The sequence below is a fragment of the Cajanus cajan genome, chromosome 9 (genome assembly GCF_000230855.2).
Source record: "Cajanus cajan strain Asha chromosome 9, NIPB_CcT2T_4, whole genome shotgun sequence".
Classification (NCBI taxonomy): Eukaryota; Viridiplantae; Streptophyta; class Magnoliopsida; order Fabales; family Fabaceae; genus Cajanus; species Cajanus cajan.
The window spans coordinates 57,307,696-57,379,784 of NC_138525.1; the positions used below are offsets into that span (position 1 = coordinate 57,307,696).

Genomic DNA, 72,089 nt, shown 5'->3' on the forward strand with positions numbered 1-72,089 from the left:
TCTTTGCATCATATGAGGATGCTAAAGCAAGAAGACAAGTGGGTGTTTAAAGGAGATGTTCCTCCTACCCCGGAGCCAGCTACAGATGAAGACGGTGTGCCTTCTCATGATGAGGATCAGCCACCACAGGTGGAAGCTGAGCCTGGAGAAGCTGAGCCGGAACTAAAGCCGTTCTCACCTTTTGAGCAGATCATGATTAACAAGATTGATGCTGTTATGGACATGTCAAGGAGACATGAGACTTTGTTTTCTGGTTTGCTTGACAGGTTTGATGATCTGGATCGCGAAGTTAGAATCATCAAGACACAGCTTGGTATTCCGGATGATGAGGAGTGATTTCTGTTTTTGTTTAGTTTATAAATTCAAGTTTGGAACAATTCCTGAACAAGTTTATTGTTTTTGATGTTGAACAATTTAAATTTGATGAAATTGAAGTTTGGTTTGCTTATGTGATTGGCTTGATTTTGATTCCAAAGGTTATTTTGGAATGCTGGTGCTCAATGCTCTGTTTTTAGTGAACATATATGTTGTAATGTGATTATTTGAAATACTCTGTTTTTGTACTGAGATAATGGATATCTTGATTTGATTTGATTTGGTTTGTGGTATGGTGCACAATTGGCATCACACATTGGTTTATTTTGGTTTGAAGTATGGTTGAATAATGAGCAACTGATTTGGTTTGAGCTGCTGAAAAATTCTATACATGGCTTATAGTTGTTAACCTTGGCTTACTTTGTTTTTGATAATGCCAAAGGGGGAGAAATGGTATTGTGTGTTGAGTTTTTGTTGCAGGTATTGTGCTTTGTGTGTGTGTGTGTTGTACAGGTTTTGGTTCATGACACAATAAGAAGCAGGCACAAAGTGCATTATGGATTGATATCATTGTCCGTGGGTTGTCATGGGTTGTCATCATCAAAAAGGGGGAGATTGTTGAGCTTAGGAGAGCTGAAAAAGAGTTTTGATGATCACAACAGCCGGAGACAACAAGTGTGCAACAACAACATTGAACACAAAAACAAAGTCAAGGAAGTTCAAGAAAAATGCTTTGAAGTATAGCTATGTAATAGTGTTTAGAAAATAAAGTGTTAAAAGGATTGTTATATTTGTGCTTGTGTGTGTGCTTTGTGCATTAAGCAAATCTTGTCTAAAACCAAGTAGGGAGTAGATGATGATGAGTTGAGAACATTGGAAAATTATTTTGAGACTTAAAATGAAGTTTTAAGAACTGACTCAAAATAATCGATTATTGTTAAATATAATCGATTATTTCAGCAAATGGGCTAAGTGGAATGCCTTGCTGTAATAATCGATTATTTGCCAAAATAATCGATTATTTCATAAACAACTCTCTGGAATAATCGATTATCCAGCTAAATAATCGATTAAATTGTTCTTGGTTGATTTCCAGAAATCTGAAGAACAAAATAATCGATTATTCTTTAAAATAATCGATTATATGGGTTTGAACTTTTATAAATAGACTTGAACTATTTTGAAACATAAGACAATTGAGTGAGAACTGATAATCAACTTCTAAAAGCACTTTAGAGAGTCTGTGTGACATCTTGGAAAGGTTTCTTTGTGAAATTCCAAGAAGAAAAACATTTGTGAAAGAACTTGTGAAAATCATCATCATCATCATACTCTTGAAAGAGAAGGACAAAGAATTGTTCAAGAATTCCAGGTGAATTCGTTTCATTTCTGTTTCTTTGTGAATCTTTGTGGAAAATCTTGAGAAGGGTTTCTCAAGTGGTTAAGGTTCTTGTAGTGGGATCTACAAGGGGTACTTTCTTGGGGTCAAGAAAGTGATTATCTTTTAGTAGTGAAGTATATGCATGTGTGTTTGCTTGTAAACCTTCTTGCTTAAAGATAGTGGAAAAATCTTAATCAGGTGGTGATTAAGAACTGGATGTAGGTCACATGTGGAGTGGCTGAACCAGTATAAAAGACTTGTGCAATCTTCTTCACCCTTATCTCTTGTTTTGAAATTTCTTGATTGAGTTTTTAAGAAGATAAAATTTGATTAACAAGTGAATGTAATTCTTGATGTTTTAAATCTGTAAATTGAACATTGTTGATGAACCTCATGATGTTGTAATCAAGTTAGCATATTGCATTCATATTATCATAACAAGTCTTGAGAAGGGCTTCAAGTGAGAATTCTGTCATAGAAAAGTTTGTAATTGAAAGTGAAGATCCAGAAACTCTGATAAAATTTTTAAAGGGTCATTGAATCCAATTCACCCCCCCCTCTTGGATTTGGCCATTCTTTTCTAACAGGAATTAGGTAGAAGAGAAAGCTCGTATGATTATGAGTAATTTTATAATTATTTTTGTTTGGAGAATTATTGGTCTTATGTGATTTTGTATGTAATTAGGATTATGGATATATGATTAATTTGTAAAAATGATGCTCTGGGAGAGAGAACGAAATTGTAGAAAAGTTTCTGTGAATTAGATTTTGGAAAAATTGAGGGTCTTGCTATTTGATTTTAATATTGTATTAAATTGGTGATTCAATTGAGTATTAATTTATAAATATTATTGTTATATTATATGGTAAAAATTGATGATCTAGAAGAGGATTCATGGTGAAGTGCTTGAAGAGTATGTGAACCACTATTTTTGTGTGGATTTTGTGTATGTGTTGTGGAATTGAGTTAAGGAATGTGAATGTGAATGTGAATGTGGATGTAGATGTGAATGTGAATGTGATTGTGGTTCTTCACACTTGTGACTAGGGGTGGCACGAGCTTAGGCAAGAGATGCTACAGGCGTGACCTTGACATAGTATGGTATGGGTGATTCCTCATGCTTATGTCGGGGGTGACACGACCTCGAGCAAGAGATGTTACAGGCGTGACCTTGGCACAATGTAGGAGTGTGATTTCTCATGCTTATGTCGGGGGTGACACGACCTTGGACAAGAGATGCTACAGGCGTGACCTTGAAATAAGGTGGGATGTGTGAGGCAATTAATGCTTATGTCGGGGGTGACACGACCTCGAGCAAGAGATGCTACAAGCGTGACCTTGGCATATGGTTAATTGCAAGATTTGTGTAGATTGTGATGTTATTGTGGTTCCTCACATCGATGACCAGGGATGGCACGGCCCCTGGGTAAGTGATGCTACAGGGAGGGCGTGACCTTGGCATGGTGTGGGATGAGTGACACAATTAACACGTATCACTTATGTCAGTTGTGGCGTGGCCTTGACATAGTGTTAATTGTAAGATTTGTGTTGATTATGAATGTGAAAATGAGAATGTTAATTGCAAGATTTGAGATGAATGGGTGTGATTGCGAATTATGATGTGAAGATGATGCATGATTGATAGAGTTATGATATATAGAAATGCTTGTAAATATTTCATTATGTAATGAGTTATGATGAGATTACATTGTTGTTTGTTTGTATGTGCTTTACATATAAATGTTTTCTTTTCTCACCGTATAATTTGTGGATGTTTTAGGTGAGGAAGATCTGGCTATGAGTGGCATCTATAATGCCAACTATTGAATTATGGGTATGCTTTGATATTGTAACATCGGGGTAGAGAATTTCTAGCACATGGATTTTGTATATGGATTTGCAGTTACATTTATTAATTTGAGAACATTTTGTAACCTTTTATGTTTTACCTTTCAAGTTTCGTTTTCAAAATATTTTAGATATTGAAGAACGTTTCTGAAGGTTTTTATGTGAACCCTTTTACCTATGTTGGAAATTTATTTTCTTAATTTAATTACATTATTACGTTATAAGTGTTGGGTAGTAAGGGTGTCACAAGATTCATAGAGGATTTCTCAAAAATAGTAATGCCTCGAATTTTGGCTTACAAGGAAGGATCAATCTTATATGTGGACAAATGCTTGTGAGAAAAGTTTTTTAGTCGAAGATGAAAGGTGGTGTTTGAAAAGCTGAAATATCTTATTGTGTGGGCATGTATTATGGTGCTTTGAGAGCCCAATTATTGAAAATCCCTTCTTGAGATTGTTGCCTCTTGAAATGAAGTGTCAAATATCCTTTAAGTCCTTAGTCGATACCATGTGGAGGCCAAGTTAAGTTATACTAGTTTAAAAATGGCCAACTTGAATAAGATATGAAGTCGAGAGATAAAATTCTTAATTGACTGCTGAAAAGGTCTGTAGTATCGTGAGTATGGTTAGTGGACTATTTCCATTGGTGACTTGGTTAATGCATGACAATGTCATCATAGACCCACACTCAAGTTATACTATTATTGACAAAGGGTACTAGACTTTCCTAGTATAAGTGGTGAAATTTAAGAAATCATGTTGTGTTGTGGATTGATATTCAACTTTGTTGTTAATTTAACAAGCCAAAAAAATTGTATTGTTGATTTGGTAGGGTCAAACCACTCAAATTGTTAACCTATATTGTAAGATATCTTTTAGTTGAAATGTGTGACAACACATTAGTTACTATGTTCTTCATATGTTGTGTTGATAAGTAATTTCATAGGTTGAAATTTTGTTATGTAGTTAAGTTGTGATATTGTGTTGATATGTTGATCAATGTTGTTAAGTTGAGGCTAGGGCTTTTGTTATGTTGTGTTGATAATGTTTTTTCTATAGCTAGCTCATTACTTTTATATTAGGTTGTTTTCTTGTTTTCGAGCTTACTTTTACTTTTTTCTTATTGTTGGCCAAGGATGATAATTTATTATGGGGTAGAATTAGGCCAAAAAGCGAGCAGGTTGGGGTCTCATGATAGAGATGATGGTGTTTTGGTGGTGGCTGTTTTGACATAACATGTTTTAGTTATTGCTTGAATGACAACTTAGGACTTTTGTGTTTTGCGCCCATATATATGTGTGTATGTATGAGATTTAGTTATAATCCCATTGAGGAATTTTATGTTTTTAGGTGTCTATTCCTTACATATATACTGTTGTATGAATACTCAAGAACTAATTGCATGATAATCCTATGTTAGATTATATTTATGTTTTTCACTACGTTGTATTGTATTGTAGTAAGTGTAATGATCTATTAGATCGTTACATATTTCACCTAATTTTTAATTGATTTACACATAACAACTAATATACGTTTATTATGAAGCAAAAGTTATGGGAATATAATAGGAACATTAAATATGAAAAATAAGAAAATTATGTTTCTTAATTTGTGTAAAATCACCTTAAACAATCGAAACATACATTAATTGTCATGTTTAAATTAATTAACAGTTAGATGAGATATAGTATGATTGGTCACACAATAATTTATATTGTCTTAAAATAAAAATAAAAATAAATAAATAAAAGAAACAAATTTTACTAAAAAAAATTGACAAGTAAAAGAGAACATATATATTTATATAAAAAAAAGAAGTTAATTGGGGCTTTAAATATTGTAGTATTACTACCTAATAACTATAAACTCGCAATTTATTACTTTTCTTATTTTAACATTGGCTAGGTGGAACACCGTTGGGACCCACTTGGGCTTAATTAGAATTTCATGGGAGTGAGCATATAAGCATATTCCAGTGGAATATTTGCTTTGAGTTTCCTTAGTTTCCCAGCAAGAGGAGGTATATTATTGGGCATTACTCAGATTCTCTGCGTAATTATTGTCTCCCTCCCCTTTCTTGTGCATGCGAGTTGCTTGCTTTTTCCGATGACAGTCCCAGAAACCAAACCAAGCCAGGCACAGGTACGCTTTCTCTCACCACTCCGGATTAATAATCCTTGCAAAATATATTATGGAAATACCATGTTATTTTACTACGATGCAAATATGTACGAGTTAGAAAGCATTTTACATACAATTAATTAAGCTAAATTATGACTTGATTGTTCGGCAATTATATAGGAGTGTCGATTAGATAGCTGGCATAAATTTTGAGTTAAATTATAATAGACGGGTAAAAGTCAACCCATTGATTATTTATGGCTTACCAGAAATATATGCAAAAAAAAAAAAAAAAAAGAAAACAATTAAACTTCCAACTCATTGGTTGAATGGGGAGGAGTTGGAATAGTTAGAAACATGAAAATTTAGTTTTAATTCTCATTGCGACCATTTTTGTAATCTTTCTTAACTTTAAAAAAAAAAAATAACTTCCAACTCATTTGTTACCCATTCATTTAAAATGATTTTCATTTTAAAATTATATTTTCAACAATAACAATGTTATGCATCATATATAAGAAGAAAAAAAAAAGGACTTTCCACGATAATAGAAATAAGAACCTATTAATCCATTTATAATAATTCAATGAGGTCGAATAAAAATGTCAAATACAAATTTTGTTTTCTTAAATAAATAAAATAAATTTGATTTGACTAAATTTTATTTTCTTAAATAAATGAATTGAATTTGATTTGATTTTAATGAGTAAATTTCACTTTAAAGAATAATAAAATACAATTTTGACCTTTAATTAAAAAATTAAAGGTAGATATTATAATTAATTTTAAATTTTATTATATATATATATATATATATATGTATATATTTAATTTTATCACAATTTTTAATTAGATTGTTTTAATCAATAATTATGAGTGAATTTCATGCTCTAAATATACCCTTTTACCGTGGAAGATCTAAATTCTAAATTGATCAAATTCCAGTACTATTTCATGAAATAGTCTTGTTTATGACAATTGCTTTTTCGTGGTTTTGTAATCCCGAAATGGAAATAATTTAAATAAATAAAAAAGTAAAAGTGTGTTAAACCATAACTTCTCAGATTTCCATGCAATATCATTTTTTCATCCCTTTATATGAAAATAAAAATGTAGAAAATATGATAGAATAACTTTTTCTGAAATAAATAATACCAGAGAATGATTTTTCAAAACTTATAACAAATAGTTACATTCTCCATAATGAACTTGTAATCCGTAAAATATACGCCCCCCTTGTAGACTTGTCTCATTTTATTTACCATATACAATACAATTGCGGCTCCTACTCCGTCCAAATCTGACAACAACAAGAGACGTGGACGTGCATGGTGGCATCACGATTATGCCCAGAATCAATTTGTCATGGCTTGTGTTGTGGCCATTCGTAGTGACATTATGATGGTTGGATGAGGTTATATTAGCAATATTGTAGATGAATAAAAAGAATATTGTAGGAAGTATGATAAATTGATAAAACATTAACAAGAAATGAGAAAGGAAAAAAGAAAAAAAAATCTCAACTGTCCAAAAATACTCGTACAACACTTTTGTGTTTATGTCATCATTTATAATACCTCTTTTCACAATAAATTAAATAATAGAGAAAATAAACACAAAAATGAAGTTCAAACCATTGTTACACGTTTAGTATTATTAATTTTAAAATAAATATGATGTCTTAGAGCGAATGTTGTCTTACCATAATCTACACTGTAAAAAAAAAAATCTAAACATAGCAAATTAGTTCTCAGGGTGAAAATAATGATGGAATTTCCCGCGCCAGGATAGCTTGCAATTCCATTTTGACATCCCAGTCTAAAACTTGTTAGACTTGCCCCAATACTAGCCTTCCAGGTATGCTTCCACCATATTTCTTTTTGTTATTAGGCGAAATTGTGTGGGTTGGTTGTATAAATCCAAGTCTATTTATCTTTTAATAAAGTTTTACAAGAAATAACATGAATAAAAATTAATAATATTATTAACGGTTTCTTACCAAGATAAAATGTTTGTGTTATAAATATTTGCCTTTTCGGTTGGAGCTCAGTATCCCAAATGGCCAAATCTCACTGTACAAAAAAAGTGTATGAAAAGAATTTCCAGAGTTAGATTATCACGAAATATGTATCATTAGTGTACAAAAAAAAAGTGGAATTGCCGATCCTCGCCTCCGTCTCTCCCGCTTAATTGGCTATACAGAGCACCTGGATTCTTGTCAATCAAGGGAAGTTAATATAGTGTCACTGTCATGCCTCAAATAGCACAAAATCAAGGTTTCTCTCTTGTGCTTTCTGCTTGTTTCAGAGAAACCCCAGTTTCCACCTTAGTTAACAGAGTAAACATTGCCGCATGCATGAGCTCAGCTTGCTGTGATCTGGTCTCTCACTTTGAGGGTTTACCAATATATATATATATATATATATATTACTCACCTGCATTGAGTAGGAGTTAAGGACAAATTTTTAGAATAAAAGTAATCAAATCTAATGAAGAAAATTGATTTGTTTGCATGATTTGTTCTAATCATTAGCTTTCTTAATTATTATAATTAAGAAAATCGTCTAGACTTATTATGGTAACTAGGAAAATTGTCCTAATTACAGGGTCTATGAATTGCTAATGATTATAACAAATCTTGGAAACAACTCTATTTTCCTTATTAAATTTAATATTATTTTCTGCAGAAAAAAAAATAATCTTAGTGACCTACCTATTAACAAAAGGAGTCATTAATTTTCAATCTACGAAGGGGAACCTCGAACTCGAACTGGTTTTAAGCTTCTAAGAAGCTTTCTCCCATGCTCAAAAACTAAAACAATGATACCGAAGAAGTATAATAAGCAGAGATGTAGTTTTTCTAACATGAAGCACTTGAAGGAGACATTGCTTCCAGCTTGAATGTTTGTTATGATCAACAACCTTTTCTCTTTCCACCCTGCACAAGATTAGTATATAGTGGATCTAATTAGAAAAAATGTGTCCACCACCTAATAACTGTCTCGAGTCACACATCTTTTATTCTCCAACATCATCCAGATAAATTACTGCAACTTCAGTATAAGCCTAGATTCGTAAGAATATATTGTCATAGAACCGGTATCAAAAACAGGGAGGAAATCAAAATTTTATTGAATTCTGGATCCAACCTTTAGAATTTTCTAATTATCCAAAGTTCCCTTTTTATCGGTTTAAGAGTATACAGTTTTTACCCTTTAATAGGAGGTGAATAACTTGCAGCTTATAACAGAAAGACTAACCCTTCTAATATACACTTGCTTAATCACGGCCATGCTATCTATCATATTGCAACCAGGATTAGTTAATGTCTTTGGTCCCATAAGCGTAGGACTGGATTCATTAGAACATACTGCAGTTAGAATTAATAGATGTATTGTATTTAAAATAAGGAAGCATATGATAACAGACCATGTGTTTCAGGCTTTCAGCTCATTGGGAGCCAGTGACAGACCCATAAACTGTGGGTAGCACCCTAGTTGGGGAAAACCTTTTGGTCAATATGCCAGTAACTTTTTTGGTATTTTCAAGTTGATGTCTATTATAGTTTTTACATGGGAAGCAATGTCAATTTAACAATCATTTTTCTTTTGGTGTGTATGAGAACTACTTCATCTATTAGGAATTCACCTGTAAATCCATCTGGGACGGGGTGGGTTTGCAGTAATGAAACATGGCTCTATGCTCTGTGAAGACTTGGGCTGTTGGGTGATAAACAAATCATCTAACCATGTACGAAACCAATTATCAGTTTTACACTCGTGAATGAAACTGGGCTTTGCAACTGAGAAGGAAGGAGTTTAGTGAAGACCAAAAGAGAGGAATTGGCTGTGGTTTGTAAAAATTAGAATTTATCCAGTGAACCATTGGGGCAAACCTTCTTAGGCTCTGGGGTTCAGATTAGTAAAACATATATCGTAGTAGTAAATTTAACTGGGGACACTGCCCTTTCCCACAAACGTGGGTCTGTCTCTGCTTGGAGCTTAGACATTATTACCACACATTGACAACCCACCAAGCTACAGAAAACAGTCATGGCAAGCATCATGTGAGCTCATGCTAAATTTCCAAGTGCAACAAAATCTATAACCTTCAGTGTGGGATACTTACAAGATTCTGTCTTTGGCAAATTAGTCCAATCATGTGGGCTCATCTTCATTTCTGATGCCTTGATCAAGTCAAACAGTGCTTGATTAACCTGAATTTGGAAATGCTTTAGTCCATTTCCAATGCATCTCAAGAGGCAAAGTACAGCATGCAAATTGCTAGTATACTATTAACTCAAATTATCAGGCATATATTACATATATTATATGCAAATTATACCTCGTCCGACCGCTCATGACTTACTAAATGGCCTCCATGAAGATCTACCATTCTAGCCACCGGATGAAGCTTCTCAGCAAGTCTTTTTGCATAATATAGCTGAGCAATTATATCATGCCTGAGCAAGCAGGAAATGTCTCAGTATCTAGGTAAAACTACAAAGAGCATATAGTGCAAGTCTCTACAGTGTTTTCATGCATAATTTGCTTTTTGTGCTTGACTTGGGGTCAAGTTTCATTTATATTTTGATGGTGACATTCCTACGAAGCAGCAACACATAAATGTCTCCTAACACAATACAAACCTGCCATGGATGACTGAAACAAGAAAACCTGCAGATTTGATCACCCCAATCTCTGTTTCAGTCATTTTATGTATCCAACATGCATTGAGTTGACCATCGAAACCATGGTTAGATTGCATGCCAGTTGTTGATATACCTTTAACATATTGCTGTAAGAGACAGTGGAAGTGAATTAGGAAAATAAGGGAAAAGATTTCAAATACATATGAAGAATAGCATGATGATTAATACTGATTGGTATATGGTAATAGGGGTTGAGAGGGGAAAGAGAAGGGACTAAATAAATGGTGTTATCCTTCTCCTTATTTGGATATTCAAAATAAATAAGGTAAAGGAAACGAAGGGTTAACTAATAAAAGCCAATGATTCACAAGGGATGCATAGTTTTCACCAGTTAGAGCTACTCGTCAATGTATTCCTTAATTGAAAACACTGTATGGGGCTAGTGTACACAATGAAAGTATCTTGAAACCATGAATGGGTAAAAAGTATTAGTTGGGTTTTGGCTGGCTTATTGATATTAATGGCATATAATGAACTCGAGTTAATATTTACAGATTGAATAATCAAAGAATCCAAACTGATATTTATTTAATTTGATTTTAATTTAAACTTAAATATATTTTTAGTCTCTCAAATATGAGATAAATTTGTTTTTGGCCCTTCAAATTTAAAATTAAATTTTTCAGTCCCTGTTATTTGAATAAAAAATTATTATAGTCTTTTTGTACAAATGTGGTTGGTGAATCTGTTAAATAACATCTACTTATTACTGAATGTGTCACATAATTAACGTATTATTATCCTTGTTAGTGAAAATATTTCATTAAACATCATATTAAATTCAATTGATGTTATTCAACTATCTCAATTCTGTCAGTTATACTATAGTTAGTGACTAAAATAATATTTTTAATTTTTGAAATTACAAGGACTAAAAAGACTAATTTTAAATTTAAGGAATTAAAAACAAATTTATTCTAGATTTGAGATACTAAAATCATATTTAAGCCTTCAATTTAATCTACCAATAGATATTACTATTGATAGAACAAAAATGAAATTGGTGGAAAAGAAATGGAATGGTATCAGATAGCAGTAAGAGACTGAGCTCTCATACAGTGAAAACCAGAGCAATGCTCCTTAGAGAAGAGATATTCTCTCTTTGCCTAACCACTAGAAATAATACATAATGATCGTTCCCTTATTCTCACATTCTCTATGTTGACATATTCTAACTAACTATCACCTAAGCAGCTGCCTCATTCTCTCCCTTTTTTCCTTTCTTTTTCTTACCCTCGTAGACTCCACAAATCATAGGCCCGTCATGCTTAAAGCCCACTAACACATCATCTTCTGAACCAGCAGAATTAGAGTCCGTATGCAGTATTCTATCAACTATGGATATCAATAGGTTTGAAATTATTAATTTCTCCGCCAAAATTCCTCGAGTTGAGAAAAATCAGAAAGGTGGATGTAAGATGAATAGGTTAATACCCTCATTACCCATTTCCTATACAAGCAAATACCCTTTACACATTGCAAAAGTAATCACGAGACTGTTAATCTTAGAAATTCTCAGTGAAACACGACAAGCATTAAATGACAGGTTTTGAAATGACAACTTTTGATACTTTTAGTATATGCATTTTAAGTCTTGGGAGTGCAGTTTTGGATTATTTAATTACAGTAATGCGCAACCACCTGCGTAAGTCAAACTTACCCTTACAAATACATCTGGTATATTGCTGTTTAAACATAGAACAAACACACAGCTATAGCACCTAAGTGTAATAAAATCCAAAAACAGACACTAAAACATCCACTGAGAGTTTATTTGGATACAAGCTTAAAAAGAATTTTGTGAGCTTCTCTACAAGAAAAAAGAAAACTCTTTATTTTCAGCAGAAAACTATTAAAAACTCTTTTAAACTTGTATCCAAACATCCTCTTAACTAAGATAAGCCTATTTAGTATACCGTACCTGATACAAGACAGCTCTCCTCTTGTCTGTTCCAACATATTCCTCAAGATATTCCTGCATGTCATATAAAAAACTTATCTCTCTTACCAAGGACAGAATGAACTTAGATTTCCAGGCTATCATTAATTGTAGCTCAGAGTGGTTACTAGACAAGAAATACACAACCTTCAGCTAAATGTTAATATTCATGACAAGACCCATACTCTTTTGATATGATTTGAGTACATACTGAGTGATTCAATTCTTCAAATCCACACTTACTTTTGTCATAGTTGGGGAGAGATTAGGAAGACAAATTGTTCTTGGTTAACAGAAATAAAGAACAAAACCAAGAAAATGTTATTACTTGTGAGTAGTGGGTGTCCAAATCTACAGCAGCTCTTTGTTCAGGAGTCTTTGCTTTCAAGAAACGGTAAGCAATAGATAATGTTTTTCGATCCAACTGCAAAAATAAGACAAGTAAGCCACCTTATTGGGATTTCAGGTACTGTGTTCAAGTTCGTGGTGCCCAAAACTTGAAACTAGTGTAAACATGGATAAGAATTTTTCTATCTCACAGCAAATACAGATCTGTTTTCTTATATTCTAGCAGGAAAAAGGCCCTCCGTGCCTGTATTGTATTAAAAAAAAATTAAAAGAAAGAAAATGAGAAGTTACTCATAAAAAGGTAGTTATTAAAAAATAAATAAAGGATAAATTGATTTACGTAAAAATGAAAACCAAAAGTAATTATTGTAAAAATGATTTATTAGTTTCAAATTCTTAAATTTGATTATAAAATATTTTTTCTAATTTTTTAAAATAAAAGGGTATAATGGTCCAAAAAAGTGGAGACCAAGGTAGTTACCAAAAAGAGTATCTCCTTTATATATTAGTATAGATTAGTATAGATTAAGCATATGAACAATTACAAGAATGTACATAGAAATATTTTGATGGATAGTATCAAATTGGCTGCATCTTACAACTGAGGATTACCATTTTCTTTTCTTATTGCTAATGTATCTTTACTTTATTTCCTTTCTACCAGTATCAACCTCATGGAAATTTATTAAACTCCAATTCTTTTATTTCAATTGTTAAAGATGACTAGAGCTAAGCAGTAAGATAAAATCCACAACAGGTGCAAGCGGAGATTAGGGGATATTTCCCAACCAATCGCATCAGTTTTCTGATGCAGCAGCTCAACGTTCTCTGAAATTCATAGAATCATATATTCATAGTCGTCTCAATAAACAGAAAAAGAAGTATCCTTTCCTCGATTATAATTGGAGGTTTCCCAAAAGATGATAAGGACAATACAATACCTTAGGAAAACATTGAAAACCTCCACCCGTCACATTGAGCAACGCCAAGGATAGGACTCTATCAGGAACCATTGCTGCAACCTTACAAGCTATCATGGCACCTGTTCTTACATAGAAAGTTAATTAAATTAGAAACAAACATATTCTAAGATTTTGTTTGAGTAAACTTCACAATAAATACTTATATGAGAATAAAATAAGCTAAAATGAATTAGTCCATGTTTGGATAAATTTTTCATAAACACTTGTAGGAGAAGAAAATAAGAAAAGATGAATTGGGCTTCTCTTAAAAGTTAAAATCAACTTATACAACTGAATTAGACTTTTGTAGACGTTATCTCATTTAACTTCTAAAAAGTTTAAGTGCATTAGTTGATTTTAACATATGCGAGATGCTCAATTCATTTTACTTTCTTATTTTCTTCTATATTTTATGAAGAACTTTATCACAACGGGACCATAAACATTTTACAAAAGCTAAAATCAACTTTCCCTTCAAATTTTATATATCCGACTTTAACTCGTGCACAAAAACAATTTCAACTTATGAGAGAAAGCTTCATTTTACCTTCTTGTTTTACTTTCTTTTTGTTTTCTTCTATCTAGAAGTTTATGCAAATAGGAACTAAATGAATAGCCAAAATTCGTTAGCTCAAATTGCTCAGCACTTATGTTGCTTAAGTAAGAGCTTTGAAATGTCACAACAGAAAGTAATACTTTATTCCTATAAGAGTCGGGTCGACCCGATGAAAAGGGGTTATATCTCCTTAGAACCCACCCAATAAAAAAAAACAATTAAATCTATATCAGACATAAAATGACAAATTCAGCACTCACCCATGGAGTGCCCAAAAATATGGGCTTTTTTCCAACCTAGATGATCTAATAGAGCAACTGCATCCTTCGCCATGATCCTGGTTCTGCACCCAACAACCACCACGCGTTAAAAGTCACCAATAACAAACTGGTTTCAATTTCCGAAAGACGAAGCAGGATATCTCAAAACGCAGCGTCACAACTCACGAGTATTGGGATTTATCGACGGGCACGGAGCTCTGGCCGACGCCGCGATTGTCAAAAGCGCAAACATGGATGCCGCCGTCATTGCCTTCTTCTCCGGTCCAAACGTCGTCGTCGTCGTCGTTGGGGACGGTGGTTCCCGTCAAGCCCTTGATTTGTGGGCCCCACGCTTCGTGGGTCGAGGCCAATCCTGAGCGTTAATTCTAAAATCAGCAAAATCTCCGCGGCAATAAAGAATAAATAAATTTATATAAATAATAAATAAAGAAGAATGAAGGACCTATGATGAGGAGCACTTTGGTTGGACCGCCCCCGTAAGTTCTGTAGAATATCTTGATGTCATTGTTGAGGTGCGCGTCGGCGACAGGGGACGATGGCTGCGAACCGACGTCGCAAAACCGCATCGTTAAGGGGTGAGAAAATAGATTGTGGTTTGGTGGGAGTTATTTTTATAGGCGTTTGGCGGGAACACGTGGCGGATAAGAATTGGTTGATGCCACTTCGGACGGTCGGTTCGGCTCGCCTCAACGCGGATAGGATTGGTGTCAAAGTCAAAATGCCACCTCCAAATTTGAGATCATAACTCATAAGTACGATTCTTTTAATGATCCTTTCCCACGTGCTTCTTCTACTAAATAATTATTTTTTTACATTATAATTTTGATTTCTTTTATTTCTAATAAGTATGGTCTCGTGCTATAAAATAAAAATTAAGTAATAAATATAAGTTAATCTAATGTTATAATTAGTTTATTAATTTTAAGGTCTTGATTTTAAAAAAAAATATTATTTTTTTAATTTTTTAAAATGAAAGGGTATAATAGTCAACAAAATATGATGACCAAGGTGGTTACTAAAAGAAATATCTCCTTATATATTAACTAGTATGGTCGATAAAATAAAATAAAAATTAAATAATAAATATAAGTTAATCTAATGTTATAATTAGTCAATTAATTTTAAGGCATTGATTTTGAGAAAAATATAATTTTTTTAATTTTTTAAATGAAAGGGTATAATGGTCAACAAAATGTGGTGATCAAGGTGGTTACTAAAAGAAGTATCCCCTTTATATATTACTAGAGGGGTAGAGGCACTTCGTGCCTCTAATAGTTACTCATTAATAAAATATTAGAAAGTTGTGTATAATTATTTAAAAAAAAATTTAAGATTTTTTTACATCTAGGGGTATAATGGTCCATTATAAAATGGAAACCAAAAAGCGGTTACATCTTTTATATCCGTTTTATAATAGTTATAGGGGTATAATGGTCCATTGAAAAATAGAAACCAAAAAGCGGTTACATCTCCTATATCCCCTTTATAATAGTTATACTTATAGGGGTATAATGGTCCATTGAAAAATAGAAACCAAAAAACGGTTACATCTCCTGTATCCCCTTTATAATAGTTATAGATTATTAAATTAATATAGATATAGATGTGCAATTTTGATTTTTTATTTTAAAATATAGATATTTAGTCATTTATCTTTAAAAATATGAAATTTTGATTCTTTTGGTTAATTTAATGTTTGTTGATGATCACCTGTTAACTAATGTAATATCAAGTGATACAAAATGTGGATATGAAAATTAAAAATAACACAAAATATTTTTCGTATATATCTATTTTTAATGAGTAATTGATATTTATTTTATTAATAAATTTTTTATTTGTATTTTTTTTTAAATTTTTTTATTTTTACATGTCATATTACCAAATATTATATTACTTAAATGCTAAACCATAAACTCATGAGGGGCATTTGGTATGAGAGAGGTTTTTTCATACCTAGAAATCATGATTCAAATTATAAATCCTAAAAATCATGATTCTTGATAATAATTAAAATATGTTTAGTTACTCATAAAAGTTTTTGAAATATTCATACATGTTAATTTGATAGGAAGACCAAAATTTCATATTTTTAAAATTAGAGGATTAAATATCTCTATTTTAAAATAAAGGGATCAAATTTGCAAATTGATAAAAAAATAGAGGAACCACAAGTATAATTTAATCATTTTTCTTAGGTGTATTGAATTGCGAAGGATATTGGATTTAAACTTAATTGATTTATAGAAAAATAATTTTAAAAAAATTAAATGATTTTTATAGACTTTGAAAAAGAAAATCATGGGTTTTTAAAAAGCATTCAATGTAACCAGAAATAATGTAAAAGATAAAGATGTTTTAATAAATAAAAGACTATAAGGAGGTGTATTGGATTATGATTTTAAAGGACTTTTTTAGTTAAAAAAACTCCTGCAGATTTTAAAAGACTTTGTAGGATTTTCATGACTTTTAAGATTTTGCAGGATTCTACAAGACTTAAAATCAGGATTTTAATGGATTCTACAAGACTTTTAAATCAAGATTTTAATTGATTCTATGAGATTTTGTGGATTTTGTAGAATTTTCATGGATTTTTGACATTTCATAAGATTTCAAAAAAAAATTCATACATTCAAATTTAAAAAGAGTCAAAAACTAAAATAATAAAAAATAATAATGTCTAGATAAATAATAATAATAATTCTCCATAATATCTTATCTTCTTAAATAGCATTCACCTACATATTCATAGCTATACTAGTCCTCCAAGTATTAACATCTTTTCGCTCTTGCTCCTCGGTTTGAATAATAGGTTCAAAAGTATGATCTTCATTAATTGGTAACGTTGAAGATGAAGGTTCATCCACCGCTTCAATTGGAAATTTATCAGAACGACATTCTTTACGTAGAAAGTTATGTAGTGTTACACATACTAATACAAGTTCTACTTGTGTCTTAAATAAAAATGGAGGTGTTAACTTAAAAATTGTGAACCTTGATTTAAAAATACCAAATATTCTCTCGATCACATTCCTTAAAGATGCATGACGAAGATTAAACAATTCTTTCTCATTTTCATGGTCATTACCCTGACCTGCAAAATCTTGTAGATGATATCTTACACCTCGAAATAGAGCTAAAAATTAGCGTCGATTAGGAAATCCACAATCCACAAAAAAATATTTACCTAATTATATATGCAATATATATAATATTAGTATAATAATAATAATTATTATAATTATTATTATTATTTAAAAAATAAGCATTTAGATATAGAGAATATATATATATATATATATATATTATTTTAGTTATATATTAAATGATAATTTTTAACGATATTTATAAATGTAAATTATTCTAATAAATATTTTAACAATATTTCCTCTTTTAAAAAATAAGCTAATGAAGGCATAAATCCTAAACCCTAAAAAAATTAGATACTGCAATGTCTTATGTTAATTTTATTTTTTTAAAATATAAAAAATTCCTAATTTCACAATATAAAAATAAAAAGAAAAATTCATAATAAAAAAAATAAAATAATTGTTGAGTCATAAAAGGAGGAGGGATAAGAGTAACAAACTTAAGGAAAGGAGAGAGATTGTAGTTTTTATGCGGAGAGGGTTCTTCCTCCAACTAAGATCCATTTTCATCTTTCACCTTTTTCTTTTATTGACGTGTGTTATAAAAAAATTACTACTTAAAAGTTAAAATTTCAAGCATTTTTTTGTGTTATATAAAAGAACAAATTCAACTACATAGAATAAAATAAAGCAAGTCAATTAAAGAGAACGAACAGAAAAATAGAGCAAGTCAATAACACTATTATTTACATATCGGAGTTTCACAAAATAGGGGAATGGGATGAAAACAGTACTACAATATTATATATGAACAATGAATAATAGTGCAGTATTATTAGCAGAGAACAAATGGAGAAGACAGGAGCATAGAAAAAAAAGATGAAAAACTCACTTGAAAATTATTGAAAAGTCACTTCAAACAATCCTTCAAAATCCTATGGGTTTGGATGAGATTGTTTTATGAATTTAGTATTTATAGATAACACTAGCTAGAAAACCCTTCAAAATCCCTCTCACACAACAATCCTTTAAAATCCTTATATTTTTGAATACCAATGAATTGTTTTTAAGTTGTAAAAAATCTCAAATGAATACCAATGGATTTTAATGGACTCTTTAAAAAATCTTGAAAATCCAGATTGAATACCACTGGATTGTTTTTAAGTGATATAAAATCTTGATTGAATACCAATGAACTTTTTTACTAAAAAAAAGTCTTTTAAAATCCTACAAAATCCTAAACCAATACACCCCCCTAAATCTTTAATTGTCAATATAAAACTATTTTAAATTTCTAAAATATCAATGCATTATGTTGTACTGATATTATTTTACAATTGATGTAAAGAAGTAAAATAATATTTTTATAGTGCTGAAATAATATGTTATGAAATTTCAAACCCAAATAATTTTGTGAAAAATTATAAAATTGTTAGTAAAATCATATGCAAAATTTATAGAGTGAAACTTTTATTCTCAAAATCAAACACTCTTAATATTTTATTTTTGATTAGATAATGAACATATGTAATGCATAAGATTGAAATTTATGAAAATGTAATTTAATGTTATATTTTGATGAAATAATATTATTTTTATAAATATAAAAAATTATAAGATGATACATCTAAAGTCTAAAGTTAATTTAGAATCAATTCAAACAACATCACATTTGATATATTTTTCTAATTATAAACCAACATAGTCTAAATACATTAGTGGTTTAGACTTTAATTAAGCATCAAGCCTTGATTCTAACATTATCTCATTATATAACATATTCTTTAAATCAATTTGGAAAATGGGAAGCTACTTCCTTATCAATTTGAGAATTCAATATATTAGAGTGAAACTCTTTGAGGGAGTTGGCAAATATGCTACAAAAATAAACCAACCAAATTAAATATGAAGAAAATATAAGTTGTAATAGCTACTTATGAACAAAATGTCATTTATGTCAATTTACTCTAGATATGACCCCACTTCTTCACAATTTTGAGGAATGTACAAGTGATAAGCTATCATGTCATGTTGTTCTAAGTAATATTGGTGGGATTTTCCACTTACATGTCCCAAATAGTTAAAAATAGAAATTGGAGTACTAGATGATGAACCTTCACCTTCATCAATATTATGTGGTATTCTAGTCTTTCTCGTGTCTATTACGAATGCATAGTAAAATGAAGCAAAGGTAGATGTTTTCTCCTCTAATAAATAGGCTTGACCAATAGAATCTTCTACCTTAGTCTTATTTTTTTTTACCTTTTCTTTCAAGGGTTCTTATTTGAAAATATATACCTCTTAAATGGATACAGCCAACGATATTGAACTAGACCACCAACTTGCACTTCATAAGGCAAGTGAATGGGAAAATGTTCTATTGAATCAAAAATGCTTGGAGGAAAAATTTGTTCCAACTTACACAATAGGATAGGAATGACATGTTCCCTATCTATCATTTGGTATACATGTAAGTTGTGCAAGTCAATTCTCTAAATAAGTGACTGAGCTTAACAAGTGGCTTCCAAATAGCTTTTAGTTGAGAGTAAAATGCAGTGGGAAGTAATCATTACAAAAAGACATGACAATCATGACTCATCATTCCTTTAACTTTGCCCTATTTATATAACTCATCTAGAAAAATTTGAAGCATACCCATCTAGGCATAGCAATGAGGCAGGGCGGGGGCATGTTTTATGTTCCTCGCCCCCGCCCCCGCAGATTTAAACCGCACTCTCCCCCGTCTTTGGTACCTGCTAAGGGTAAAATCTAGGTACCCATCCCCGTCCTCGACGACGTTCGGGTTTCCCCGCCCCCACCTCCGCTGATGGACTTTTTTTGTTTCTAATAAATATGAATTTTTTTTTTTAAAATAAGATAATACAAATTTTTACATATAAAGGTCTCTACTTTTGGTTTATATATGTATAAGAATAATTTTTTAATTAATTATTAAGCTAGACGGGGGCGGGGACGGGGCAAGTATTAATATCCCTATCCCTGTCCAAATCGGGGCAGGTTCGGACGGGTACCCACGGGATCGTATTAGATTGTCATGCCTATACCTATGAGGTAGCTTAAGTTGTTTAACCCATTCACAAATAGTTACTTGTTCAGGCTTGTTAAATACATATTTAGCCTTTGGTTTGATAAGCTTGAGGATTCACTAGTGGATTCTCATCAAGTGGTATCAAGAGCTTCGGTCTTCAAGAGATAAGTTTATCATCTTGTCTTTTGAATTTTGATCCGTGGTTCATCTTGTTCTTGTGTTCATCTTGTTCATCTTGATCATCTTGTTCATTTTGTGTCTTGTCACTTTAGAGTTTAATCTTTCCTAGATCTAATTCTTGCCTTAAAAATTGATGGATCTAGTATCATGTTGCTTGAATGATTCATTTGTGCGTTTATGACTATTTGCTTCCATGAATCATGCTCCAATTCTTTTGCCTATTAGGAATTTTCTGCCTATGCTCTTTTTGTTTTATTTGAGTCTTAATTGAAATTTTATTCGGTCCATATATGTTTGAGTCATTTTATTTGGAATCCATGTCTAAGAGTTTTGTGTAGTCCTTTACTTGTTCATCATTCTTAGCTATGCTTGTTAACCTTTTCTTTTCATTTGCATCTTGAAATATTTTTTCTCTAATCCGTGAGTTTGATTTGTGTGTGAGAACTTGTGCGCTAAAAATTGTGTTTAATTTGGAATTTGAAATTTGAATTGAGAGCCAAAATCGTGCATGTGCTAAACAAACAAGCAAGCCTAAAAAGCATGTTGCATTTACATGTCATTTTAACCTAATTTTGTTGCCATTTGCACTTCAAATTTGAATATGGTTTTGTGCCTAATTCTAAGTGTGACCGAGAGTGGTGTTTGCATATTGTGTAAAGAAAAAGGCAATCTCCTAAGATAAAAAAAAATATAGAACAAAGTTTCAAAGAAAAATATGAAAGCAAAGTGATTAAAAAAAAAGTGCTAAACCTAAATTCTAAAAGAAAAAGCCATATAAGGAGTTTTGTTCACAAAGTTTCTCTCGGTTTGCCATTGTTCATTGTATACATGGTTTTCAGCTTACATATCTTGAGTGTTTTGGTTTTGTTAATCAATTCTAGATCCTTTCTAGGTTACTTCTTTCTTGTCCTAGCCAACTCTTATTCCTTGTCATCTATATTGTTTTCTTCTATACTTTACTCTTGTCTTCTTTCACTCTCAAATATCTTTGTTGTTTATGTTCACCTTGGAACTCAAATGTGACCTATATTTGACCTAGCCTATCTCCTTAGAAGCTATTTCTACAAGGGTCATCAAAAGAGGACTAAGAAAAGGAGGAGAAAGGAAGGAGTACTCTTGGATTTGGCTACCAAATTCTCAAACACCAAACACTTGTGGCTGGAAATTTGTGGCTGCTGGACTTGTTACATCTGTGGAGATACTTTGGAGATTCAACTTGATTTGTAATTAAATTAAAAAAAAATAGAAGTATTAGTGACGGATTTAGAGACCAACTTTTCCTTACTAACTTGAAATTTTGTTGCAAAATTGGTCACTAATCCCTCACTAATCTTTGGTAGCTGTTTTGAATTATCCTTAAGCCACTTGTTTCTTTTGCTGTTCAGCTTTGTAATTACTTGTAATTGGCCATTTGAAGGAGTGTCTTGGGTGTGTCTTTCGTACACAACCATCTCTCCTTAGGTGTTCATTTTCGTTAGAACTTGGTGAGAGTGGTCCTTGATTGATCTTTGGTATCTCTCAAGCTCTCACCCTAGGACACGTTAGATAGTTTATTTTCTTGCAATCATACTTGTTTTTAATTGCTTTATTCGTCTAGTATATCTTAGTTCACAGAATCACAAAAAAATAATTTTCATTAAAAAGATTTTGGTAGAGATTAACTACAAGGGGGATTAGTAATTTTTACTTGAAGAGGCTTGGTTATTAAGTGGCTCTTAGTAGCTCACCTCCCTTCAAAGTTTAATTTGTATACTTAGTCCTCCAAGTACTTAGTCTTAGCCTTGTATAAAAATTGCTTTTCAAACTTCTTTTATCAAAAGAAATCTTTCTCCTATAATGGAAGATTTTTCTACTCCTCAAAGTGATAGTAATTCAAGTGATTACAATGACATGTCAAAAGTAACACATGAATTAAGATCACTTAAAATTTGGAAAGAGCAAGAGTCCAAACAAAGACTCAACGAAAAACTTGAAAGAGAGGCTCAACTTGCTCTTTTGGAGGAGGAGATTCGTTTGTTAAAGGAGAAAGAAGAAAAATTACACCACAGGCACCGAAGTAGACATAGCTCCCAAACTCATAGTTCAACTCTAGGAGAGTCCATGCATGATGATAGCCTAGCTTTAGGTGAACATTACCAACAACCTCCTAGAAGAGTTCATAGGACCCCAAAGGCAATGGAATCTAGGGTAGATCTCCCTTATTTTCATGGCAAAGATGATGTTGAGGGGTACCTTGATTGAGAGATGAAGGTTGAACAAATCTTCACTTGCCATCAAGTGAATGAAGAAAGAAAAGTATCCCTAGCCACCTTAAGCTTTCAAGGTCATGCCATGTATTGGTGGACTTCCCTTGTGAGGGATAAGCGTCTCCATAATGATCCTCCAATTCAATATTAGAATGAATTAAGGAGTGCCTTGAGAAGGAGGCATATTCCCTCTTATTACACTAGGGAGCTTATCAACAAGCTCCAAAGACTCTATCATAGAAATATGACTGTGGAAGAGTATAGACAAACGATGGAGTTATACATAATGAGGGCTGGCATTAGGGAGGAAGAAAATATTACTATTGCTAGATTTTTTAGTGGATTGACTTTTGAGATAAGGGATAAGGTTGAGCTTTTTCCTTATAGAGATTTGAATGACTTGGTTCAACTTTATATCAAGGTTGAACAACAAAATTTGAGAAAGAATATCAAAATAAGCTCATACTCATCTCCTTACTCAAAGGTTGAATACAAGAGGGAGGGCAAGAAAAATACTTTTGAAAAGAAAAATACCTTTGACTCCTCCAAAAATCTAGACAAGGGTAAAGAAAAAAAAAAAAAAAACAACACCTCACACACTAGCACCAAGTCTAGTGACATAAAGTGCTTTAAGTGTCTTGGGAGAGGCCACATTGCTTCTCAATGCCCTAACAAAAAAGTCACGATTCTAAGGGGCCAAGACATTTATAGTAGCCAAGATGAAGCTATTACATCTTCATCTTCAAGTGAGGATGAAGAAGAAGCAAGTGAGGGAGAGTCATGTGAGGTCACTTATCCTTACAATGGGGAACTTCTTATGATGAGAAGAGTCCTCAACAACCAACTTAGTGATACACAATCCCAAAGAGTGAACATCTTTCACACAAGATGTAATATTTCAAACAAGGCTTGTTCTCTCATAGTGGATAATGGATCTTGGTGCAATTGTTGTAGAACTAGGATGGTTGAGAAGTTGGGCTTGACTACCACACCCCATCCCAAACCTTATCAACGTCGTTGGCTTAATGATGATGGGGATATGGTGGTCAACCAACAAGTGAAAGTAGAGTTTTCTATTGGGAACTATCAAGATAAAGTTAAATGTGATGTAGTTCCCACGGAAGGTTGTCATATTTTATTGGGTAGGCCATGACAATTTGATAAACAAACTCATCATGATGGCTTAACTAATAAAATAACTTTCACTCATAAGGGTAAGAAATTTGTGCTTCATCCTCTATCACCTTCACAAGTGATGGAAGATCAAGTACAAATGAAGACCAAACATGAGCAAGAGAAAGGAAAACAAAAAAATAATTGAAAAAAAAACTTCTAAAAATTAGTGACCAAGAGGATTCTAGAGAGACAAGTGTTCCTTTTCTAGAGATAGTTCAAGAAGAGATTTTTGATACAAAAACTTTACACAAAACCTCTCTCTTCCTTGAACCATCTTCTCATATCCTCATGTGTAGAGGAACACTAACATGCACTGCCACAAGTTCTTTGGAAACTTCTCTACCTCTTGAAGTTAAAAATCTTTTGAAAGAATTTGATGATGTATTTCCTAGTGAAGGCCCAGTGGGACTTCCACCTTTTAGGGGAATAGAGCATCAAATGGATCTTGTACCTGGGGCTAGTCTTCCCAATAGACCAGCCTATAGGACCAAGCTACAAGAAACTAAAAAGATAGAGAAGCAAGTACAAGAGTTATTGGATAAGGGTTGGATTCAAAAGAGTCTAAGCCCTTGTGCTGTGCCTGTCATCTTGGTGCCAAAAAAAGATGGAAAATGGAGGATGTGTTGTGACTGTAGTGCCATCAACAACATCACCATAAAATATAGGCACCCAATTCCTAGGCTTGATGACATGTTTGATGAATTGCATGGGTCATCCATATTTTCCAAAATAGATCTTAAGAGTGGATATCACCAAATTCGAATCAAGGAAGGTGATGAGTGGAAAACTGCTTTTAAGACTAAGTTTAGATTATATGAATGGTTGGTAATGCCTTTTGGGCTTACTAATGCACCTAGCACATTCGTGAGGCTAATGAATCATGCCCTTAGGAATTGCATTGGTAGGTTTGTAGTTGTTTATTTTGATGATATTTTAATCTATAGCCAAAGTCTTAGTGATCATGTGGATCACCTAAGACAAGTCCTACTAGTTCTTAGAGACAATCACTTGTTTGCCAATGTAGACAAGTGCACTTTTTGTGTGGATAATGTTATTTTTCTAAGGTTTGTGGTAAGCAAAAGGGGGTTCATGTGGACCTCGAGAAAATCAAAGCCATCTAAGAATGGCCTATTAATGTTAGTGAAGTTAGGAGCTTCCATGGTTTGACAAGCTTTTATAGAAGATTTGTTCCTAACTTCTCTATATTAGCTTCACCTCTCAATGAGTTGGTGAAGAAGGATGTGGTCCTTTTATGGCAAGAAAAACATAATTTAGCTTTTCAAGAACTTAAGCAAAAACTAACTCAAGCACCAGTTCTAGCTCTCCCTAATTTTAGCAAAACTTTTGAGCTAGAATGTGATGCTTCTAGTCTTGGCATAGGAGCTGTGTTGTTACAAGGTAGCCACCTCATAGCATATTTCACTGAAAAACTTCATGGGGCTGCCTTGAACTACCCTACCTATGACAAGGAGTTGTATGCTTTAGTTCGTGCCCTTCAAACTTGGGAGCATTACCTTGTGACCAAGGAATTTGTTATTCATAGTGATCATGAATCACTTAAATATTTGAAGGGTCAACATAAATTAAATAAGAGGCATGCGAAATGGGTTGAGTACCTTGAGCAATTTCCTTATGTCATCAAATATAAAAAAGGTTCTACAAATGTAGTAGCTGATGCTTTGTCAAGAAGGCATGTTTTGTTGAATATCCTAGGTTCACAAATACTAGGTTTGATGACATCAAGGAATTGTATGAGAAAGACCTTGATTTTGCTAACTTTTATTCTTTATGTATTCAAAAACCTTATCAAGGGTACTATATTTCTGAGGGGTATCTTTTTAAAGAAAATAAACTTTGTGTACCCCAAGGATCTATTAGGAAACTCTTGGTAAAGGAGAGCCATGAGGGTGGACTCATGGGGCATTTTGGAATTAAGAAGACTCTTTCACTTTTGAAAGAGAAATTCTTTTGGCCTTATATGAAAAGAGATGTTCAAAGATTTTGTAGTAGTTGCATAGCTTGTTTACAAGCTAAATTTACCACAAAACCTCATGAACTATACACCCCCTTGCCAATATCCAATGCTCCTTGGGTAGACATTTCCATGGATTTCATCCTTGGTTTGCCTAGGACCCAAAGAGGAAAGGATTTCATCTTTGTGATTGTGGACCGTTTTACTAAAATGGCACATTTTATTCCATGACACAAAGTGGATGAAGCAAGTAGCATTGCTAAATTATTCTTTCAAGAAATTGTGAGACTCCATGGGTTACCCAAGACTATAGTTTCAGATAGAGATGTTAATTTCCTTAGCCATTTTTGGAAAACTCTTTGGGCAAGGCTAGGAACTAAACTACCATTTTCCACCACATGTCATCCCCAAACTGAGGTAGTAAATAGGTCTCTAGGGACTATGTTGAGGGAAATTCTCAAAGGCAATAAAAAGTTATGGATGACTATCTCCCACATGTGGAGTTTGCCTATAATAGAGTGGTTCACAAAACCACTAACATGTCTCCTTTTGAGATTGTTTATGGGTTCAATCCTCTCACTCCTTTAGATTTATTGCCCCTTCCGGATGTTGCTTCCTTTATTCATAAAGAAGGCACATCTAGGGCTGAATTTGTTAAAAAATTGCATGAGAGGGTTAGAAGTCATATTCAGTCCCAAACTGAAAAATATAAAAAATATAATAATAAGGGTAGAAAGGAAGTTGTCTTCAAAGAAGGTGACTGGGTATCGTTGCACTTTAGGAAGGATAGATTTCCTTCTAAAAGAAAGTCCAAGCTTAGTCCTCGAGGAGATGGACCCTATCAAATCCTTAGGAAAATAAATAATAATGCCTATGTCCTAGATCTCCCTTCTAAATATGGTGTTAGTCCTAGTTTTAATGTTTCTGATTTATCTCTCTTTACAGGACTTGCTACCCAAGAGGAGGATGCTTTGTACTTGAGGACAAATCCTCTTCAAGAGGGAGGGGATGATGGAGAAAGCCCATGGGCCAAGGGCCCAACTACTAGGGCTATGGCAAGGAGGATACAAGAGGAGTGGGCCCAAGCTCAAGGAAAGCCCATCACATTGTTTAGTTGGGCTTTGACTCAAGCCCAAGTAGATTAGGAGTAGTGTAGGATTGGGCCTTAGAGCCTTGTATTTCTTTTAGGCCTTGTATTTCCGGCCATTTAGATTAGGATTTCATTTGAAGGTCATTTGAATTTAGGGTTATTTAGGTTCCATGTGTATTTGCATTAGAATGTAATTAGTTTCACATTTGGTATGCATTTCGGTGTGACCGAAATGCAACTCAAATGGAAGCCTAATGACATTCCAAATGAAGTGCACATGGTGTGATCCGAGTTTAGGCTCCAAAATTTGAATTTTGAATTCAAATTTTGGGCGCCTAAGGTTAAGTGAACCATACCATGGTTTCACTTAACCTTAGGCTAACCCATGGTTCACCTTGACCTAATTTTCCCTATAAATTCTATATGGCCAAAACTTGTAAACACTTTTGGATGATATACATGAGATTTCTCTTCTTAGAACTCTCCCCCTCCGAAAGTCACTTGATCCCTTCTCTACCCTTCTTGAGCTCCTCTCCTTGTAGAGCTAGGATCCTTCTTCTTCTTCCGGACTTGGCTAGAGCAAGCCTAGGTCACCTTGGTGCAACTTGGAGTCTTCTTCCTTAACAACCATCCAAGGAATCCGAGAAGCATTGCATGGTTCTTGAGGATTCACTAGTGGATTCTCATCACAACATATCATAACTCGATCAATCATACATCATCATCACGTCATAATTTGCAATCACACCAATCATCACAAATCTTACACTTCACATTATGCCAAAGTCACGTTACCCATTTAACAATCCAAGGCCGTGCTCACCCTTGATATAACACTGTGCCAAGGTCACGATTCCTTTGTAGCATATCTAGCCCAGGGTCATGCTCACCCCTGACATGTTATTCATGGTCACGATACCCACTTAACAATCCAAGGCCGTGCTCACCCCTGATATAACATTGTGCCAAGGTCACGTTACCCCTAACCCAAGGCCGTGCTCACCCCGACATGTTATTCAAGGTCACGATACCCACGTAACAATCCAAGGTCATGCTCACCCCTGATATAACACTGTGCCAAGGTCACGTTACCCTTAACCCAGTGCCGTGCTCACCCCTGACATGTTAACCAAGGTCACGATACCCATGTAACAATCCCGGGTCGTGCTCACCCCTGGTCATAGGTGTGAATAATCACAATCACATCACAATCTACACAATTCTTACAATTAACACTATGTCAAGGCCACGCCACAACTGACATAAGTGATACGTGTTAATTGTCTCACTCATCCCACACCATGCCAGGGTCACGCCCTCCCTGTAGCATCACTTACCCAAGGGTCGTGCCATCCCTGTTCATTGATGTGAGGAACCACAATCACAATCATAATCACATCCATACAACATCTCATCTCATAGCTCAATTCCATATCACATACATAATTCCATATACACAACAGATAAGTCCAACAAAATAAGGGTTTACACACCCCTCAATCAATTCACATCTGGATCATCAATTCTTATCAAGTAATATAACAATAACATTCATAAATTAATATAATAATCAATGGAATTACCAATTTAATATAATCTTAACATCAATGGTAAAACCCCCCAATTATTCCAAAACCTAACTCACAGGCACTTTTCTACAATTTCGTTCTCTCTCCCAGATCATCATTTTTACAAATTAAATATATATTTCTAATCCTCAACACATACAGAATCTAATGGGATCAACAATTCCTCAAACAGAAATAATTATAAAATTACTCATAATCTTAAGGGACTCTTCCTCTACCCAATTCCCTCATGTAACTCTACATATAAATAATTCCATTTTCCCTCGTACCTTGATATGTAGAAGCTGAACCTACACAAGATCTGGCTGGTCTCCCTCGCTGGGTTCCCCTCGATCTGAAGCAGAAAGTAGAGGAAAGAAGAGAGAGCAGAAGAAAACAAATCAGAAAATGAGAGGTGTGCCTTTTGCGAGTGGCAAAGAGCTCAATTTATAGGCATCAGGCTTCGCTGGAACAGCTCATTCCAAATCTGGAACGGCCCATTCTGGACCCTTAAATTATGGGTAAAAATCACATCCAGAACGGCCCGTTCTCAAACCAGAACGGCCCGTTCTGGGATGCATTTAATACTTACAACGATCATATTTTGGAACGGCCTGTTCTCAACTCTTGAACGGCCCATTCTCAATTAGGAATCATAGGCAAATTTAATGGTTTGGAATGACCCGTTCCAAATCCGGAACGACCCATTCTTGGCTACAAAAAGTTGGTCTATTTAGTAATTTAGAATGGCCTGTTCGGGGCTACTAAACCACCTTAATTGGGCTCTTGGCCCAGTGAAAATTGGGCTGTTACAATGGGTGACCTTCTGGAAGTTTCCCAGAAATTGTGTAAGTAAGGACAAAACATGCTAAAAAGTGAAGTATTGTGAAATAGGATCCTTGAGAAGAATAGCAACCAAATTTGAGACGTCTAAAAAATTTAATAAAATAAAAAATAAATATTTAGCGACTGATTTAGAGGTAGTTAGTGCGACGAGTGCTATAAGGGTCGTAATTACAATTTTGCAACGGTTTGTGCAACGACTCTAGTAACCGTCTCAAAATTCACTCGTGACAGACTTTCTGCATAGTTGGTGAACCGTCGCAATGGTGTCTTTGTGGCAGCTCTAACCGTCGTAATGTAGGTCATATAACTGTCGCAAAATTGCCATTTTCTTGTAGTCAATAAAATAAAACTACAGTGGGACACAACTTTGCTTTGCATTTTTGAACCATTTTTTATCTGAATTAGCTCTGGAATTTAAAAGAGAAGTTGTAGCACTCTCTCCAAGCTTTCCAACTATTCCAATAACATCCCAATCAGAGTTTGGAAGCTCAAGATATGACCTGCATAAGATAGAGTGTTCAATTTGGTAAAAATTCAAAAATTGAGTAAAAATTACAACAATCATCAAATAATACCACTGATGGAAATCTAATCCCCAAGGATCCCTTTGGAAGAGGTAAAACCAAGAAGGGTGAAGGTTGATCCAAGGAGGCTCACACTTGAAGACCATTGGGCCTTTAACTAGGTCTATGGTTAGGAGGCTATAGGAGGCTTCTACAGAGGAGGTGCTTCTTAGACCTATGCTCAATATGAGTATTGAGTATGATTCCTCTTTTTAGTCTCATAGTCTCTATTGTACATACATTGTATAGTTTGATTTCTTGTACCTTGTACATAGTAGTCCTTGTATAGGTGTATTTTGCCTTTGTATTTGTAAGGCATTTTCTTTCTTTTATTTTAGGTTATCCTTTTAGAATTTAGGGTATGTTACTTGGAGACTTTTGCTCCATTTGACCTTGTATTCTAGGTCATCCATTTTTGTATTTTTCAGTAGTGAAAATGGGGTGACAAATAGCAAGGTGTGTAGGTGCAATAGTAATTGGGCTAGGACTGGGCCTAGGCCAAATTTTACATATTGGGCTTGTTTTGCTCCATATTTTTCAAGGAATTGATTTAGCTAGGCCTCACCATCATATGGTGAACCTAACTAAACCAACTCCAAAATTTTGGATTGGATTAAACATGGAGAAACAAGCTTGGCCGCCTAGCTTAGAACCTTAGCCAGAATTACTAGTCTCACTTGTACACTTGGAAAGCTTATAGCACAAGCTTCTAACTTAGCTTACTTTCCAAGCTTCTAAGTTAGAAGCTTGCTCCACAAGCTTCCCAAGGCTAACTAGACCGGTCAAGTTAAGCTAACCATGGTTCTCTTGAACCATAGTTAGCCTAGATTGCACCACAAGCTTCCCTCACCCTATATAACTATTTTTCCTTCATTTGTAATAATCTTTTGGCATATATTGAGAGTGATTTCCGAAAATTGTTCAGCAATCTTTCTCTCTTCTAAAAGTCCAAACCTCTTTGATATTCGTCCAATTATCTTATCCCTTCCATAGAATAGTGTGGTGAGAATTGAAGAGACTTATCTCTTCTCCTAGGAGTGGCGTCTCTTGAGAGAGTTTTCCACCAAACCGTGGTGCTTCCAAGGTCTCTTCCTCCATTGCAGACCTTGGAGAAGCTTAAGAAGAATCAAGGAGCCAAAGATCTAGGGAGGAACTTGAAGAGGAATCAACATCAATCCAGTTTCTCTACAAGTTTTCCATCATTTGGTATCAAGAGCTAGGTCTCCTTGGTAAATTCGTTCTTGAGCTTTTTCTTTCAATTTTGTTCGGTCAAATACATCTTATATTGTGTCTAAACTGTTCCTATATGTGTTTCCTTTTATTGTCTTGAGTTTATGTGCCTTGAGTTGTTCTTGTGTCACATTAATAAATCTATAGAACAAACTCACATTGTCTTGCTTGTTTTTTATTCATGCACTACTTCTTGTGAATCAATCTTTGTGTGTGCCTTAGGTATTCTTTGTATGTCTTTTTAATGTTTTAGGATTGCTTTTATCTTCCATTGGACTCCTATTATATTCGGTCTAAAAAGAAACTCCTAAAAAGAAACAATAATACAAACATTTTTCATTTCTTAATCTTCTAGTTTTGTCTTAGAGTCATGTGTAGTTGTTTTGCTTGTCATTAAATCCTTTGTGTGCCTTTTTATTTTTGAATCTATATGCATTAATCTCTGTTCTTGTATGGTGTTATTGCTGGCTGAACATTAATAAAATCTTAGAGTGCTCATAAAATGATTCCAATGCATGTTATTAGTCCTAACATGTTCTAAAGTCAATTTTTTGTGAACTTCAATTGCTATTAGTTTCTTAGCAATTTGTGGCCAGCAATTCCTTGTGTGTTCTTGTGCTTGTTTTGAAAAAAGAAAACAGAGTTAGAAGTGTATTAAAAACGAAAATTAAAGTGTACAAACAAGAAGAACAAACTAGTACCAAAACTAGTAACATTTTGTGATTGAAATTTTAAACTAGTACACTTACACTTCTTACTCTTCTTACTTCTCTTTTCTCCACAACTTGAAAACCTCTTTGTTAACTGTTTGGCCTCCGTTTTGAAGTGCTCATACTTTATATTAAAAATAAAAAGAAAAAAAGAGACAAAAAGACAAGAAAAAGAAAAGAAAACAAAAGAGAAAAAACTAGAAAAAAAAAAGTGAAACAAGAAACTATTAGGAGCACTTGGCCTTTGAATTTTTGTGTGATTTTTCTTGAGGTTTGCTTGCTGTCCAGTGGCTGGAAAAAGACTTTAAAATACTCAAAATATTAGCACAATTTTTGTTTTGGTTTTATAATCCATTCTAGATCCATTCCTAGGACTATTCCTTTGGGTGCTAGTGTTGAAATAAAACCTTTAATTGTTGCTTTGTGTATTTCTTGGCTCTCTTTGGTTTTGTCATATTACTTCCTATTAGAGTGTTGCCTATCCTAATTGTGCATTTTCAGTTTTGAGTTCTTTGGCCTCTACTTTCTCTTGATGATTGTTAAGCCTTGGTGGGAGATAATTCTTTTTCAAGCCATTACACTTGGAAGGAAGGGCTAATTGAGACACATTGGATCCATCTCAGAGAGGTCACCGCTTGAGGAAGATTGAGGTACCAAAATTCTTGAGTGATACACTTTGGAAAGGCTCACTTGTTTGTTCATTTTGCAGCCAAGAATTTCTCTTGTTTTAGGTTGAAGATTAGAGATGAATTTTGGAAGGAACTAGTGACGGATTTTGGAGATTAGAGACGGATTTGTGGAGACCAGTCACCTCCCTTCAAATTGGTCACTAAAGTTGATGCAAGGGCTGTCCTAATTCCGGTCACCAACCTTCCTTTGGAGAAACCTTTCATTTCTCTTGTTTTTTATTCCTTTCTTGTTGTAACTTCTTAACCCTACCCTTGGGTTAATTTTTGACTTGCTTTTGTTAAGACAAACTCACATTTACCAGTGGTTGTTGGGAAACTTTTTTGCTTAAGTCCCACCACTTCCTAAATAGTTCCAAATAAAGACTCCTAAAATCGTTTATCACTTGTGGAAGTGTCCCCAAAAGGCTTCAAGTGTCATTTGGGCTTCCACTAGGATACGCCTAGTTTTATTGCTTTCATAAAATGTTTAGTACTTGTGGAAGTGGTCCAAGGGATTCTAAGTGTCATTTGGACTTCCACCCTATTAGAGAGGGATTTGTGGAGACCAGTCACCTCCCTTCAAATTGGTCACTAAAGTTGATGCAAGGGTTGTCGTAATTCCAGTCACCAACCTTCCTTTGGAGAAACCTTTCATTTCTCTTATTTTGTATTCCTTTCTTATTGTAACTTCTTAACCCTACCCTTGGGTTAATTTTTGACTTGCTTTTGTTAAGACAAACTCACATTTAGGAGTGGTTGTTGGGAAACTATTTTGCTTAAGTCCCACCACTTCCTAAATAGTTCCAAATAAAGACTCCTAAAACTGTTTAGCACTTATGGAAGTGTCCCCAAAAGGCTTCAAGTGTCATTTGCAAGGGATTCTAAGTGTCACTTGGGCTTCCACCCTAGGACATTTCGACTAGTATATGCTTTACTAGCTTTCCTTTACTTGTTTTAAATTCCAAGTTCGTTAGAAGGCTTCCTATTGCCTACTAGGGGTTTCGTGCACACACACAACTACTTGACTTGCTTGTGTGAAAAATTATTTTGTAAGACAAGTATAAGGGGGTTTAGTAATTTCCACTTGAAAATGCTTGGTTATTAAGTGGCTTCTTGTAGCTCACCTCCCTTGATAGTGCAACTTGTATACTTAGACCTCCAAGTACCTAGTCTTACACCAAAAAGAGAAAATATTTTATGAAAATCTTTATCACTCAATTTGCAAAGTCTTTAAAATTTTTTGAAAACCTTTATCTTGCAAAAATGAGTGATCATTCTCATGAAAGTAGTGTGCATGGTCATCATGCTCCTAGAAGTCGTAGGAGTACTAAAGATGAACTCAGGGAACTTAGGGAATATATTAGGAAAAAAGAAATAGAAAATGAAAAAAACAATGAAACCATAAGAGAGTTGTTAAACAAACTTGTGATGGGGGGTGAATCTAGCAAACCCCATGCCAATGAGGGTCATGGGCCTTCTAGGCCCAAAAGGCATGATGATGAAGGGCCTTCTAAGCCTCATAGAGTCAAACATGAAGAAGAACAATCACGACCCAAAAGCCACCATTCACACACTCACTCATCTTCAAGTGAATAGGAGGGTCATTCCTCCTATTCAAAAGATAGACCACTAGAAAAACAAAAAGAAAAACCTTCCAATGAAACTAGAACCAGTTCCATTAAGTGCTTTAAATGCTTAGGGAGGGGACACATAGCTTCCCAATGCCCCACAAAGAAAATAATGATCATTAGGGGCAATGAGATCCTAAGTGAAGAAAGTACTTCATCTTCTTCATGCTCCTCAAGTGAAGAAAATGAAAACCTTAGTTATAGTGAGGAAGCACCATGTGAAGGTGACCTATTGATTGCTCAAAGGTTTCTTACTAACCAACCAAAAGAACAAGACCAATCACATAGATAGAACTTTTTCCATTATAGATGCAAAATTTTTAAGAAAACATGTTCTCTCATTGTTGATAGTGGATCTTGTAATAATTTTGTAAGTCAAAGGTTGGTTAATAAGCTTCACTTAACTACTATAGTCCATCCTAAATCTTATAAACTTCAATGGCTTAATGAAGATGGACCTATAGAATTTAAGGATCAAGTAAATGTGCCTTTCTCCATTGGAAAATAGAAGGATGAAATTTTATGTGATATAATTCCAATGGATGCAAGCAACATTTTACTTGGAAGGCCTTGGCAACATGATAGGAAGGCCATTCATGATGGTGTTACAAACAAAATTCGCCTAGTCCATCTAGGCAAGAAACATACCTTGACTCCTCTTTCACCTTCACAAGTGTTGGATGATCAAGTATTTATGAAATCAAAAAAAAAAGGAGAAAAAAAAAGGTTCTAGAGTTGGAGGGTAGTGTCTCCTCCAAGGAAGTTGTTCGTAGAAGTCAATTTTTAATAAAACATTCTATTAAAAAATGTCTTCTAGTTGAACAACCTCTTTACCTTCTCAATACTAAAAAAACACAATTCTTGGAAAAGAGTAAGGAGGATAGTGTCTCTTCCAAAAATCTTGTGAAAAAAGAAAGTCACTTTTTAATTCAAAATGATTGTAAAGACTTTTCTTCTTCACAAAGATTTTTTCTCTTTTTCTACTACTGCCATAGGCTTAGAGCTTAAGATCCAAAATCAAAAATTTTTTGAAAATAAAGGATCTCAAGTTATTAGTCTAGTGAAGAAGAAGTGGACTTCACCTAGTTCTACTTCTTATGCTACTACTTTGGTGGTGCCCAAAGTAGACAACCATTGTCGATTCAGGACTTCTATTACTTTAGTTGTTCTAATAAAGCACCCAACCTATGGTTTATATTGTTTATTAGATACATCTCATGGTGTCTTATTTTCTATTTTTGATCTTAAGGGAAGTTCAAACTTCTTTGAACTTAACTTGACTACTTCCCTTCAAGACCAAATTAGACTATATGACTCTTTTAAAATCTTTACACCCTCTTCCATGTTGTATCTAACAACTAATATGATCAAGGGTTGTCTAGGTAGTTTCCTTATTATATTTACTTTGTTCTCTTGTAGGCTCCTAGGTTACTACATAGGGTACTTTAGGTAAGATACCTTAGTATGTACGACTACCTCATTAGTTTCTTCTAGTTTTAGTACTTTCACATTTTTAAGATTTAGTTTTACACTTAGGCTACACTATAGTGAGGATCCTATTCTTATTCTTAGAGAACCCATCCTTCCTAGTCTAAGGACCCTGGTTAGGACTATAGAAGGAATTCCTCATAAGGTGCACTTTCCACATGTATTATATGAGTATATCATCCCTAATGCTTTGTTTCTTATTTTTGTAGGTGATGTTATCCTTGTGGAAGGACCACTGGATTTGAGGACAAATCCTTTCGAAGGGGGAGGATATGATGGAAATCTAATCCCCAAGGATCCTTTTGGAAGAGGTAAAACCAAGAAGGGTGAAGGTTGATCCAAGGAGGCTCACACTTAAAGACCATTATGCCTTTAACTAGGTCTATGGTTAGGAGGCTAGAGGAGGCTTCTATAGAGGTGGTGCTTCTTAGACTTATGCTCAATATGAGTATTGAGTATGATTCCTCTTTTTAGTCTTATAGTCTCTATTGTACATACATTGTATAGTTTGATTTCCTATACCTTGTACATAGTAGTCCTTGTATAGGTGTATTTTGCCTTTGTATTTGTAAGGCATTTTCTTTCTTTTATTTTAGGTTATCCTTTTAGAATTTAGGGTATGTTACTTGGAGACTTTTTCTCCATTTGACCTAATTTTTAATATGAATCCCTCTAACTTGAGCGTCGGGGTATCTTTATAGATGTAATTCCATCATTGTGGATATTGGAGTAATAGGGATGTCATCCTATCTTCGGGGAACTTGTAAATTCTGGTAAGAACATTTGCTGCCCATCGTGGGGCCGAAGTCAAACTATCCTCTAGCCGCACATGGTTTCCCTCCAAGATTTAGCGACAAATGCCAACACCACCTCCATACATGCCATTGATGGTGGATTTGCTGGTGGTGGTCCCTCTAACTCATCACACGATATTGCTTCTTAGTTTGCTGACATTGTTAATTATTTGGTTTCTTTTATTTTACCTCCAAATGATTCTAGGTCCCAAATAGATAAATTAAAAAGTGATGCTAAATATTATGTCTGGGATGACCCTTACTTGTGGAGTTTTTACAGTGATAAAGTTATTCGTAGGTATATTTTAGATCATAAGATTTAGTCAGTGCTCCAATTTTGCCATGCCTCAGTTGTAGGAAGGCACTATGGACCATACCAAACCACCACAAAGGTGTTGGATAGTGAGTTCTACTAGCCCACCATTTTCAAAGATACACACAAAGTCTTCAACACTTGTGAGCAATTTGAGAGATCAAGATCTGCCATCACTAGGAGACATGAGATGCCCCAATAGCGTATTCTAATCTATGATTTTTTTTTTTACATTTGGGGTATTGATTTCATGAGTCCATTCCCTGTCTCTTGTGGTTATTCTTATATTTTGTTTGTTGTTGATTATGTATCAAAGTGGGTGGAGGCTAAAGCCACCAAAACTAACAATTCTAAAGTTGTTGTGAATTTTGTTAGATCTAACATCTTCTGCAGGTTTGGTAAGCCTAAAGCCAGTGATAAAGGGAGCCACTTCTATAACTTCAGCATGCGATTTTTGCTCCATAAGTAAGTGGTTGTGCATATTGTCCACAACATATCATCCCCAAAATAATGGATACGTCAAAGTGTTTAACAGAGATATAAAGCTGATTTTACAAAATATGGTGCACCCTAACAAAAAAGATTGGAGCGAGATGCTTGAGGATGCTCTTTAGGCTCATAGGACAACTTATCGGACACCGATTGACATGTCATCATATCAGATTGTGTTTGGTAAAACTTGTCATTTACTTAGGGAGGTTGAGTACTGAGAATATAGGGCGATGAAGACTTGTAACTTGGCATTTGACCAAGTGGGCATGAAGAAGAAGCTTTAATTGCAAGAACTTGAGGAGCTTTTCTTATAGGCTTATGAGAACTCCAAAATTTACAAAGAAAAAGTAAAAAAAATTCATGATAATATAATTTTGAGAAAGGAGTTCAAAGTAGGCCAAAAGTGTTGTTATTTAACTCCCACCTAAAGCTCATAACTAATAAGCATAGATCTAGATGGGATGGTCCTTTTGTTATAGCTAACGTGTTCTCCCATCGCGCAGTAAAGATTCAAGATGAGACTACCAGCAAATCCTTCAAAGTAAATGGACACCAACTCAAGGAGTTTCATGAGAGTTCGAAAGTGGAGGAGGTTGAGGAGGACATCTCTTTGGCCAAACCTACAATTTTAGATGTCCAAATTATTGGACCTTAAGGGAGTCCTAAATTTTTTACCCCTTGTATTGATTGGAATTGTCTTTAATGATGCATGTTTTTGTTTCATTGAGGACAATGTTGATTTTAAGTGTGTGTGTGGGGGGGTGTTATAAATTGTTATTTTTCTGTGTATGATTTTCTTTTGATTTGCTGTATTTTTGGTCATTTTGATGCTCTATTGTTTCTGTATTTTGCTTGCTGCTATTTCTGTTTACATATTTGCTGTTGTTTTTGTTTCTAGATTTTGTACTTTATTTTTTTTTCTATTTTGTTTACTATTTTTGTACCAATTTTTGTATTCCGTTACTGTTTGAATTTTATTTTCTGTATTTGTTTCTGCTCTATTTTACTATATATATATATATTATTATTTTTAATAATTTTTATTACTTTTTAATGTTTTTGAAAAAAATATTAAATAATTTGAAAAAAAAATTGAAAAGTTTTAAAACAATTGAGTGAATTTTTCTTGGTTTTCTTTAGGAAGCAACTTTGCATGCAAAAAAAAATTGAATAAAAAAAAAAAGAAAAGAAAAACATAAAAAAATAGAAAGAATGAAATGAAACAAAAGAAAAAAAAAATGCAAAAAATATATGCAAAATCAAAAAGAAAAAATACATTGAATGAAAAGAAAAAAAATGAAAGTATAATAAAGTGGGAAGAAAAAGATAGAGGTTGGTTTTAGCATTGGGACACTTTTCATGCTTATCTTATTACTTATACCCCATTGTTCCTCTTTTCTCTTTCGTTCTTAGCCTTGAAATCCTAATTATATCCCACCTTTACCTTGATCACATTACAACCCAATAAAAGTTCTATTGATCTTTAATTGCATGTGTTTCAAGTTGTTAAGATTAGAGGCTTGTCAAAGCTTAATAGTACTAGTATTGCATGATGTGTTTGAGTGTAAACACAAACCTAAACACTTGAGAGATGAGAGTAAACAATATATTGTGATGGTTCTATCATTTTTGGATCATTCTTTAATTTGACTTGTCACCTTACTTGCTTTTAATGTTGCATATTTGTTCATGGATTGTTGTTTTGCCTTGATGCTTTAAATGTTGTATTCCTTCTTCTTCTTATACATTTGTGAATCCATTTTAAAATTTTGAGAAGTTTTCCTCATTGTTTGGTTGAGTTCTAGTTTTTGTTTCTTTGAGTTTTGCTCCGGAGTGCAAAGGTTTAAGTGTGGAGGTATTTGATAGTACATTTTGGGAAGCAATTTTGTATGCATTTATTTGGCCTTTTTGACCTTTGTGTGTGTCTTATATTCATGTTTTGGCTTAGATTTATGATGGTGGTTGATGGAAAACTTGTAGAGAAACCGGATTGATGTTGATTCCTCTTCAAGTTCCTCCCTAGATCTTTGGCTCCTTGATTCTTCTTAAGCTTCTCCAAGGTCTCCAATGGAGGAAGAGACCTTGGAAGCACCACGGTTTGGTGGAAAACTCTCTCAAGAGACGCCACTCCTTGGAGAAGAGATAAGTCTCTTCAATTCTCATCACACTCTATGGAAGGGATAAGAGAATTGGATGAATATCAAAGAGGTTTGGACTTTTAGAAGAGAGAAAGGTTGCTGAACAATTTTCAGAAATCACTCTCAATATATGCCAAAAGTTGATTACAAGTGAAGGAAAAAGAGTTATATAGGGTGAGAGAAGCTTGTGGTGCAAGCTAGGCTAACTACGGTTCAAGAGAACCATGGTTAGCTTAACTTGACCGGTATAGTTAGCCTTGGGAAGCTTGTGGAGCAAGCTTCTAACTTAGAAGCTTGGAAAGCAAGCTAAATTAGAAGCTTGTGCTACAAGCTTTCGAAGTGTACAAGTGAGACTAGTAATTATGGCCAAGGTTCTAAGCTAGGCGGCCAATAGCTTGTTTCTCCATGTTTAATCCAATCCAAAATTTTGGAGTTGGTTTAGTTAGGTTCACCATATGATGGTGAGGCCTAGCTAAATCAATTCCTTGAAAAATATGGAGCAAAATAAGCCCAATATGTAAAATTTGGCCTAGGCCCAGTCTTGGTCCAATTACTAGTTGCACCTACACACCTTGCTATTTGTCACCCCATTTTCACTACTGAAAAATACAAAAATGGATGACCCAGGTAAAATGATGCCTAGTATTCCATATATAGGTGACTAATTTTATCTCTAGGCTTAGGGACAATGTTACATGATTTTAGGAGATATTCTTGTTGATAAGTACTTGATGTATTGTTTTTGATAATGTGATCCTTGGTTTAGGAGGAAATGATATGTAGAGGTAATGTTATATAATATCATAGAGATATATTTTAGTGATTGTATGAAGATATTATCCATTAGGAATTTAACGGCCTATGGTTTCACTTTATGATGGTGGGCTAAAGATTCGACGTGGGTGAGTTGGAGTAGATCAACTTAGGTTTGGTTTGACCAAGGTGGGTAGCATAATAACTATTGCCTATTATTGATTATTAATAATTACTATTAATAATTAAAAAATATGTATTAATATTGATTAATGTTTAACCCACTAAACTAGATTCATTAAATAATTAGTCTAACATATTTTACTTATGGATAGCTTTCTATCTTCTTAAAAAAAATACATGTATCACTCTTTATTTATTTACACCTTTATTTGATAGATCAATTCTAACTTAAATATCTGAGTCTCTTTCACCAGTATTCTCAATATGTCTAGTGTTGTGGAGGACATGCAAATTCTAGTAAGAAATATGTTATATTTTAAATGAAAGATTTAGAGAAAAATATATTGACACAGAAATTAAAGCAGTAGATGTGACAATGCTAACGCAAGCAGAGGGATTTAGAGCCACCCATGTGTTACTCGTGAATTTGTTATATAAATAAACATAGCAAAATATGGTAACTATAGGTGTTGTCTCATTTGGCCAGTGCTCTATGTACCCGGCCCTAATAAAACTCTCTCCAATCATCAATAACGGATTTTCCCTCTGCAAATTTTTCTTTGTCCCTTCTCCATAGCTTCTTCTTCTCTGAGCCTGAGCCTGAGCCTCAAAACTCAATAAGCACCTGAAGATGTCAAAGGCGGTGGTTTATATCCTAATAGCCACCGCCATGTTGTTCTTCTTCATATTTTTGTCCCCATTGAACCTCAAGGAACCTGAGGGTCGCCTTAATCGTAGGTTTGGGTACAAACTACTCGAGCGAGCACCCAATTTTGACCCTCTTGTTGCAAACATTGAAAAGAAAACGCATCACGAACCCACGTTGTCCAATTTGGATAGTACCACATCGGTTAGTGATGTTGTGGAGACATACCAATATCTTACCTCGGGTGGTAAATTAAACACGACGTTAAGGTTGATAATTTTGTTCCCTTTGTTAGATAGAGAACCCAAGGACGGAGTGGTTGGTTTCAATGAGTTAGAGGCTTGGATTACTCAACGAGCAATAGAGAGATTAGATTATCTCACGCAAGCTGAGTTAGATTCCAAGGACAAGAATGGGGATTTGGTCATCTCTTTTAAGGAGTATTTACCTCAGTTTTCAGAAAAGGATATAGGTAACTAATATGTTTCCATCATTAATTCTCTTATGCCAATTCCTATAGGTTCTCGGAGATGTAAAATTATTTATCCCTTTTCGTTTTTTATTTAATATATAGTTGTAAAACTATAACAATAATTTAATATATCTCTCAAAGTTAACATGACCATTCAATTTTGTCACTAATATTATAAATTAATCTTTTACTCGGCAGTTAACAGCAGTCAATTTTCTTCCTGAGAAATGATACAAACTAAATTCATTAGTATTGCTATTTTTATGAAATTAATTAATCTTTTACTCGAGTTTTAATTATGATATCTGATGTAAAAGTATCTATACCATATTAAGTTGTTAAATTGGCTTACAGTAACACGAGGGACCAAAATAGCTATATAAATTAATTAATTAATAAACTTTTATCTAACAAACTTCAAGCTGAAATTTGTGTCTCAAATTTGTCATGCCTATGATTGGTTCCTTTAAAAATTTCATAAGTTCTTTTTTTCTTTTATCTTTTTAGATGGGTTTACCATGCTGTTGACAACCATCCATTAATTAATAAATCCTGATAAATTTGATATTAATATCTTAGTGTAAATTACTTGGATATCAATTTAACACAATACTTGAATGTTAACAGAGAAAAAAGAAATGGGGCATGGCGAAGCAGGATGGTGGATGGAAAGATTTGAAGTTGCAGACATTGATCAAAATGGTTTTCTTAACTTCACCGAACTTAGAGAGTAATAAATAATTGATCAGTTTTTTCTTTTTTTTTTCTTTCTCCTTTCTTTGTAACTTTCAGTATTTATTTGTGTGTTACGTATATTATTGAAGTTGTTTGCATTTTATGCACTAAAATAGATTACAACAAACTCATCTATTTTTTTTTTATTTTTTTTTTTTTTTTGCAGTTTTTTGCACCCAGAAGATAGCAAAAATCAAGAAATGTTGAAATGGATGTTAAAAGATAGACTAAAGTAAGCTTTCTCAGAGAAATTAAATCGAAACATATTACTTATGTTCTACATGTAGTTCTTGTCCTTTGCTTACAATCACTTTGCTTTAAGAGAGGAAAAGTACTACTGCAATGGTGGACAATTAAGCCACTAATTTATCTAGAGGTCATAGTTTCAATTCCCATTGAATATGAAAGCGGAAGGGATTAAATTCATGCAAAAATGGGGAATGCGATTCCCAACATTTTATATAAGTTCCAAAATTTCGTATATTCATACAAGTGCAAATTGGCTTAGCATATATATTGTTTGTTTTATGATATAGGCGCATGGACGACGAAAATGATGGGAAACTGAATTTCAATGAATTTGAAGACCATGTATTTAGTACATATGAAAGTTATATGGATTTCGAATCTAAAGGGGGAGATTTACCTTCTCCAAAAGATAAATATGCTGAGCTTGATGTGAACAATGACCAGTAAGTTTTTCTTTGTAGCCTCACAAACATGTTTTTCCAAATAATTGAATATTTCAAATATGGGAAACTGAATTCATTGAATTTGAAGACCATGTAATTAGTACCTTCTCTAAATAATTCAATATTTCTTTTGCTTAAGAAAGCTTACTATTACAATATATTTTGCAGATTTTTGTCACCAGAAGAATTGATACCGATACTTTCTTATCTCTACCCTGGAGAGCTAGCTTATGCTAAATATTTCACGTGCTACTTAATGAATGAGGTTTGTTACTTTTTTATGAATTTTGATCACTGCATGAATACATATCGGAGTGAAATAAGAATTGCCTAAAATAAAGATAGAGTCATAGAGCATATAACATGTTTAAACATTGCCACGTATTAACACTGTCTAATTATAATATATGTTTATACTCCATTAACATGACCACAAATATGCAATAGTAGATTTGAAGTTAAGGAAAAGGTAGTTATGAATATGTCAAATTATTGGTTCTATTTGATGCAGGCTGATGACAATGGAGATGGAAAGTTAACACTGCAGGAGATGCTTGATCACGAATTTACTTTCTACAACACAGTTCATGCAGATGGTCACCAAGAAAGCGATGATGATCATGATGAGCTTTGATGTGTGAACCTAGCTAGTTAGATGAAAAGTTTGACATAAGAGGATATAAATGAAGCAGTGATCTTGTTCTCCTGAATTATGATGGTTTTGTAAAATATAGAACTCAAACAAATCTAAAAAGAAAGTTTCATCTCATAATAACATTTTAAATTAATTGGCCTAACATTGGACCTCTACCATGAATACCGATTATATTCATTTAATTTATTATTGGTCCTTATACATGACAAGAGCAAACAAGAAACTTTTAAATCTTAATTAAATAAAAAATTATAAAATGTAAGTTATTGGTACATGATAGTAAGAATAAAGAGTATAGTGCCGTCATTATTACAACAAACAAGAAATCTAACACCTAAAGCTCACAACAAAACAAAGAAAGAAAATATAGTTCTTCTTGTCTTGTACTTTTCTAACAAATCAAAAGAGCAATCCAGGCTTTTTGTAACAGTGTAAGGGACCCCTCATTAATTACAAAAATAGAACCGATCCTATATTAACTTATCCATTACGAGTCAAGTATATATTACCGGGTTCAAGTCTAAGACCATGTACATATTGTATCCCAACCCCTATCACTAGGCCGACAAAAGTCAATTACAATTACAAAATTGTAACAAGTACTCCTTAATCAAATTTTTAACATAGACAAATTGAGAGACTTTAACTGTATGCTCAAACTAGTCAAATCAATTTCATAAAGAATGTTCTTCTTCTGAGTTGCAAAGAGCATAGACCTATCATTTTGTTTGACTATGCATGAACCTTTGTCAAAGACTACAGTATAATCATTGTCACAACATTGACTTATGCTAAGTAGGTTAAACTTAAGACCTTCAACATATAAAACATTATGTATAGTGAGTATAAAGGCATTACCTATCTTACTTATACCATTTATGTTTCCTTTGCCGCTTCCAAAGGACATAGACCCTTCATGTGGTTGGAGGTCTAGGAATATTAGTCCTTTCTCCCATCATATGTCATGAGCATCCATTGTCCAAGTACCAAATTAAATCCTTTTTTTCTTCCCACCAAAAAGATCTGCAATGAGAATAATTTTTTATTTTGGTACCTAGATCTTCTTGAATCCTCTTACATTAGTCCCAATAGCCTTAGTTTCTCCTATCTGTTTGTCTAGAGGTTTTACTCCTTTTCCACTGGCATAGGAGGTAGACTTAGGCCTTTTTGGAGATGTCTTTGGACAAGAATTAAAGTCAAGACCACTTTTGTCTTATGGAAGTATTTTGTGTCTTAGCAACATATTCATTTTTGAAGATCCTTCCCTCTATTGTTGTATGTTCTTAACCTCTAATGTTGCGATCTCAGGTGGTGTGTAACCAATAATCTTGTCTTTAAGTTCCTTAACTTTTGCCTCAAACCACATTAGATTTTTCTTAAGTTCAAGATTTTCTTTTTCAAGAAGTTTTTTTAGAGTTCATAATACATTTCCTCTCTTTTAGAGTCAGATGAACAAGAATTGGATTGAGAGCTTACCTCAACATTTGTCTCAACGTCTATTATTAGGCAGATGTTAGCCTTCTCTTCGTTTGAACTACTATTGTTGTTGCCTAGGTCCTTCCAAATTTCCATTAGACTCCTTTTAATCTTTTTCTTCCTAGACCATCTTTTCTTGTGGGAGGGATAGTTTGCCTTCACATGCCTAGATTTGTTACATTCATAGCATATGACGTTCTTTCTTTTAAAAGATTCAAGCTTTTTGGATCTCTCCTTCTTTTTGTGGAAGGTCCTTAGCCTTCCCTTCTTCAACATATCCTTGAACTTTCTAGACATGAGAGAGATCTCATCATCTATCGATTTCTTAAAGCTCTCGTCTAAACTTTCCATGTTAGATTCAACTTTAAGAGCTTTACCACATTCCTTTTTTTGGCTAGGTTCACAACTCTTCAAGGCAATCGTATTGTTTTTCTTTGTTGTGATCCTTGTTGTTGCGATGAACTTCATGGACTCACGAGGCTCCAAGAAGTTCATCAAGCATCAAGATCTTCATATGTCGAGCTTTGGTAATTGTTGTGGCTTTGGGCTCCCAAATCTTGGGTAGAATTGTCCAAGATCTTTAGATTATTCTAAGTTTTTGAAAACTCAGTTCCCAAGGATTTCAACCCATTGAGAATTTTTTGTAAGAGTCCAAACATCTTATCAATGTTTTAGTTATCCTTCATGGAGAACAACTCATAGTGCCTTTAAAGAGTAGTTGCTCTTCTGAGCCTCAATTCTTCAATTCCTTCATGAGTTACTCTAATGGCATCCCACATTTTCTTAGCAATAGAGTAGCTACAAAACTTGTTGTACTTGGTTTAGGACAACGAGCATGCAATGAGATAACGCTCCTTGGTGTTGTTTCGTAGTATGTTGTAATCTTCCTGAGTATCTTGTTCCTCAAGCTTAGTGACTGCAACATCACCTTGTGTTGTGATCCTTCATAAGGGGTACTAGGTGGACTTAATGAACATTTACATTCGGTCCTTCTAGTATGGATAGTCTTCTCCATTGAAGGTTGAAAGCCTTGTAAGCGAAGCTCCTTCTAGTAGATATTACCCTTCGTTGCTTCCTATATATCTGGATCTTCTTCCTTTAGCATGGTTAGATACTCAACCCTGTCAAAGGTTGAGCTCTAATACCAAACTATGGAGAAAAGATAGACACTAGAAGGGGAGATTAAATAGTGTACATTAAAAACTCACACTTTTTCAAGTTTGTGATGTAGTATCTACAACAAACAAAAGGTTAGTAAAAGTAATCAATAAAAAATTAATTCACCTCAACCACTAAGGCCACGTCCAATTTTCAATCTAACCAGATTAAGTTTCACTAACTTTCAACAAAGTTACAAGTATTCTTTTACCAAGCCACTTTTGGCTCAAACAAGTGTTCTCTGACTAGCCTTTTCAATTCACTACCCAAGTATTCTTATACAAACAAGCCTCTCAAGGCTCAAACCCAAGTGTTCTTTTTTCAAACAAGTCTCCCCAGGCTCAATCCCAAGTATTCTTTTACAGTGAAGTCTTTCCAAGCTATACCTTATAACAGTGGTTATGATGGTATTACAAGGTTGCAGTTGTCGTCTCTTTTAGACATGATTACAACAAATTGTTTCAATACAAAAGACTCTTGAAGAAGATTTTCTAAGAGATGAATACCAATCATTTTTCTATACTTTATATATTATTTATATGTGTTTCTCTATCTTCTTCTAAGTTTTCGAGCTTCTTATATAGTAATTTTGAAAGAGATAACATTTACAGCTTCTTGAGTCTAATTCATAAAACTGTTTCATTTGATCTTTAGAGAGAGGAGGTATCCATTAGTGCATTAAATGCTTCAATTAATGTCTTTTACCTAAACACACTTTTTTTAGCACCTTTTCCGTGAAATCTAGGATATTTCTTCTTTGTTATGCTATTCTTCATGCTTTTATACACTTTTATCAGAATGTGAGTTCCAAGACAATAGCTTTAAATTTGTTAAGGTATAAAGAATTCATTTGAACATTTTAACTCGTCAGTCATAATAAATGATGATTGTTAGAAAATGTTTGTATGTTTCGTCTGATTAACTTCGTCTTACAGACTCTACTTAGTCTTACTAAGTCTGAAATAATGACTTTTACAACGCGTTTTCTTACTAAAAATGTTGTATTTGTTACCATTAAAACTTTATAAAACATGAGGGATCATCTTTTGATTAACAAAATATTTCTATAATCATTCTTGCAAATTTGTTACTAGAGCTACCACAAAAATGCAAGGATCATGTAACTTTCACTACCCCTTGTATTATAGGGGAGTTTGTTTTTACAAATACGATGTTAAACCTTGGTGTTTCCATTAATGTCATATTGTGTAGTTTAACATATTTAAAGCAATGAATAATTCAATAGAAAATCATTCTATTTTATTTTTAGATGTTATTGATTTACTTGTTGAGGATTGCATAGATGCATATTCTAATTGCATGATTTGTCTCATTTTTTTGATTTTGCTGACTTACATTGTGCTTATGATGAATCATTTATGTGTGTTGTATGTGCATAGATCAATGTTGTTATTATAGGAACAGGAAATGTAGCTACACCAGTAGATGATTCACTGATGGAGGACCATGGATCAAGGGTCTAATTACTAGAGCAATGGTTAGGAGAATGGGGGAAGAATGGGCTAACATTGAAGAGGTAAAACCCAAGACACTTTTTATTTTTGTAGGCTTTTTATTTTGGCCATGTGGTTTAGGAATTATTTTGGGCCTTGTATTTTCGGCCACATAGGTGTTAGGAGTGTCAAATACATGTGAGTTTACATTACATGTGATTTAGATCACATTTAGAGTTTATTTGGTGCCATGTGACCGGCCATGTGGGGTGGCGCATATGGCATAACCAAATTCACTTCAAATTTGAGCCAAATCACATGAAAATGTAAACCACACATGTAGGCACATGGTGGATTTGGAATCTTAGGCTAACACATCCAAATTTGAATTTCAAATTCAAATTTGGCGCCTAGAGTTTAAACTAACCATACCATGGTTATGCTTAAACCATAGGTTAGCTTAACTTCCTTGGTACTCTACCTATGCCTATATATTTCCATTAGCTGTGTATTTTACCTCACTTTGAGCATTTTATGAGAGTTTATACTTCATAAATTCTCTCTAGCCGAAGTCATTCTTGTGAGGATTTTCTCCAATTCACCTTGAGATTTCCTCCTAGTAGCCTTAGGTCCTTGGACATTCTATCCGAGGAGCTTAGTTCATCCTTATGCAACACTCTTTCTCTTCGTTTCAGATCAACCTTGAAGATTCTCAAGGACTCGAGAGAAGGTTGAAGGAGAAAGTTCGAAGTTGGCAAGTGAATCTACTTGAACTCCATTAAGTGGTATCAAGAGCTCGGTTCATCAAGAGATAAGTTCACTAATTCAAATCGGTGAATCTAGCTTGTTTGTTCATCATTTTGCTTCACATGTCTTGAGTATATTGTTGTCTAGATCTAATTATTAACACATCAATTGATAAATCTAGTTTCTGGATTGTTTTTAATGATTCATATATGATCATTGATTTGAATTTGCTTCATATGAATCATGCTTGAAATTGTGCTTTAGGATCCATACCTCGTGCATTTTCAATTTGTTTGAGTCTTGATTGATTTTTTAAATTTTTGGCCATATGCAAAATTTTGTTGAGTCATTTTAATTTTTGAATCTATCCAAGTATTGTCTAGAGTCATGTTTAGTCCTTTATATGTAAAAAATTCCTAGTAGTACTTGTTTACTGTAAAATTTTCATGATGCATGCATATAAACTTTGTTTTGGCCGAATGCAAATAAACCTTTGGTGATTTTAATTTTGATACATTTGAGTTCATAGATTACTATTTTATCACTAATAATCTTCTGGTAGAGATTATTCTTCCTCTGACGGTAAAAAACACAGGCTTATCATCTTGCTTGACTATGCATGCATCTTTGTTAAAGACTATTGTATAACCATTATCACAAAATTGATTTATGTTAAGTAGGTTATACTTTATACCTTCAAAATATAGAACATTACTTATAATAAGTATAAAGTCTTTACCTATCTTACCTATATCTCTGATTTTTCCCTTTCCGCTTCCAAAACAGGTTGGTTCTTCTTGTGGTTGGAAGTCTAGGAACATAGACCTTTTTCTTGTCATGTTTCGTAGCATCCATTATCTAGGTACCAATGTGAATCATTCCTTTTTCCCATTAAGGATATCTATAATAGCGATTATTTGACATTTTGGTACCTAAATGTTCTTGGGTTCTTTCTTGTTAGTCCCCATGCCCTTGGTCTTACTCCTTTATCTGCTTGGAGTTTTACCTTTATATCAATTAGCTTTATGGAAGGAAGCTTTGGGTTTGGCTCGAGATGTCCCTTATTTAATAGCATGTTCATCTTAGAAGATTCATCAACAAACTTGGCTAAGTTCTTCCTAAGTTGTTGGTTTTCATCCTCCAATTTTGTAACCTTAAGTGGGAGGATGTTGGTGATCTTGTCCTTGAGAGATTTTATCTCTCCTACTACATCATGTTCTTCCTCTATTCAAGATTTTCTTTTTCAAGAATATTTTATTTTTCTTTAAGTTTCTTTTACTCGAGGGAAATCATATGAGAGTTAGCCAAAGGAGTTTCATAGGACATCTCATCATCATCAAATTCAGAAGAGTAATAGCTTGAATCAGTTCTTACCTCAATGTTCATATCATTTGACTCAATGTCTGCCATGACGCATATGTTGGCTTTCTCATCATCTAAATTGCTACTACTATTATTGTCCAAACCTTCCCAAGTGGTCATTAGGCTCTTCTTTTTGGAGGATCACCTTTTCCTTTGAGATGGGAAATCAACCTTCATGTGACCAAGCTCCTTGCACTCGTAGCAGACTACCTCCTTGTCATTCTGACAAACCTTTCTATATCTCTCCTTATTTTTGTGGAAGTTTCTCATCCTTCCTTTCTTCTTCAACATTTCCTTGAACTTTTTAGACATGAAAGATATCTATCGCTTGTGGAGTTCTCAAAATTTTCATCTAAGCTATTGGACTCAAATTCTACCTTCAAAGTTTTCCCTTTCTCTCTTCTCTTGCTGGTATCGCCACATTTTAAAGTAATGGTGTCATTTGAATAAAGGTGGTCTCTACCATTCAAATGAATGTCGTGAACTCAAAGAGCTCCAACAAGTTCATCAAAAGTAAGAGTTTTCAGATTGTGTGCTTTTGAGATAAATGTGGCTTTAGGCTCCCAAATCTTTGGAAGGCTATCCAAGATTTTGAGATTTTTCTAAGCTTTGGAGAACTCAATTCCTAAGGATTTTAATTCATTTAGAAATTTTCAGAATCTTCTAAATATTTCGTCCATAGACTCACTCTCCTTCATGAGAATAACTCATAATGTCTCTAAAGTGTAGTAGCTCATCTAAGCCTTACATATTTAGTACCTTTAAGAGTTACCCTGATGGCATTCCACATTTCATTGGTCATTGAGCAACTCTAGAATTTGTTGTACTATATTCTAGACAAGAAGCAAGCAAGGATGTATCTTTCTTTGGTGTTGAGTTGCAACCTGTTGTAGTCTTCCTGAGTGTATTCACTCTCAAGCTTGGTAACAACAATATCACCTTGAGTGATGATTCTCCAGAAGTGGTATTGCATGGATTTAATGAACATCTTTATTTGATCCTTCCAATATGGCTAGTGTTCTCCATTAAAGGCATGAGACCTTGTGAGGTAGGCTCCTTCTAGTAGGTATTGTCCTTCACTACTTTCCATAGTGGATATTTTTCCTTTCGCAAGGTTAGATGCTCAACCCCATCAAAAGTTGATCTCCGATACTAAACTGTGAAAAAAGATAAACACTAGAACAAGGAGTTGAATAATATATATCAACAACTCGCATTTTTTTACATAGTGAAGTAGTAAGGCTAGTCAAATGAAGTGCAAAGAAAAGTCAGGTGGAACACTAAATATTTTTATATTGATTCATCTCAACCGCTGAGACTGCATCTAGTTCTCAATATAACCAAATTGAGTTCCACTATTTTTCAAGAAAGATATAATGATTCTTTTAACAAGACACTTTTGGCTCAATCCTAAGTATTCTTTGACTTACCTCTTCAAGAAACTATATACCTAATAAATCAAATTAAGTTGTTAAACAGGTTCTTTGAGTGACCTGAAGTTATCTATACCTGACCTAGGTTCAATAGGTCAAACTTTGTGATTCAGTAGGATCTAGCCACTTAAATTACTTACCTCTATTGTAGGAGATCTACATATTTGACATGTGTGGTAACACATTAATTGCTTATTATTGTTTATGTTGATTATGTTGTTTTGTTAAATTGTTAAGATATATTGTGATGTTGTAAGTTGTTGTGATGTTGGTATGATAATGATGTTTACAGTTGAAAGTTGATATGTGTAGTTGCATAAGATGTTGAGCGAGTTGTTTATGTTATATTGTTGTAAATTGATATTGTACATGTATGTTATTTTATTTTCACAAGCTTAACCTATGTTTTCCTTGTGGTTAGAATTATCATGATTATACATTATGAGAGTAGAGCAAAATTAGTAGGAGAGATTGGTTAGCTAGTGAAGGGTCACGTTGATGGTTGCCTAGTTTTGATTTGCTACTCTAAAGTAATATAGTCTTGTATAAACATTTGATTGACAATGAATAAAGTTTATTTATACACAATTATTCTTTTTTGTAGATTTTCTATATGTATAGGAACAATTTTAAGTTTCTTTTTATTTTTTGTGATATAATATTATATTATATTAAGTGTAATGACATATCATGTCGTTACGATCCACCCACTCACTTTATATGGGTTAACTTACTTTGCTACCTTTAATATTAGATCATTTTACTATCTCGTAAAATACTAAGTACTTCACACTAGAAGCTAGTTATTCCATAGTCGTGTCAACTTTTATCTTGAACTCCACTTTTTCGATTAATCAATTATTATTATATCAAAATAAAACTTTATTTCAATAATTTTATTGAAAAATAATTTTAAAATTTTTAATTTCATTTGGATAACAAAAATATCAGTTTTTTTTGTGTTAAATTAATTTTGGAAGAAAAAAAATGTTAAGAAATAATCATAAACCTTAAATTTTCATATTCTAAAAAGCAACATATTTTCAAAAATAAAAAACTGTTCACAAATATAAAATATTTTGAAAACAACTAGCTTATTTCACAAATAATTTTTTTAAATGACTGAATTTTGGAAAATAATCTTTCTCAAACACAATCTTAAGAGTATGTGTTTGTTTTGTAGTTACAAGTTCCGTTCCAAAGAAATTACAAGTTCTTGCTTCCTATTTTTAATGCTTTGAAAAATGGAAATTTGCGTTTGCATGATGCCAACCGAATTTCCAATCACACTTCAAGTAGTAGAGATCTGGTTCTTTGAAAGTTGCACTTGTCGACGACCCAAAAAGAAGGCTGTCACTATCCAGAAGAAACATACCTATGGAAAACGGAAAAGTTACACATTAGTCATGCCTTTATTAAACAAAACAAATATTTACTAGTAACGGGCAATAATCACTATTTGGGTCAACAGGTTTTGGGTTTGATATTAATCGGTACTATCTTGGTCGTTATGACTATCAATTTATTAATAACTAATCATTTTTCTAAAATTATGCTTAATAAGAAAATATTAATTATCAAAAAACTATATCATTTTATCTTCTCCAATCTTAATAAAAAGAAAAAAAAATCATTTTCAGATTTAATATTTTTTTCCAAAAAAAGTAATTAATTAATGGTATAATAGGAAAAATAATTAATGCAAGAGACAATTAGAATAAGATTTTATTGAAAAAAAGACAACAAAGTAACAAAAATTGCTGATGACAGTTTCTCACACTCATACTACCACTCTAATTGGATAAAATTTATTAAAAACTATAGAGAGAGATTCACCAATAAGGGAAGAGCCACACTGAGATTTTGAATAAATTTCAACCAGTAAAAATTAGTATTCAATAGAGTGTATTCCTAACTTCTCTCAAAAAAAAAAACAATAAAAGAAAGAAAATCCTATATATAATAAGGACAGAAGTAGTATTTCTTTATTTTTTATTTTTACGTTCGTCAAGCCAATAAGAGAATATTTGAGAGAGAGACGGACAGTATGTTAAAGTTTAAACATACAGGCAGGCCATGTAAGGAAACTGTTGATGGGTTCCCGTTGACAGTACCAAAAAGCATTTTGTACATTACAGCTGCCGCAGCATCCCCAAGTCTTTGAACCAAGACATCTATGCATACCTGCGTCAGCATGTTGTAGGTCAAGTGTTGCCTCGACAAAAATTTGGCCATTGAATAATTAGTTCACTATATGTCGCTACTAAAATATCCAAGAATTATTGAATGTTTAATAATTTTATTGCAGTGAAGCCATTGGTTGGCTCTAAATTGAAAAGGACGTGATTGAATAAACTTCATTAGCACTTCTAAATAAGGAAAAATAGAAAGAAAAATTAAAATAAGCATCTCCGTAAATTAAAACTAGCCTATGCATTAGTTAAAAAATAAGATTTTGAAGAAACAATAGTAGATAACTTCTTCAAAATATATTATGCATAAGCTAATTTTGACTTACGGAAAAACTTATTTCACTTTTCTTTCTTATTTTTGTCTCCTAAAAATACTTCTAAGGAAATTCACTCAAACAAGTCCTTCGTGTATGTGCTTCTACAAAACCAAGACATTATCTACAAAGATTACAGGAAGAAAGGAAACAGAAGATGATCATACTTTGGCTTTATACTTCTCGTCCTCTGATACAACGGTAAATAAAAGTTCTCTTCCAGGCCTTGTCACAACATATGTAACAACCTGCAATGTTGTCAAACATGAACATGATCGTGAATACACAAAAGCGTGACGATAGTTATTAATTAATTTAATCAACAATTTTCTGTTTGATATCGCAAGCAGCAGCAGGTCACAAGACTTATATGAATTTCTACAAAAGATGAATGCAATATAAATTCTTTGAGAGAAAGAACAGAGAAGCATATGCCGAATAAAAACAGTAATACAAATTCCTAAATAAATACTATATTTCAATTATACAATGAACCTAGATATAGGACTCCTGAGTTGCAATAATTACATTATAGATCCGATGACCGATTGGTAGATACATTCACCAAATCTCTCAACGACTCTCGAGTTGATGACATTTATAACAAATTGGGCTCATATTGAGGAGGAGTGTTAAATATATGATTTAATATGATTTCTTTGTAATTAGGGAAACTTGTATAGTAGAAATTAGAGATTCTACTCATTATTACTTATTATCTTTTATTTCCGTATTTCTTTATTTTGTATCCATATTCATTATAAATAGAGGATTACATGTGTTATAATAAACACACATATTCTCAGTATTTCTGCGGATTCTCAGTATTTCTGCGGATGGTAATGAAGCTTTGTGTAAGCTAAAGTACCATTTTCTAAGAGCTCAGGGTAGAATAAAAGGAAGAATAAAAGCCCACGCTGATAATAAAAGGAAGAAGAGCTTGAACTAGGTGAATGGGTTTTCTTGAAACTGAGACCACATGTATAGCAAACTGCTGGCACTCGCACCACTCCAAAATTAGCTCCTCAATACTATGGCCCGTCTCAGGTGATGAGAGGGTATTGGGGCTGTGGCTTACAAGCTTCAGCTGCCTAAGTCAGAAGGATTCCCCATGTCTTCCATGTGTCCTTACTGAAGAAAGTTGTGGGCAATCACAGGATGGAAGATGAGTTGCTTAAAGGTTTGGAGTGTGACAATCCAATGACTTTGGAACCAGTTGTAGTGTTGGTTACAGGTGTGATTAGTATTGGGAAAAACCCAAGTCCCACATCGACTAGAGATTAGGCAATTAAGTAGTATATAAGTGGAAAGCAACCCTCACTTTACAAGCTGGTTTTGTAGGGTTGAGTTACCATTCATTGATACATGCATCATGGGCATGAGGGGGTGTATTTCAAGTCCCGCCAATCCTAGATCATTGAAAAAGGGCCACCTACCATTTATGCACGATTCCACATACCAAGCCCAATAGTGTTGGACGTGAGGGAGGTGTATTGGGAAAAACCCAAGTCCCACATCGACTAGAGATTAGGCAATTAAATAGTATATAAGTGGAAAGCAACCCTCACCTTACAAGCCGGTTTTGTAGGGTTGAGTTAGGCTTAATCCACTATTCTAAGAATTAGTAAAACATCCCGTCTTGTATCATAGAATGTTAGATAGTTGTTTGTAATAGTCAGCTTTATAACTGAATTAGTTAGCGGATGACAGCTAACTAATTCTATAAATAGTTAACTTTGGCATAAAGAAAGATAGGCTGATTTTTTGGATAACAATTGTAATTCTTTCTCTCTGTCCAGTAATAAAGTCTCGAGGTTCTTTCTTTTATAGAGCTTCCTGCAATTTGAGATTCTTCAAACATTGTTCCTAGTATCTTGTGTTCAATTAGTTACTGTAACAACTGCTCAGAAAAGGGACTTTGTTATTTCTGTGATGATCCTTTTACGTATGAACATAGCCTGACACACAAGAAACTTCAGCTACACATGGTGGAGATTGATAAAGAGGAGGATGATGAGACATTACAATCTGAGACAATGGTGAATGACACTGATTTTGGGGATCTACATATTTCTGTAAATGCTTTGATTGCGGTGCAAGGGTTCAGAACTATGAGTGTAACAGGAAGCTACAAAAAGAAACCCTTACACATTTTGATTGACAGTGGTAGTACACATAATTTCTTAATGTTGATATAGCTAAGAAATTAGGGTGTAGGATTCAAGCTATGAAGCCTTTACAAGTAACTGTTGCAGATGGTAGTAAAATGAAGATTGAAGCAATTGTGAAGGAATTTAGCTGGTTTTTACAACATAATAAATTCCAAGCTGATATGATGTTAATTCCTTTGGGTTGCTGTGATATGGTGCTTGGAATTGAATGGTTGGTGACATTAGGAGACATTGTTTGGAACTTCAACAAATTAAAGATGGAATTTACTATGGCTGGTAAAAGACATGTGCTTAGGGGTTCTACCCAGGGCAATGTGAAACTAATCAAGAATCAACAGATGGAGAAAACAATCCTAAATGGAGTACATTTGTCCATGATTCAAGTTTGTAATGATGAGGGAATATTGCTGCAAAATCTGACAACACATGCTAGCCAAACATCTACTCCTGCACTAATTTCAGAATTATTGGATCAATTTGAGGATATATTTGAAGAGCCTACTCAATTACCTCCTATGAGAGAAGGGTTTAATCACAAAATTCCCTTGTTACAAGGTACAAGTCCTGTGAACAAAAGACCTTACAGATATGCAGGCAATCAAAAAGACATTATTGATAAGCTTGTTCAAGATATGTTGGCTTCTGGTATGATACAAAACAGCTGCAGTTCTTATGCAAGTCCAGTAATCCTAGTTGGTAAAAAAGATGGATCTTGGAGATTATGTGTTGACTACAGAGAACTCAACAAAGGGACAGTTGAGGATAGGTTTCCAATTCCACTGGTGGAAGACCTTATGGATGAATTGAATGGCTCAGTCATTTTTTCAAAAATTGATTTGAGAGCAGCTTATCATCAAGTCAAAATGGAACCTGCGGACATACATAAGACTGCCTTCAAAACACAGTGGTCATTATGAGTATTTGGTCATGCCATTTGGGCTTACTAATGCCCCTACAACTTTCCAAGGTTTGATGAATGCTATTTTTAGTAAGTTCCTTAGGAAATTCTTGCTAGTTTTCTTTGATGATATACTGATATATAGTAAAAGTGAAGTTGAGCATTTACAACACTTGAGAAAGGTTCTATCAGTCATGAGAGCAAACAAATTATTTGCTAAGAAATCCAAATGTTATTTTGGTGTAAACAGGGTAGAGTACCTTGGGCATTTCTTGTCGAAAGATGCAGTTTCTATTGATCCTGTGAAAATTCAAGCTGTCAAGGATTGGCCTTTACCTCAAACTATCAAACAGTTGAGAGGGTTCTTTGGTCTCACTGGTTATTATAGAAGGTTTGTCAAGGGATATGGAACTATAGCAAGACCATTAATTGACATGCTTAAAAAGGATAATTTTTCCTGACGGACAAAGCTAAAGTGGCGTTCACTCAGTTGAAAGAAGGACTGATAGCAGCACTTGTACTAGCTTTACCAGACTTCAACAAGACATTCATAGTTGAAGTAGATGCCTCTGGTTATGGAATTGGTGTTGTGTTGATGCAGGATCACCACCCTTTGGCCTTTATTAGTAGAACCCTCAATCAGCAACAACAAGTTCTTTCTACTTATGAAAAAGAATTAATTGCAGTGGTATTTGCAATCCAAAAATGGAGACATTATCTTCTTAATAGACATTTTGTGATTAAGACTAATAACAGAAGCCTCAAGTACATATTGGATCAGAGACTTACTACTGCCTTCCAACAGAAGTGGTTGGTAAAACTCATGGAGTTCGATTTCTCAATTGAGTATAAAGAGGGCAAAGAAAATGTAGTTGTTGATGCATTATCTTGAAGATATTCAATCTCTAGAAATTATTTGTCAAGCCTTAAATGTGTATAATCTACAATCAGATATGCTTCCTAGAATTATTCAATCCTGGCAGCAAGATACAGATATATAGAAACTGACTTCTCAGTTACAACTTGATGCTAACTCTCATAAATACCACTCATGAAATGGATCAGAATTGAGAAGGAAGGGCAAGTTGGTAGTAGGAAGATATAACTAATGAAGACAAGATTTGTTAACATGGATGCATTGCATTGCAACATGAGGTCATTCAGGTAGGCATGCTACATTGCAGAGGATTAAGGTTGCAGTCTATTGGAGAGGAATGACAAGGGATGTGCAAGATTTTGTGAAGAAATGCACTGTAACAAAATAAATATGAAAGAACAACTTCTCTCGGGTTGCTGCAACCTCTTCCTATTCCAGGGCATGTATGGCAGCATAGTTTTATGGATTTCATTGAAGGATTACCTCAATCTCAGGGTAAACAGTGCATTTTTGTTGTAGTGGACAGGCTTAGTAAGGCTGCTCATTTTATGACCCTCACTCATCCTTACATTGCACTAGCTGTTGCTCAATCCTTCTTAGACAATGTATTCAGGTTGCATGGTTTCCTTGAATCTATAATTAGGGATCCTATTTTCATCAATAAATTCTGACAAGAATTAATGGCATGTCAAGGTGTGCAATTGAGGCTTTCTAGTGCTTATCATCCACAAACAGATGGACAATCTGAAGTTGTGAATAGATGTTTAGAAACTTACTTAAGGTGGTGCATGTGTTCAGAAAACCCTCAACAATGGGTTAAATGGATTCCTTTGGCAGAATGGTGGTACAATACTACATATCACACGGCAATAAATGCCACTCCTTATGAGATTGTGTATGGCCAACCTCCACCAGCTTCATTGCCCTACCTACCTGGTGAATCTACTGTGGAGTTATTAGACAGAAGCCTTACAAAGAGGGAAGAGATGTTAAAAGTTCTTAAGTTCCATTTGAGACGAGCTCAAGACAGAATGAAGCAATTGGCCAATAGACATAGGGTTGACAGACAATTTCAAGTTGGAGATTTGGTTTATTTGAAACTTCATTCCTATAGGCAAGGCTCAGTAGCAACTAGTGGTAATGAGAAATTGGCTCCTAAGTACTATGGCCCTTTTCCTGTGATTGACAAGGTCGGGGCAGTGGCTTACAAATTGAAGTTACCAAGTACTTCCCAAATTCACAATATATTCCATGTTTCTCAATTAAAGAAATATATTGGTGATGCAATAAGTTCCTCAGTTTTGCCTAACCATATTACTGACATTTCTGATGCAAAGGAACCAGAAGCTATTCTTGACAGAACTTTTGTCAAAAGGAGAGGACAGGCAGTGACAAAAGTACTAGTGCAGTGGAAAAATCAATGTCTTGAAGATGCATCTTGGGAGTATTATTCTGATCTTCGTAGGAGATTTCCACAATTTTGTAATCCTTGAGGACAAGGGTTTTTTTAAAGGGAGGAGAATTGTTAGATAGCTGTTTGTAATAGTCAGTTTTATAACTGAATTAGTTAGCGGATGACAGCTAACTAATTCTATAAATAGTTAACTGAGGCATAAAGAAAGATAGGCTGATTTTTGGATAACAATTATAATTTTTTCTCTCTGTATTCTCTCTAGTAATAAAGTCTCGAGGTTCTTTCTTTTATAGGGCTTCCTGCAATTTGAGATTCTTCGAACGTTGTTCCTAGTATCTTGTGTTCTATTAGTTACTATAACATAGAATCGTCCGATTCTACGATTTCAATCCATCCATGGGTGTTCACTCACGCCCAGAAGTGCTCCGAATTAGGAAAGGCGATATCCCCGTTTAGATCAGCAGAATCTTGGGAACTTCATTTTTTGTGTCTGAACTTTAACCGTTTTCCTAACCTTTTGGGTCAGCACAAGTGCTTGATTTACTGTATCTTCGAATTGGTCCAATTATTATCAGGTTTTTTGTTTCTGTCACGAAACTTATGATTTCGACGTGAACAGTCCACACACATGCACGAGTCGCAACCTTTCTTTTCTTGTTTCGTGTTCTTCACGTATCTTGACAACGTGCGTGAGCATAAATGCAACTCTGCGTGGACGATGCTCTTCTCCTCTGGCAACCAACGTCATTCTCTGTTGCCCTTGAACTTTTTCACCTCATCTGAGGTAATCTCCAATTCCGCCATAGGATTTTATTGTGACTCTGCCTTTGTGGTCCAGGACTATTTTTTATCTCTATCCATGTGTTTCTATTTCTGACTTCCATTATTCCCATCTTTTATTTCTCTTTCTAAGTTTCTAGTTTTTTCATTATTATTGATGTCAACGCCAACATCAGACGGTTCCATCAGTAGTTCTAGCAGTGATTTTACTGAACCTTCTAATGTACATGGTAAAAAATTGGCAAAGAATGCCGCCGAAAGTATAACATATATTGCTTGGAAACATGCTATCTTTATTGGTGGAGATAAAGAAAAGTTCAATGCAAATTTTGTCAGCAAAAACTATCAGGAGGGCTTTATCATTTAAAGCATCTCTTGGCGGAACACAAAAAGATGTTGGAGCTTGCAAGAATGTTCACAATGAAGTGAAACAGAAATATGGAATATTGCTTTTTATCTGCAATCAATGTTGATGAAGAATATTATGATGCCTATAAGGATGATGAAGAGGACTTTCAAGTTGATGAAAAAAGAAATAGTAAAACTGAATCTGGAGTGCCTTCGAGATGATAATTAACATTTTCATTTGAATTGTAAATTATGTATTAGTAGTAGTTGAGTATTAATAAATTTCTTGATGCTTACCAATTCTCCTATTTGCATGTTTCTTTAGATCTACACAAGGAGAAGAAACTGATTGAAGCAAAAGAATAAATAATGTTTTCGACTTGGCTAATATAAAATTGGCCAAGTTGCCGAAGAAAAAGCAAGCTAAAGAACATCACCTGAGATTGAGCTATATGAAGATTTGTTTGATGAGCTTTCATCCGATGAGTGGATTAGGGAAAATGGTGATGAAGTGGAAGAGAATGAGGATAAGGATGATGTTCTTGGTGTGCCACCTCTAGATGAAACTAGAGATGGCAAAGAGGTGAGGCGAGTGTGGGCTTTAATATCCTTGCCGTTGTCCACATTTGCTTTCGTACCCTATTCACATCTTAATATCCTCGCCCATATCCACATTTGCTTTCGTACCCTATACATGTCTTTCGTCCCTAATACTCGACAGATATGAAATTTATGTCTCATCACCATCCTTGTTAGGTATCAAGTATACCTGTCCTCAACCTGCATCTACCAACAGTTAATTAAATATTTTCTTTTTTGCAACAAAGAGTGCTAAACCCGTTGCCACGACCAGTCCTCCACCATTGCCACCAATCCCAGCCATTACCCGTTGTTGTATACCTCATAAGATAGATAAGGGGTAGAAAAACAAAGTGTGTTAAACCCACCGTTGCGACCAACCCTAGCCACTAGCCCCACCACCCATTCTATATCCCATACAGACAGATAAGGGGTAGAAAAAAAATAGTGTGCTAAACTGCGATCAACCCCTAGCCAGCAAGGCCAACCCCCAGTTGTCAAGATCCAACCATCACTTTGGCCCTCATCCCCACACTGACTCCATCAGGTCACCACCACACGAGCTGCAACCAACCAAGCGGCCACGCAGACACAACCCACACCACAGTCACACCCCTTAGCTGAAGGCGAAAAACCATTAGAAAGATAGATTAGAGAGACAAACCAGCAACCAAGTTGCAGCAGTGCGATGACAATGTTCTACACCATTGCAGCGTGTCAAAATTCACATATGTTGGGACGAGGCGCCGCTAAGATTGTGAGAAGGAGAGAATGTTTACTACTTTGTTGTAATGATTCGTAACCCTTAAAATGTAAGGTCTAAGTATTTTAAAAATCTAAAGAGGGGGACGAGTATGGATACGGAGCAGGTAATTATATACCCAATCCCGTCCCTAATTTAATAAATCAAATATTACCTGTATCCACATCAAATCAAATTGGATATTTTCCATTAAAATCAAGATGGGTTCAAACATTATTTATAAATATGAGTTTATTTGTCATTTCTAGACGAGACTCATCTTGCTAATATGGTTAATGAATGACATGGAGAAGATGAGAGAAGAAATAAGAATATCTTAAGTGATTATGATTTTAATTTAAATGGGCTATTTAAGCCGGAGTTTGTCTATTAGAGGAGTAAACTAGGTGTTGTAAATAAATATCTTAGAAGATTTGATATTTTTTAAGAGATTTGATATAATCTTTTCTTATTTCTTTTATATTTGTTTATTTTCATAATTACCTGGTTTAGGAACAAATGTATCCCTATAAAATGATAAGAGAAGAATGTAATTTGTATTATACAAATTAATAATATTCTCTCTTTCAACTCTAGGTGGTTTAAGCTGTTTTATTACTGCAGTGCAGTATTTTAACTTTTTAAGATGTGTTGTTGGTTATTTGAATTCTGTATGGAATTCAGATATTGACTTTTTTTTATGCTTATAAATCTGTTATTATGAATTTAAGCTTAAATTAAGTATTTCATTTGTTATGATGGCCCTTTCCCCTCTTATTTATACAATGTTAGATGCATATATAAGAATTTAAATGCATATATTTGGATTTATAATTTTAGCAGAATCTTACATTTCATGTTATGTGTTCGCGATTTAAGATTCCGTGACCTTATTCTAAGTGGAGCAAGAATCTCAATTTTGACTACCTGGCTTCATTAGTCTTTCGATTCACATGCTATTATACTATTTTATGTTTTGGTTCCACTTGAAAAGGAGAATGATTTTTATTATTATCATTCATACATATTGAATTCTCATTACACCTATTTGTAACAATCTAATCTTCTAAAAATAAGGAAATAAAGGAAAAAATATGCTGAAAATAAATAGAAGATTCTACAAATATTTTCCTCTAATTAGGAAGATTTTTCTCTAATTACAACACTCCCCTTCAAGTTGGTAAATGGATATCAATCATTCCCAACTTGCCTACAAGATCTTGAAATCTACCCTGAGGGAGCTCTTTTGTAAAAATATCTGCTATCTGAAGTTCTGTAAGAACATGAGTTGTGATCACAAAGCCTCTGTCTAGAAGTGTCTGTCAATCTCAATGTGTTTGGTCCTATCATGTTGTACTAGATTATGGGCAATGCTCATGGCAGACTTATTGTCACAGTACAGTTGCACAGGGTTGTCCACTTTGACTTTAAGGTCATCCAAAATGATTTTCATCCAGAGTCCTTCACACATTCCTTGAGCAAGGGCTCAAAATTCAGCTTCTGCACTAGAACGAGATATTCTATCTTGCTTTTTGCTCCTCCACGTTACCAGATTATCTCCAAGAAACGTACAATACCCGGAAGTAGATTTTCTATCAATGATAGAACTTGCATAGTCAGCATCAGTATATATTTTCATAGTCATCATGTCTTCCTTTTTGAACAATAGCCCCTTTCCTGGACTTGACTTCAAGTACTTGAGAATTTTGTCAACTGCTTGCATGTGTCTCTCTCTTGAGTCATGCATAAACTGACTCACTAAACTAACTGCATAAGCTATGTCTGGTCTTGTATGTGATAGATAAATCAATTTTCCTACCAATCTCTGATATTGGGCCTTATCTACAAGAGTACTTTCTTCACTTCCAATTCTATGATTCTGTTCTATAGGAACTGTTGAAGTTCTACATCCCAACTTTCCTGTTTCTTTGAGAAGATCAAGTACATATTTTCTTTGGGAGATGAAAATTTTGTTCTTGGAATAAGCAAACCTCTATTCCAAGAAAGTACTTAAGTCTTCCTAGGTCTTTCATTTCAAATTGGGCTGCCAATTTTTCTTTTAATGCCATTTTTTTTGTTTCATCATCTCCTGCAATAATCATATCATCCACTTAAACAAGTAGTAGAGTGAGTTTACTTGTAGTAGAGTGCTTTATGAATAGAGTATGATCTCCTTGGCTTTGTTTGTATTCCAAGGAAATCATTGCTTTTGTAAATCTTCCAAACCATGCTCTAGGGGATTGCTTCAGACCATATAATGCTTTCTTTAGGAGGCATACCTTGTTTCTTTCATTTTGCACTTCAAAACCTAGGAGAATCTCCATGTACACTTCCTCTTCCAAATCTCCATGAAGAAAGGTATTCTTCACATCCAATTGGTGCAAGACCCAACCAAAGTGAGCAGCCAAAGCAAGAATAACTCAAACTGTAGGGCAAATGTCTCCTCATAGTCAATTCCATATGTTTGGGGGTAGCCCTTTGCCACCAATCTAGCTTTATATCTTTCAATTGTCCCAACTGCCTTATGTTTCACTGTGAATATCCATCTACACCCTACTGCCTTCTTGTCTCTTGACTTATCAACAATCTCCTAGGTTGAACTTCCTTCTAATGCATTCATCTCTTCTTTCATAGCTTGAGTCCAATGTTTAATTTTCATGGCCTCCTGGATTGAGTTAGGAATTTTTGTGGCATCAATGGCAACAATAAAGCTTCGGTGCTTATCAGATAGATTGTTAGTACAAACTATCGAGAAATAGGATATTTAGCACATGACCTTCTTTCCTTTCTTAATGCAATGGGTAAGTCCTCAGTAATACTTACCTCTTCACTGTTATCTTCAGGGATCCTCATCTCCAGATAAGACAATTTTTTTTGGTCTAGAGTCGAAGTGGGTTGTTTACTTCTTTCATATTTTTTGCCAAAAAATTTATCTTCTTCCTCTTGTTCCTCACTGTGGACCATGGTAGCTTCATTGCTCAGGTCTTGGGCATCCTGCAAAAATAAATATGGTAATGACAAGAAGGAGAGCTCCTCCACTTCAAGTGCTTTCTCCCCCTGAAGTGGTGGACTAGCATAAAAGGATTGTGTTTCATGAAAGGTGACATCCATGGTGATATAGACACGACGACTCTGAGGATGATAACATTTGTACCCTTTTTTATTAGAAGGATACCCAATAAAGACACATTTAAGAGCTTTGGGATCTAATTTACTACGATTAGGATGATGAGAGTGAACAAAAACAATACATACAAAGACTCAACTAGGTAGACTCGATACTAGGGGAAAAGAGGGAACAAAAGACAATAAAGATTCTATAGGACTAATGTCATTTAAGATACGAGTGGGTAACCTATTGATGAGATACGTGCCAGTTAACACAGCTTCTCCCCAATAATTTTTTGGAACAGACATTTAAAATAGAAGAGCTCTAGTTACTTCAAGAAGATGACGATTCTTTCTTTTTGCAACCCCATTTTTTTGAGGGGTGTTTACATATGTTAGTTCATGAACAATACTATTATGAGACAAAAAATTAAGAAATTTATGATTCACATATTCAGTACCATTATCAAACCTGATTCTTTTGATATTTTTTCCAAATTGATTTCGGACCAGACGAAAAAAATTAACAAAGATTTGAAAAAACGTCTGATTTATTTTTCATAAGGTATGTCCATGTGACACAGGTACAATCGTCAATAAAGGTAAAGAACCATTTGGCTCCAGAAATAGATTCTACGACAGGTCTCCAAATATCAGAGTGAATTAAATCAAATGGAGAAGTACTCTTTCTATTACTAATAGGATAAGAAGCACGATGATGTTTTGATAATTGACAAATATCACAATTAAAAGACTCAACAGACTCCCTAGTAAACAAATGAGAAAACAAGGATTTCATAAGATTGAATGAAAGATGCCCTAGCCTTTTATGATGTAACCATATTTGGGAATTTGCCCACGTCTCAGATGTAGCTTGTTGACTTATAATCTTTGTTTTGTTTTGGTCATCAGACTCAAACAGATACAACCCACTCTGCTCCTTAGTAGTTAAAATCGTCTTCCCCGTAGTAAGGTCCTGAAAAACACAATGAGTCGAGAAAAATGTTACTGAACAATTTAAATCTTTTGTGAGCTTTTGCACAGAGATAAGATTATTGGCTAGTTGTGGAACATGTAAAACGTCCTTTAATACAATAGATGATTCCAAAACTATATTTCCAGAGCCATATATGGGTACACTTTGACCATTCGCAACTGTAATAAGTTGTTCTCTATTCCTTTTAATATATGATTTGAAGAACATACCAAAAGGTGTCATATGATCAATTGCTCCTGAATCAAGAATCCAAATACCTTGAGTCATAGGACCAAGGTATGGAGAGAACTCTTACCTTCCATGGACAGAGTACATGGTCTAGAAGGCTTACTTATTGATTCAATCATGGCTTTCAAACAATTTAGTTCTTCCTTAAAAGCTTTCATATCAAGATTTGATGATGGTGAAGTAATGGATTGATTCGATGACTCTATCTATGGCAACAACGATAAGTGGGCTACACTGAAAAAGGAGCAAAATGGGACGTCACCAACCCATTGAACGGACTCAAGAGGCTATGGCGACTCGTTCTGTGACAGCGACAACGATTGGGTCTCACCGGAGCTAGGCGTGTGGGCTACACGCACCGGCGACGACGGTGGCGCGTGGAGGCGTCTTTCTCGAAGTGATTTCCGGCTAGGCATGGCAACGGGGCGGGGCGGGGGCGAGTTTTACGTTCCCCGCCCCCGTCCCCGATACTCGCCGGGAATAAAATCTGGGTCCCCATCCCCGCCCCCGGCGGGGTTCGAGTTTCCCCGCCCCGCCCCCGCTCCTTTTTTTTTCTTTTTTTCTTTTAAATAAATATGAACAATTTTAAAAAAAATAAAAGAAAAGTAAAATAATATAAATTTTTACATATAAATATTTCTAATTTTGGTTTATATATATATAAAAATAATTTTTTAATTATATTATTAAGCAGGGCGGGAGCGAGGGCAGGTATGGGGGCGGGGTGGGTATTAACATCCCTGCCCCCGCCCCCGCCCCCGATTTTATCAATCGGGGAAAACCCAAACCCAAACACGTACTTGATAAACACGGGTTCGGGCGAGTACCCACGGGGCAGGTTAGATTGCTATGCCTATTTCTGGCGTTGTGTTCGCCGGAGTTGGGCGCACCTTTCTGCCCTATCAATGACCCCAATGCTACGGTGACAACCGCGGTGGCCGGACAGCGGCGACGGTGGCTACTGTTGTAGTGGAAACGGAGTTCCCAAGATCGGGAACTTTGATACCAACTTGAAAAGGAGAATGATTTTTATTATTATCATTCATACATATTGAATTCTCATTACACCTATTTGTAACAATCTAATCTTCTAAAAATAAGGAAATAAAGGAAAAAATATGCTGAAAATAAATAGAAGATTCTACAAATATTTTCCTCTAATTAGGAAGATTTTTCTCTAATTACAACAATTCCTAACAAATACATTTGTAACGTGATCTTGTCGATAAGTTATTAATTATTGAATTCTATGAAAGAATAACCATATTTGTTAAGTCATGAAGAATAACCTTTCTCAGCGTCTCACAAATGGAAACCACCACCCAATTTGGCCAAACAGCTAGAGCGGCTAAATTTAAGAGGCCAACAAAAGGTGCTGAGCATATAGCTGTAGTCACCCCAGCAACGGTAAGAATGCGTCCCTGTAATAGTAAATAAAAATAGATACAAAATTAACCTTAGTAACATGCATCATTAGTAACTATGACAAATATTTTTCATTACTTTTGTGTATAATACTAGCTTTTAAAAATGGTTACTTCAATCAATGTAGCAACATGATAGAACATCAATCTATAAAAGTAATAAAATATAATATTGAACACTAAAATTGTTGGTGTAAGTGTAAGTCCTACAGGCCAATACTTTTTTGTGATTTACATTTCTATCTTGCTCAGTTTTATTAATAAAATGAGGTATTTAATTTTTGTTTAATACATCATTTGCTCATAATCTAGTAATGGGAATTTTTATATTTTTGTAATCTAGTCCATGTAATTAAAGGTCCATCTATAATATATGAAAATTTTTATATCCTCATACTTGAACAATTATATTAGATTATTTTCAATCCTACTTGTTAAGAACTGGTAATTTCCTTAATCACTTATCCCTTAAACTCTTAATCCCTAATCACTAAAATTTGCCTATTTTCCCTACATATGAACGTAATCTCGAAATCATTTCCAAACTCTAATGGGCTAATCCTGTCACTCATCTTTCTTGCCCAAGAACATGCGTTGTCACCACCTGGCATATTGTCATCAAAGTTCGTCACTTTCTGTCATTTCACCAAGAATTTGGTCGCTAATGTTGTCCTTTGCAATGGGTATCCCTGGTTTCTTGACTGATGTCTCCACCTCATGGATGCAGCCTGCAGGTTCTTGTCTCAGTTTGCTTTTCTAGCTTCAACGTAGTCAATTTTTCAATAACATTGCTACCATAGCTATCTTTGAATCTTCTTATCAAAGCTGTGGAAAATGACTCTCAATTTGAGTCTGGGTTCTTTTTGGCTCCAAAAATATAACTAAAGTATCGCCAAACATTCCATGCACACGAATGCATATTGCAACTTATTGAATGAAATAATTTCTTGTACATCAAAGAATTTTCAGCTCTAACAATCCACCCAATTGGGTCTGTCCCTATATACACTGGCAGCTCCCCCTTTTGGCCCAATTATGCACTTCCTCCGCCTTTGACACTGGCTCTCCCTTGAAGACCCAGCACATTTGGACCAATTGTTAGGAACCAAGAACTAGGAATTTGAAATAAAAGACAGATTTATTGAATATGGTGAAAAGAACACAAAATAGAAGAAAAATAACTCCTCCAAAGGTTTCTCCTTTTTCATCAAAGTCACAACTTTATTCCCACAAAGACTTGCTAATCTGAATACCTCCCCTCTACCTAGATATATGATGGGTCTGGCCAATGATATCCTTCTAATTAATAACTGCTCGTATTCTCTTTATTCTATATCCTAACGCATTACCCACTGAAAATTGCTTCTTTAGCAGTAAATTAATGTAACGAAGGAACTAATAGGAAATGATTCTCCAATAGTTAACTGTTTTTGTAAATACAAGTCGTAATTATTCTTTCATATATATCTATAGCAGCACGCTGAGTGCAATTTCAGAAAAGCAAATCTTGAGTCTCTTGGCCTTTTAGAATATTATTATTAGAAACAGGTCTGATCTCAACTCTTACTGAAAGATGAATATACCATGTAGAAAAACAATCATTATGAGAAGAGCTTACCGTCAAGAACAGTTGTCCAACAAGAATAAAAACAGCAATAAAGCTATTTATCTGGGCAAACAATTTTCTTCTTCCAAGAGAGTTGGTAACTGTAGTGGCAATCACACTCACTTTCTGCAATCAGAGACTCCAAAACTTCAGAAAAATATGACGTACAGGAATATGGATGATCAAAAAACCAACTTAAATCACACAGCAATAAAGAAGACCTCAGAAAATAATCATTCAAAACTTAAAATATTTCTGTTTAAAGAGTATTACTGAAATTGTGTGAATGTGTAGCACATTTGTGTATTCATGTTAATTGCTTGCTTGCAATAAATCAAATGGGTAAGCGTGTGGCTAATTATAAGTTAATTTGTGGCCTAATCACTAACTAATAAACATTAAATGCAGTTTCCCAAGAGCAAAACAATTTTCTTCTTCCAAGAGAGCCGGTAACTGTAGTAGCAATCATGCTCACTTTTTGCAATCAAACACTCCAAAACTTCAGAGAAATGTGATGTACTGGCATATGGATGCTCAAAAAACCAACTAAAATCACACAGCAATAAAAACAACTTTGGAAAATATTCATTCAGAAAATAAAATATTTCTGTTTAAAGATTATTAATGAAATTGTGTGCATGTGCTACACATTTGTATTCATGTTAATAGCTGGCTTGGAATAAACCAAAGGAGTAATCGAGTAGCTAATTATAAGTTAACGTGTAGCCTAATCACTAGCTATTCAACATTAAATGCAGTTTCCCAATTGCAAATATCTTAATTCTGCTCGAGTTGAATATTACTAAGCTATCAGCTTCATACAAATAATCCAGGCCAAATAGTTGCAGTGGTAAGCTACAATAGGTACATGGACAAACAGCTCATGGAAGTAATACAACCAAAGCATGATGGGGTGGATTAAGCTAGAAAAGAACTAGCAACCATGGCTGTCTAAGTTGCTGCCAAAAAAGTAACGCCACATACTCTAAAGCACCAGGAGGTAGAGCAGGACAATTTCTGGTGAACAATGCATGGCGGCTTTTGCAACATGTGAACTCATTTGGTTGAAGCAGCTCATCAAAGAGCTCACGTTTTGAACCTGATTTAGAGTTTGGTTTCCTCTATTTTTTCTTGTTGGGCACAACTTTCCTTTTGTTGTTTACTTATTCTGTGTGAACAGCGACAAATTTTCATCCAAGAAAACAATTGATTGTTTCTCTTCACCTGATTTGTCTTCTATTAACTTCTAGTAAGTTTTCTTCAAAGACTTTTGGGTATGTCTCTTTTGTCCATGTGCACAGTAAAGACAGAGAAACACTTGATCCTAGAGCTCTAAAGGGTGTCTTGTTCCTCTTCCATCTCACAGAAAACCCATAGGTTGTAAATGAGTTCTTTGAATAAAGGAAAATGTTGATGGTTCTGTTCAAAGGTACAAGGCTCACTTAGTGACAAACGGTTTTCATCAACAGTATGATTTTGATTTTCAGGAAACATTTTCTCCAATGGTAAAACCAGTAACTGTTCGCACTATCCTATCAATTGCAATTACAAAATGTTGGCACATTAGACAAATAGATGTTAATAATGCTTTCTTAAATGGTATCTTAGAAAAAGTTTACATGTAACAGCCTCCAGGCTTTGAAGCACATGATAAGTCTTTGGTTTGCAAACTACACAAAGCAATATATGGTCTCAAACAGGCTCCACGAACCTAGTTTGAAAGATTAACAACAGCTTTATGTAATCTTGGTTTTTGCAACAACAAATGTGATCCCTCACTTTTCACTCTTATCACTGCATCTCATCAAGTTATTATAGTTGTATATGTTGATTTCAAAATAATCACAAGAGATCATCTTCATCTTATCCAGCAACTTATAACCAAACTTAATGATCAGTTCAGTCTCAAACAACTTGGAGATCTAGACTATTTTCTGGGAATAGAAGTTCATCACCTACAAAATGGTTTTCTATTTCTTTCTCAAACAAAATATATTTGAGATCTACTGTTCAAAGCCAAAATGTCTGATGCTAAATGAATTTCAACACCTATGGTATCAAACACTAAACTCAGTAAACATGGCGCTGATTATTTTGCTGGTCTTTTTCGTCACTCTATTGTTGGTGCACTTCAATATGCAACTATAACCAGACCAGAAATTCGTTTTGCTGTCAACAAAGCCTGTCAATTTCTCTCTCAACCTCTTGAAACTCATTGGACTGCAGTAAAAAGAATTCTTCACTATCTCAATCAATCTATTCATCATGGCCTACTTCTTGAACCTTCATCTCAACCATTCTCTCTAACACCATTCTGAGATGTTGACTGGCGTTCCGATACTGACGACAGAAAACCAACCTCTGGCTCATGTATCTATCTTGGTCCTAACCTTGTATCTTGGTGGTCAAAGAAGCAAACACTTGTTGCAAGATCTAGCACTGAAGCAGAGTATAGAAACCTTGCAAATACAGCCAGCTGAAATATTGTGGATTGAATCCCTCTTAACAGAACTTTAAATTCCTGACACCACTCCTGTCCTATTATGTGACAAATTAAGCACTGTTTCACTGTGACACAATCCTAATCTTCATGCTAAAACAAAGCACATATGAGCTTGATATATTCCTCCTCAGGGAGAAAGTTTTAAACAAGAGTCTCATTCATTGTCCAGCATTCCAGTAATGGATCAAACAGAAGACATTCTTACCAAGCCTCTTGCTTCTCAAAGATTTCTAACCTTAAGAGACAATCTTAGAGTAGCTGATAAATTTTCTCTGAACCAACCACCCTATGTTTGAGGGGGGAATATTAGAGATACAGCTAAGTTTTATTTCAATGTAATTTGCATTTCATTTGTTCTGTTAGGATATAGTTGGCTGGATACAAAGAGAGACAGCTATATATAGTTGGCTGGATGACAAGAAAAACTAGGAGTATAA

At 34.3% G+C, this 72,089-nt stretch overlaps 3 protein-coding genes and 1 long non-coding RNA gene across 10 annotated transcripts in view; 2 read left to right on the forward strand and 2 right to left on the reverse strand.

Moving 5' to 3' along the window:
* The first annotated feature begins 5,376 nt into the window (after window positions 1-5,376).
* Window positions 5,377-23,617, forward strand: LOC145951732 (uncharacterized). 3 transcript variants are annotated; one of them, XR_014429615.1, is made up of 2 exons: window positions 5,377-7,525; window positions 21,823-23,617. It is a non-coding gene; the product is annotated as an uncharacterized LOC145951732 (long non-coding RNA). The 3 variants fall into 3 exon arrangements; XR_014429617.1 differs by having other exon boundaries at window positions 21,836-23,617; XR_014429616.1 differs by lacking the exon at window positions 21,823-23,617 and adding an exon at window positions 17,278-18,253.
* Window positions 7,631-15,212, reverse strand: LOC109795388 (alpha/beta-Hydrolases superfamily protein). 3 transcript variants are annotated; one of them, XM_020354872.3, is made up of 12 exons: window positions 14,908-15,212; window positions 14,631-14,817; window positions 14,445-14,527; window positions 13,608-13,708; window positions 12,647-12,742; window positions 12,301-12,354; window positions 10,317-10,465; window positions 10,013-10,130; window positions 9,797-9,884; window positions 9,317-9,410; window positions 8,382-8,606; window positions 7,631-8,103 (listed from the first exon to the last, which is right to left on the reverse strand). In XM_020354872.3, exons 1-11 carry the CDS (start codon window positions 15,029-15,031, stop codon window positions 8,474-8,476), a joined length of 1,227 nt encoding a protein of 408 aa, XP_020210461.1. In that variant the 5' UTR covers window positions 15,032-15,212; the 3' UTR covers window positions 7,631-8,103; window positions 8,382-8,473. The 3 variants fall into 3 exon arrangements, with proteins under 3 accessions (XP_020210461.1, XP_020210462.1, XP_020210463.1); XM_020354873.3 differs by lacking the exon at window positions 9,317-9,410 and having other exon boundaries at window positions 14,908-15,192; XM_020354874.3 differs by lacking the exon at window positions 7,631-8,103 and having other exon boundaries at window positions 8,548-8,606; window positions 9,317-9,705; window positions 14,908-15,210.
* Window positions 23,618-41,113: 17,496 nt separating the features above from the next.
* LOC109795499 (Calcium-binding EF hand family protein) lies at window positions 41,114-43,983 on the forward strand. The gene is made up of 6 exons (XM_020355028.3): window positions 41,114-41,759; window positions 42,387-42,489; window positions 42,661-42,726; window positions 43,031-43,186; window positions 43,355-43,451; window positions 43,698-43,983. The coding sequence occupies exons 1-6, from the start codon at window positions 41,273-41,275 to the stop codon at window positions 43,818-43,820; spliced, it is 1,032 nt and encodes a 343-aa protein (XP_020210617.1). The 5' UTR covers window positions 41,114-41,272; the 3' UTR covers window positions 43,821-43,983.
* Window positions 43,984-52,529: 8,546 nt separating this feature from the next.
* Window positions 52,530-72,089, reverse strand: part of LOC109806358 (TLC ATP/ADP transporter) — a 32,472-nt gene continuing 12,912 nt past the window's right edge. For 2 of the 3 annotated variants that reach the window (XM_020368732.3, XM_020368744.3), the window contains exons 9-13: window positions 69,162-69,275; window positions 67,409-67,540; window positions 54,145-54,225; window positions 53,539-53,655; window positions 52,530-52,846 (exon numbers count right to left, since the gene is read on the reverse strand). In XM_020368732.3, the coding sequence (XP_020224321.1) occupies window positions 52,763-52,846; window positions 53,539-53,655; window positions 54,145-54,225; window positions 67,409-67,540; window positions 69,162-69,275 (528 nt within the window). In that variant the 3' untranslated portion in view covers window positions 52,530-52,762. Of the gene's footprint in view, window positions 52,847-53,538; window positions 53,656-54,144; window positions 54,226-65,718; window positions 65,871-67,408; window positions 67,541-69,161; window positions 69,276-72,089 lie in introns of those variants that run through there. The other variant, XR_014429520.1, reaches the window with a different exon arrangement.

Coding starts and splice junctions, on each gene's coding strand:
- LOC109795499 (XM_020355028.3), top strand. CDS start 41,273: ATGTCAAAGGCGGTGGTTTATATCCTAATAGCCACCGCCATGTTGTTC. Junction 41,760..42,386: donor GTTTTCAGAAAAGGATATAG/GTAACTAATATG, acceptor GAATGTTAACAG/AGAAAAAAGAAATGGGGCAT. Junction 42,490..42,660: donor AACTTCACCGAACTTAGAGA/GTAATAAATAAT, acceptor TTTTTTTTGCAG/TTTTTTGCACCCAGAAGATA.
- LOC109795388 (XM_020354872.3), bottom strand. CDS start 15,031: ATGCGGTTTTGCGACGTCGGTTCGCAGCCATCGTCCCCTGTCGCCGAC. Junction 12,743..13,607: donor GTTTTCAATGTTTTCCTAAG/GTATTGTATTGT, acceptor TTATTTTTGCAG/TTGGATCGAAAAACATTATC. Junction 10,466..12,300: donor GGAGAGCTGTCTTGTATCAG/GTACGGTATACT, acceptor TGTCTCTTACAG/CAATATGTTAAAGGTATATC.